The sequence below is a fragment of the Ornithorhynchus anatinus genome, chromosome 7 (genome assembly GCF_004115215.2).
Source record: "Ornithorhynchus anatinus isolate Pmale09 chromosome 7, mOrnAna1.pri.v4, whole genome shotgun sequence".
Classification (NCBI taxonomy): domain Eukaryota; kingdom Metazoa; phylum Chordata; class Mammalia; order Monotremata; family Ornithorhynchidae; genus Ornithorhynchus; species Ornithorhynchus anatinus.
Window position 1 is genome coordinate 21,945,607 of NC_041734.1, and position 60,948 is coordinate 22,006,554.

General features: G+C 46.9%; 1 protein-coding gene across 3 annotated transcripts; it reads left to right on the plus strand.

The window, feature by feature from the left end:
• Window positions 1–1,637: 1,637 nt before the first annotated feature.
• Window positions 1,638–60,627, plus strand: ESCO1 (establishment of sister chromatid cohesion N-acetyltransferase 1). Of its 3 annotated transcripts, none has more exons than XM_029069020.2 (11): window positions 1,644–1,743; window positions 12,358–12,481; window positions 18,240–20,359; window positions 22,181–22,334; window positions 22,796–22,862; window positions 29,122–29,239; window positions 38,904–39,035; window positions 52,393–52,482; window positions 54,135–54,278; window positions 56,641–56,828; window positions 59,400–60,627. In XM_029069020.2, exons 3-11 carry the CDS (start codon window positions 18,242–18,244, stop codon window positions 59,545–59,547), a joined length of 3,159 nt encoding a protein of 1,052 aa, XP_028924853.1. In that variant the 5' UTR covers window positions 1,644–1,743; window positions 12,358–12,481; window positions 18,240–18,241; the 3' UTR covers window positions 59,548–60,627. The 3 variants fall into 3 exon arrangements, with proteins under 3 accessions (XP_028924855.1, XP_028924853.1, XP_028924852.1); XM_029069019.2 differs by having other exon boundaries at window positions 1,644–1,728; XM_029069022.2 differs by lacking the exons at window positions 54,135–54,278; window positions 56,641–56,828; window positions 59,400–60,627 and adding an exon at window positions 51,700–51,821 and having other exon boundaries at window positions 1,638–1,728; window positions 52,393–52,475.
• Window positions 60,628–60,948: the final 321 nt, after the last annotated feature.

Below are 60,948 nucleotides of genomic sequence, written 5' to 3' on the forward strand. Positions count from 1 at the left end.
CCCCAAGCGGGATAACCTGATTACCTTGTAACTACCCTGGCGCTTAGAACAGTGCTTGGCACCTAGTAAGAGCTTAATAAACACCATAAAAAAAAGGCACTTTACTTCTCCGAGCCCGTTACCTCATCTATAAAATGGGGTTTGACGCTGGGAGCCCTGCGTGGGGCAGGGACTGTGTCCAACCCGATTTGCTTGTATCTACCCCAGGGTTTAGTACAGTGCCTGGCACATAGTAAGCGCTGAACAAATACCACAATGACTATTATTGTGCAGTGCTCTCCCAGGCGCATTAGTGCAGTGCTCTGCACGCAGTGAACGCCCAATAAATACAGTTGACTGGCTGAAGAGAGACATAGAGAAGCAGCATGGCTCAGTGGAAAGAGCCCGGGCTGGGGAGTCAGAGGTCATGGGTTTTAATCCCGGATCCGCCACTTGTCAACTGTGTGACTTTAGGCAAGTCACTTCACTTCTCTGTGCCTCAGTTCCCTCATCTGTCAAATGGGGATGAAGATTGCGAGCCCCACGTGGGACAACCTGATGACCTTGTATCTCCCCAGCGCTTAGAAGAGTGCTTGGCACCTAGTGAGTGCTTAACAAAGACCAGCATTATCATTATTGTTATTATTCGACGGGTGCCTGGGCCAGGCTGGGCCGGAGGCTGTGTCCTCCGGGGCGGGGGTGGCAGGAGCCCGGTCGGACTTCCCCCTCCAGCCCCCGTCCCTGGGTGGCCCCGGAGCCATGCCAGGTCACTGCAGGAGCTGACAGGGGCAGCCCGGCCGCTGGGCACACTGCAACCGGGTCAGGGTCGAGTCCGCTCCTTCGCCCCCGTGCCACGTGTCTGCTCTGTGACCTTCGGTAAGTCACTTCCCTGGGCCTCGGTTCCCTCATCTGTAAAATGGGGATGAAGACGGTGAGCCCCACGTGGGGCAGCCTGATGATCTTCTATCTACCCCAGCACGTAGAACAGCGCTTGGCACATAGGAAGGGCTTAATAAAGGCTAGAGTTATTATTATTAGGAGCCCAATACGGTGTTCTGCACCCAGTCAGTAAGATGGACTGCACCAAATCTGACTGACTGCACTGTCTGTCTGTCTGAACCAAGTCTGACTGCCTGAATCAAGTCTGACCGACTGAACCAGGTCTGTCCAACTGACTGAACCAAGTCTGCCTGTCTGACTGACTGACAACCAAATCCGACTGACTGAATCAAGCCTGTCTGACTGAACCCAGTCTGTCTGACTGACTGAACCAAGTCTGACCGACTGAACCAGGTCTGTCCAACTGACTGAACCAAGTCTGCCTGTCTGACAACCAAATCCGACTGACTGAATCAAGTCTGTCTGACTGAACCCAATGTCTATCTGACTGCGCCAAATGCGCCTCTGTCTGACGAAGCCAAACGGACTGAAGGCCGGAGCGAGGGTCGGGCCTGGCGGCCATCTTTATGGGGCTTCCGTCAGGCGGGAGGCGGGCCGGGGGACGGAGAGCGGCAGGGCGCAGGCGCGGCGGCGCGCGCCCAGGGCGCTGCACGTGAGGTGGCACGTGACGGCGGCGGCCGGAAGTTTGGTGTTTGCGCGCGGCGCTGGCGGCGGCTCCCGGCGGCGGGTGCCCGGATGTGAGGCGCTTGGCCTGAGGCCGCGGGACCGCCGGACCCTCGTCCCCTCGTCCCCTCGTCCGCCGGTCCGTCAGTCGGTCCGTCAGTCGGTCCGTCAGTCCGTCCGGCCCAGGTGAGCTGAACTGAGGTGAGGCCAGGCCCTCCTGCCGGCCCCCCGTCCCCCGTCCCCGTCCCCCCCCCCCCCCCCCCAGGACCGGCCCCTGGCCCGTCCTCAGCCAGCGCCGACCCCGCGCCCGGCGCCGTCCTCGGCGGGCCCGGGACGGGCTCCCACGCTTCATCTCCCCCCATTTTCCAGCGGGGGCAACCGAGGCCCGGGGCGGTTCAGCCGGGTGGCTTCGGGGGTCAGAGGTCGTGGCTTCCCATCCCGGCCCCGCCGCTTTTCTGCTGCGTGACTGTGGGCGAGTCACTTCACTTCTCTGGGCCTCCGGAGGTTCCCTCAGCTGGAAAATGGGGGTGAAGACCGGGAGCCCCACGGGGGACAACCTGATCGCCTCGTATCCATCCCGGCGCTTAGAACAGTGCTTGACGCAGAGTGAGTGCTTAACAGGTACCAACGTTATTATTATTATTAACTTTTTGGTTCCTCGGTTGCCTCATCTGTAAAATGGGGATGAAGAAGACTGGGAGCCCCACGTGGGACAACCTGATGACCTTGTATCTATCCCAGTGCTTAGAACAGTGCTTAGCCCATAATAAGTGCTTAACAAATACCAACGTTATTATTATTAACTTTTTGGTTCCTCAGTTGCCTCATCTGTAAAATGGGAATTAAGCTGGCAGCCCCACGTGGCACAGCCTGATTACCCCATATCTCCCCCGGTGCTTAGAACAGTGCTTGGCACATAGTAAGTGCTTAACAAATACCATCATCATCATCGTTGTTATTATTATTATTAAGTGATCATTATTATTATTATTATCAAGTGACTTACCCAGGGTCACACAGCAGACAAGTAGCGGAGCCGGGGTTAGATTAGAACCCACAAGCTCTGACTCCCAAGCCCGGGCTCTTTCCGCTAAGCCACTTCTCTAGGCCTCACAGGAACAAGTTGGCAACTTGTCCTCCCCGGGTGTCGGCCACGCAGCCAGCGGGAATGTTGGTTGGGAGAGCCTTGCCCTCAGCAGTGTGGGCTTGGTCGTTGGGGACAGGTGATAATGATAAGGATGGTATTTGTTAAGTGCCTATGTGCCAAGCCCTGTTCTAAGTGCTGGGGGAGATACAAGGTAATCAGGTTTTTCCAGGTGGGGCTCACAGTCTTAATCCCCATTTTCCAGGTGAGGTAATGGAAGCACAGAGGAGTTAAGTGGCTTGCCCAAGGTCACTCAGCAGACAGGTGGCGGAGCCAGGATTGGAACCTACGTCCTCTGACTCCCAACCCCGGGCTCCTTCCACTGAGCCACGCTGCTTCTCTAGATTGGGAAATTATTTGAGTCACCAGCGTTGCCTTCTAAATCCCTTCACTGCTGGCTGGGGATGTTTAGTAACGATGACGACGTCATTTAAGCGCTTACTGTGTGTCAAGCACTGTTCTAAGCATTGGGGTAGCTACAAGGTGATCAGGTTGTCCCACGTGGGGCTCCCAGTTTTCATCCCCATTTTGCAGATGAGGCCCAGATAAGTAAAGTGACTTGCCTACCGTCACCCAAGAGACAAGTGGCAGGTGGGATTAGAACACAGGTCCTTCTGACTCCCGGACCCGTGCTGTATCCACTAAGCCATGTAGCTTCCCTTTATACAGTATTTATTAGGTGCCTCTATGTGACGAGCACTCTGCTGGGGGCTGGAGGAGATAGAATTTAATCAGATCTGACACAGTCTCTGCCCCACGCTGGCCTCGCAGTCCAAGAGGAAAGGAAGACGTCAGATCTCTTATTCCTCTTTTAAGTGACTTGCCCAAGGTCACCCAGCAGGTAAGTGGAGGAGCCAGAATGAGAACCTGGGTCCTCTGACTCGGTACCGGGCTCTTTTCCGCTCGGCAATCCTGCAGATCTAGCAAGAGATAATTGCAAAATTTGGCACTCGAATGCCGTGGACTGATTGTTGTGAATAATGTCCGATCTTTCTGGAAATTCCACACTTACCAGAGGACAAAAACGGGAATGAAATATTCCACCGACCTGGGCCTCTGATGAGGTTTTTCACTACCCCTGGTATTCAGCTACTGAGAGAGAAACAAACTTGCCTTAAACTCTAAGACTTAGCCGTGGAATTTAAGAAAACTCACTTTCCCATTGTCGTTCTTGGTCTCTGCTATTCAGGTGGCTCCGGCCATGTGGTGTTTTAAGGAGCGGAACTGGAAATGCTTGGAGCTATTAGTCACGAAGTTAGCTGGGTATCCGGGCGAGTAGTTCAGCACCTGAGCTTGATCTTAATAACTAGAGAGAAGCGCGGCCTCAGCCGCTTCCATCCCGCATTCTAGAAGGGGTGGAGACATGGGTCAGAATCACGGTGGAATTTGTATGATTCTTGGCCTTTTCTGGACAAGGGCATCCTTGTTGTTGACTGAGCTCATAAGGCGGGGAAATAAACCCGACTAAACGGAGGTAGCAACTTCAACTCAGGATGGGATTGAGGATTTTGGAGAGTTGTGAGGCATTGACGAAGCAGGGGGCCACTGAAGGAGAAACATTGCCCAGTACTTCCCTTCCAGGCCACTCACTCATCACTCGGGTCCACGTTCTGATTGGTTTTATATCTCGGCAGCTTCCTCACTGGTCTCTCTGCTTCCAGCGTCTCCCCATCCCAGTCCATATTCCTCACTGCTTTGAGGGTCGTCTGGGGTTTCATTTGGCACCCATCTTTTCACTCATCGAATGTCCCCTCTGTTGTACTCTCCCAAGCAAGGGCTCAGTACGGTGCTTTGCGCTTAGTAGGTGCTTAGTAAATACTGTGGAACATGGTGACTTCTCTGTGCCCTGCGCAGAAAAGCCTCCCACCAGCCTTCTCCCTTTCACATACTGGCTCTTTTCACCTCCTCCTCTCTAACCCTTTGCTCCTCCCAACATCACCTCCAAATACAGACGTCGGTAAAAAATAAGCTGACATCAATATACATAAGTAAAATGGCCTTCAAGACAGCTCTACTTGAATGTCCTGCCGTCACCTCAAACTTAACATCTCCAGAACAGAGCTCCTTATCTTCCCACCCAAACCCCGTCCTCCCCCTGACTTGCCCATCACTGTAGACAGCACCGTCCTTCGCCTCTCACGAGCTTTGGCATCCTCCTTGACCCCTCTCTCTCATTCACTCACCTTTTCAATGTCACTAAATCCTGCAGTTCAACTTTACAACAACACTAAAATCCACCATTTCCTCTCCATCCTATCCCGTTAATCCACGCAAATTATCCTCTCCTGCCTCGACTACCATATCAGCCTCCTTGCTGACCTCCCTGCCGCCTGTCTGTTCCCACTCGAGTCGATACTTCACTCTACGGACTGAACTGTTTTTCTGCAAAAACGCCGTCCCGCTCCTCAAGAACCTCCAGTGGTTGCCCATCTACCTCCGCATCAAACAGAAACTCCTTACTATCGGCTTTAAAGCGCCCGACCTCCTTTCCCCCTCCTAGATCACCTCACTACACTTCCCGCAACCCAGCCCACACGCTCCGCTCCTCTATTGCCAATGTACCCACTGTACCTCGATCTCATCTCTCTCTCCACCGACCTCTCGCCCACGTCCTGCCTCTGGTCTAGAACGCCCTCCCCTCTTCATATCTGACAGATAATTCCTCTCCCCCGGATTCAAAGCCTTATTGAAGGCACATCTCTTTCAATAGGCCTTCCCTGACTAAGCTCCCCCCTTTCCTCTTCTCCCACTCCCTTTCGCTTCACCCTGATTTGCTCCCTTTATTCACCCGCTCCTCAGCCCCACGACACTTAGGTACATAGTTGTGATTTATATATATTAATGTCTGTCTCCCCTTCTAGACTAAGCTCGCTGGCCGGGATTGTGTCTTAGGTTTTTATGCCGTACTCACCCAAGCTTTTAGTACAGTGTTCTGCGTACAGTAAGCGCTCCAGAAATACCATTGATTGATTGAAAATCGATTGATTAAGAATCAGATGGGCCACAGACCTGTCACACATGAGGCTTACACTCTCCGGAGGAAGGTGAATGAGTATTTCTTCCACATTTTAGAAGCAGCAGTGAGGCTTAGTGTTCCTTCATTCGCTCAATCGTATTTGTTGAGTGCTTACTGTGTGCAGAGCACTGTACTAAGTGCTTGGGAGAGTATAAAACAGCAATAAACAGTCACGTTCCCTGCCCACAACAGGCTTAGAGTGGGGGAGGCAGAATCAATACAAATAAATAAAATTACAGATGGGAACGTAAGTGCTCTGGAGCTGGGGTTGGGGGGCAGAGCAAAGGGAGCAAGTCAGGGTGACGCGGAAGGGAGTGGGAGATGAGGAAAAGTGGGGCTTAGTCTGGGAAGGCCTCTTGGAGGAGATGGGCCTTCGGTAAGGCGTTGAAGGGGGGTGAGAGTGGTGGTCTGTTGGATTTGAGGAGGGAAGACTTCCAGGCCAGAGGCAGGACGTGGGCGGAGGCGAGACGGGAGATTGAGGCACAGTGAGAAGGTTACTACTAGAGGAGCGAAGTTTGCGGGCTGGGTTGTAGAAGAAAAGTGAGGTGAGGTACGAGAGGGCAAGGTGATGGCGGTAGCCTGGCTGCCAGAATGCCCTGGGTTCTAATCCTGGCTCGGCCACTTCTCTGTTGTGTGACTTTGGGCAAGTCACAACTTTTGTGCTTCAGTTCCATCATCTATAAAATGGGAATTAAGACTGAGCCCCGTATGGGTCAAGGACTGTGTCCAACCTGTTTATTTTATATGTACCCCAGCTTTTAAAAAAGTGCCTGGCACATAGTAAGTGCTTAACAAATACCATTAAAAATGAGGAAACAGGCACAGAAAGGTTGTGACTTTCCCAAGATCACTGAACAAGCAAGGGGCAGAGCCGGGTTTAGAATTCAGGTCTTCTGACTCCCAGGTTTGCACTCTTTCTACTAAGCTATGCTGCTTCAGTAATATTTATTGAGCACCCACTGTGTGTCAGTATTTATTGAGCACCATACTATCGTGTACTGTGTAGTAAGAATCAGGGAGGATACAGTAGACTTTGTAGACAGGAGGTTTGCCCTCAAGGATCATATAATCTAGCAAATAATACCTTAAAATAAATTAGAGATAGTAGGAAATACTAGAGAAGTAAGAGAACAGTGTGGTCTGGGGGAAAGAGCAATGACTTGGATTCTAATCCCAGCTCTGCCACATTCCTTTTGTGTGACTTTGGGTAAGTCACTTAGCATCTCCATACCTCAGTTTCCTCATGTGCAAAATGGGGATTCAAAAGCAGTTCTCCCTCCCACCCAAGTCCCGATTATCATGTATCTACATCAGCACTCAGCACAGGACTTGGTATATAGTAAGCACTTAAAAAGTACTATAATTATTATTATGGTATTTTCCGACAGACAATTACACTCCTCCACTTCAGTGCCTTATTGAAGGCCCATCTCCTCCAAGAGGCCTTCCCTGACTAAGCCCCCTTTCCTCTTCTCCCACTTCCTTCTGTCACCCAGACTCGTTCCCTCTGTTCATTTCCCTCTCCCAGCCTCACAGCACTTATGTACATATCTGTAATTTATTTATATTAATCTGTTTCTCTCCGCCCCCCCGCCACCAAACTGGCACTGTAAAACTGCTGTGGGCAGGGAATGTGTCTTTTGTGTACTCTCTGAAGTGCTTAGTACAATGATCAATAAATATGATTGATTAAATGAATAAATTTTAATAGAGTAGATGAGAAATGTTCATCAATCCTACATATGGGGGTTATGTGTGCTTAGGTGTTGTGGAAATGCCGAAGTGGCATCTGGGGTGTCAAGTGAAGAGATTAGAAATTAATTGGGGCAGGCCTTCTGGAGGAAATGTGATTTCAGAAGGACTTTGAAGGTGGGAGACTCTGTGATGAGGGAGTTCCTGCCGGGGGGAGAGGGTAAGCAAGAAATCGGTGGCGGAAGAGACGAGACTGAGGTGCATTGAGTAGGTTAGTTTGGGAAGAACAGAGTGAGAGCTGGGTTTAATAGATGTGGAGTGGATACAAAAGGAGGGAGAGAGCTGAATGAGGACTTTAAAGTCAGGGACCAGGAGTTTCTGCTTGTTGCAGAGAGGGTTGAGCAACCGAAGGAGGCTTTTGAAGTCTGGAGATGTAGGAAAAAACATTGTTTCAGCAGAATGATCTGGGCAGCAGACTGGATCGTGGATTGGAGAAGGGAGAGATCAGGGCACTGAGCAAAGAGGCTGATTGCAGTAGTTGAGCTGGGATAAGACGAGTGCCCGGACCAGCCCGGTGCCTTCTGAATGAAGAGGAAGGGGCAGATCCTGAATATATTGTGGAGGAAAAACCGACAAGATGTGGTGACAGGCTGAATATGGAGGTTGAAAGAGATTCACCGACAGTATTCAGTATTGCATAAATGTGCATAAATTCATCTGTGTGCATATCTCACTCCCGCTTTGACTGCGAGTCCCAGATGGGACGGGGACTATGTCAAACTTGATTATCTTGCATCTACCCCAGTATTTAGAGCAGTGCCTGGCACTTAACGAGTACCATAATTGTTTTTAGTTTAGGTTAAATTCTTCAGCTGTTGTATCCTAATATAGTTCTACTCTCTTCTGCCACATCCAGTTCCTTCTTAAGCTCGTTGAGGGCAGGGAATGTATCTGTGTACAGTGTATGTGCGTACTGTCACAAGCGCTTAGTACAGTGCTCTGCACACAGTAGGTGCTCAATAAATACAATTGATTGATTCCTCCTGTTCATGCCATTAGTCTGTATGTGGCGATACGGACGTTCCTCAGCCAGGCTCCCCTTCAAAATAACCTCTGCAGCTATCGGAAGGGATCTTGCATTCATTCATTTATCCAGTCGTATTTATTGAGCGCTTACTGTGTGCAAAACACTGTACTAAGCAGTTGGGAGAGTACAGTATAACAATAAACGGGTACATTCCCGGCCCACAGCGAGGTTACAGCCTAGGGAAATAACCACCCTGACCAAAGCCCTCTCTTTCTTCTGATTTTAGGAGCTGGCGGCTTTGGGCTATCCACCAAGCAAGCCTCAGTCTCTCGCCCCTTTTGCCTGCCCCTCTCCTCATTAGATAGACACCTCAAATGGCAAGGGGATAAATTCGGGGTCCCTGGTTCAGCCAGCCCATCCTAACGCCCAAGGGGTGGCTGTGGGAAGTTGGAGCGAGATTTTTCTCCCTTATCTCACCAGGCAGAACTGTCCCTCTGGCAACCTGGAGCTTAAGCATCACCCGCCCCCATTCCTAAATTTAAGTAGGGGGGTGAACGCTCTTAACTCATTTTTAATAGAAACACAGGCTCCATCTTATGAATATAAGAAGATAGCAAAATAAATCCAGTCCAAACTGCCAATTTCTTACTTCTCACCAGTTCTCCTCAAGGGTTGATTTTCCTTCTCTCCCCTCCTCCTGTCTTGCAGGCCTGTGCTCTATCCATTAGGCCAAGCCGCCTCTTTTCTAACATTCTCATGCATCCGTCGAGGTCTCTGACTGCACTGTTTTCCAGCCCTCGTGAAATCATCTCAGAATCTTCCCAAACACTTTCGGGGCAGCTGAATTTACTTAGATGTTTTCAGAAGATCTTGGAAAAGCGTATCGAGATCTTGGGGTTCCTCCATGCATTTTCCCACAGCCGATGTTTTGCCAGGATCACCTTGCTGTGTGCGGCGACGATCTGAAGGCACGTAGTGTTTCTGGGAGAGTTCAGTTGATGATATTCTTCAGCGGTCAATGCAGGAGTTTTAATAGTAATAATTATGGTATTTGTTAAGCGCTTACTATGTGCAGAGCGTTAAAGGGCCACAAGGCCACTTAGTAACAGACTAAGTAATAGAGCAAGGTAACGCACCGCACCTGCTTCAGCCCAGAACCGACAATTTAATCATCTCTGGAACTGTGTGCAGAAGGTGGGCTCCAAAAACTGACTCTCTGCATCCCCCAAAGGAGGGATTTCTTCTCAGATGTTCATGCCTGCCCACCTCAGAACAAAGGATCCTGAATAAGAGAAGAGATCTAGAGAGGAACCGGGACCGTTTACCTCACCAGAGAGGGAGAGTTTCCTTTCGGGTTCCATGCTTACAGTCTTCAAAAGGAAGAGGAACCAGAACTGTGTGTGACCGCTGGAGGAATCTCCTCTGAAAAGAGAGCTCCCCGCATATCATCATCAGAAGGAAAGGGGACCTTGCTTCCTGCAGAGCTCTTTGATGAACTAGGAACTGAGGGGAGGAGTTTGGGGGTGTCTGGCATTTCTCAGGATTTGAAAGGAACAAGACTGGAGAAGCAGCATGGCCTAGTGGAAGGACCATGGGCCTGGGATCCAGAGGACCTGGGTTCTAATTCCAGCTCTGCCAAGTGCTTGCTGTGTAACCAAGTCACTTAATTAGGCTGTGGTTCAGACTGCAGAATGGGGATTCAGGGCCAGTTCTCCCTCTCCTCCCGTATCACCCGAAATTGGCGGTTTTTCTCCACTTTACCTATCCCCAGATCATATGCTCCCTTATTAATTGTCTTGCACTCACAACTTTATGTACCTCTCAATTTGCTTATTCTATTTGAACACTTCCTCTTATTCATTCCTGCCTTTCTCCTCTCTTAAAGGGTGTACGTTATTTGTGGCGAAGAGCGCGTTCTCCCAAGTGCTTAGTACAGTGCTTTGCACATAGGTGCCCAGTAAATATAATACTTGTGGATCTCATGGTGTGGGGCAGTAACTGGTGGCGAAAGTGGACCGTTTATCTTGTAAGTCATTTGCATCAAGCCAGTTTTCGTGACTTTGCTTAATGGCGTCCAACGTCTTGCCTGCCTAGAGGACCGCGTGATGAAGAGATGCCCAATCGTTGTTTATATTTGGGATTAGAGTGCAGCTTCTTGTTCCAACAGGGTTGTTGAAGTATTGGTTCAGAACTCCTTAAAGGTGTCTCTGTTCTTTGTTTGGGGGCTTAACGGCCAGCTGACTTGGCTCAGAAGTCAACTTTGAGCACAGTGGTTTTATATACCCTAGGGTGAGGTTGGGGCACATCAGACGATAATGGGCTCAGCTTTCTGCTCCAACCGTCACTGCTATGGCTCATGCAACAGTGAGAGCCCCCTGCCACATTCTGATCTAGTCTCTGAGATGTCACCGTTTTTGATAGTGGATAGGAATTTTTTTGCTTGGCGGAGGAAAGAGCAATCAGTGGTAGTTACTGCGTGTTTCCCGTCCATAGTCCACCGTACTGAGTCCTTCGGAGAGTACGGTGCGGTAGAAATGATAGGCATCATCCCTACCCACAAAGAGCTTACGGTCGAGAGTGGGAAACAGTGAAATAAATACAGATGGGATCAACGGCAGGGTATTAGGGTAGGTTCCTAAGTGATGTGGGCCTGAGAGTGGGGTGACTATCAAAGGCTTAAAAGGTGCAGAGCCAAGTAGATAAGAGCTATGGAGGAGAGGGAAAGGAGGCGGCCTCTTGGAGGAGACGCGATTTTTAGGATGGCTTCAAAGGTGGCAAGGAAGATGGCCACCAACCCTGTTACACTGTACTCTCCCCAGTGCGTAGTGCAGTGTTCTGTACACCCGAGCACTCAACAGACACAGTTGATGGTTGAGAATTAGGCACGCTCCCCGGCCTTCAGTCTTAAGAACGAAGCAGGAGAAGGGCTTAGTACAGTGGTCCTCAGCCAGTTGGTGGTATTTATTGAGTACTTACTGCATGCAAAGGTACAAAAGAGCTGATAGATGTGATCCCGGCCCTCGAGAGCATAAAGCCTACAGAGGGAGACAGACGTTCAAATCAATTACAGATAGGGGAAATAGGGTATAAGGATAGGTGAGGCTGGCACGAGTATCAAAATGCTGAAGGGGAACACAGTCCAGGGCCTAGATGGCACAGAGCGGGCGGGTGAATAGGGGAAAGGAGGACTTAATCAGGGAAGGCTTCTTGGAGGAGATGTAATTTGGGGAGGGTTTCGAAGGTGTGGAAAGTGGTGGAGATATGTCTCCGCATCAAGCCGGAACCGAGTTTGGCTCGATGCCCTCCTCCAGTTTGCCCTTCCTTTTAATGTCTGCTCTCTTCATCTGCTGCTCTCCGACCCACTCCCTTCACTCCTCCCAAGCCAACCTTCTAACTGCATCTCACTCTCCCCTCTCCCGCCTCCATCCCCTTTCTCACGCCCTTCCCCGAGCCCCGAACTCTTTCCCTTCCCAAATGTGACAAACCACAGCCCTCCCCACATTCGGAGCCTTCGCCAGTTAATGCCCATCATCCCAAGTCCTATAGACTGCCCCCAGCCATTTCTAGCACCCACGTATGTACTTCTGCTCATGAGGGTTTCGTCAGTTGTACATCATTTATTTTGACTACTCTGTAAGCTTGTAAGGGGCAGGGAATATGTCTGTTGTATTGTTAGATGGTATTCTCCCAACCGCTTAGTATGTACAGTGCTCCGCACACAGTAAGCACTCAACACAATTGACTGACTAATTAATTGTCTCATCACCGATTGGAGTATAAACTCCATGGTGTCTCTTGTTTCGTCTTCCTAAATAACTTAGTATCTTGCATACTGTCCAAGTGCTCAAATGCTACTTATAGGACTTCTTGATTTCAGATATTAAAAAAGAAGTGAGAACATGAAATGTACTTTTTAATATGTCTTTGTTTTCAAAGCTCAGCACTGTGCATGAAAACCCACACTCTTTTCATCCGTTGTTCTTCGGCCCAGGAAATTTCAGCCGAAGCGTCATCATCTAATCCAAAGAAAAATGATGTATCCTCTTGGATTTTTTCTGAGGTAAGAAGCTCGTACACGCTTACGAGAGTTAAGTATCTTTTTGAAATAAACGCTTTTGTATATATTAGCTTGCTATTTTATTTATATGATCTGCTGTTGTTACTAAAAGTTATTAAAGAGAAAATCCAATCTTTAGTCAGTTCGCTTCCCGCTGACACAATAGTAAATCATCGAGAGGTTGTATTATGACAGTGGTGCTTGTAAACTGTCTAAATCAAGACAGGCTTTTTTTCCCCCAGAAAGTCGCTAATTAAATTGTATTTACAAACTTTTACTGGGGACTCTGTGGGAGAAGGGTGTCTTCATTCATTCAGTTGAATTGATTGAGCACTTACTATGTGCAGAGCACTGAACTAAGCGCTTGGAATGTACAATTTGGCAGCAGATAGAGACAATCCCTGCCGAATGACGGGCTCACAGTCTAAATGGGGGAGACAGACAACAAAACAGAACAAAATGAAAACAAGACAACATCATCAAGATAAATAGAATCCAGGGGATGTACCCCTCATTAACAAGATAAATAGGGTAATAAATATATTCAAATGAGCACAATGCTGAGGGGAGGGGAAGGGGGAGAAGCAAAGGGTGAGGGAGAGGAGGAGAGGGGGAACAGAGGGAAAGGGGGGCTCAATCTGGGAAGACCTCCTGGAGGAGGTGAGCTCTCAGTTGGGCTTTGCGGGGGGAAGAGAGTTAGTTTGGGGGACGTGAGCAGGGAGGGCATTCCAGGACAGCGGGAGAATGTGGGCCAGAGGTCGACGGCGGGATAGGCGCGAACGGGGGACGGTGAGGAGGTGGGCGGCAGAGGAGCGGAGGCTACGTGGGCAGTAGAAAGAGAGAAGGGAGGTGAAGTAGGAGGGAGCAAGGTGATGAAGAGCTCTGAAGCCAAGAATGAGGAGTTTTTGTTTCATGCAGAGATTGATAGGCAACCACTGGAGGTTTTTAAGGAGGGGAGTGACATGCCCAGAGCGTGTTTGCAGGAAGATGATCCAGGCAGCGGAATGAAGAATAGACTGGAGCAGGGAGAGACAGGAGGAGGGGAGATCAGAGAGGAGGCTGGCACAGTAATCCTGTCGGGATATTACGAGAGCTTGTACCAGCACGATAGCCATTTGGATGGAGAGGAAAGGGCGGATCTTGGCGATATTGTGAAGGTGAGACTGGCAGGTGTTGGTGATGGATTGAATGTGTGGGGTGAATGAGAGAGCCGAGTCAAGGACGACACCAAGGTTGCGGGCTTGAGAGACGGGAAAGATGGTCGAATCGTCCACAGTGACAGGGAAGTCAGGCAGAGGACAGGGTTCGGGAGGGAAGATAGGGAGCTCAATTTTGGACATGTTGAGTTTTAGGTGGCGGGCAGACATCCAAGTGGAGATGTCCTGGAGGCAGGAGGAGATATGAGCCTGGAGGGAGGGGGGAGAGAACAGGGGAGATGAAGATTTGGGTGTCATCCTCATAGAGATGATAGTTGAAGCTGTGGGAGCGAATGAGTTCACCGAGGGAGTGAGTATAGATGGAGAACAGAAGTGGGCCAAGAACTGACCCTTGAGGAACCTCTACAGTTAGTGGATGGGAGAGGGTGGAGCCTGTGAGGCCGGATGGTCTTGATCATCTTTCCTGTCACCCAGGAGCCTGGCCAGTCAGTGAATGGTATTTATTCAGCCCTCCCTGCTTCCATCCCCAAAGCACTTTTTCATTATTTATATTAATGTCTCTCTTCCTTTCTAGACTGTAAGCTCCTTGTAGGCAGGGAACACGTCTACCAACTCTGTTGTACTGTACTCTTCCAAGCACCGTGCTCTCTGCACGAAGTAAATGCTCGCAAGTATTGTTTGAATTGAGTGTTCACCGCATGAGGATGAGGCAGACGTGCTCCCCAATGTCGAGGAGCTTACGGTCTCATGTTGGCCCCCACTTGGAGTAGTGTGAAGGTGGTGACTGAAATAGCTCTTCCTCAGATATCCATTGCACACGTACAGCTCTAGAGAAGGCAGGCGGCTTTGGCACTGACCTTCGATCTCACCGCTCAGTGAGATCTCACCCCTACCCGATGTGCATACGTGGAAGCTGTTTTCGAAATTTTAAGGTTCTCAACTCTGTAGTGGAGAGTGGTTGATGGAAGAGTCGAAGATGGGCTGGCCCTGATTCTGCTGCTGCTTCCTCCTCCCCCCAACTCTCTCTTTCTGGCTCCCCCTTCCCGCCCCCCAACACACAAGCTGACACAAGCTGGTGTACCCACACATCCCCTCGGCAAAACACCGTCCTAGAACCGAAGCATTTGGCACTGGGCAGCCAGTCGTCTGCCTGAGTCCCGGACTGATTTACTCGGGCCCGTGGGGGATGGCGGTGCCAAAAGAGGAGCCCGTGTGCCCCGGAGCCAGCGGATGAGGTGTGACCACGGCATTCTTTCTGCTTCCCCTCCCCGCTCTGGTTCCTCGTAAAATCTTTGGGGAGCCAAGGCTGGTACCAGATGTGTGGGGGACAGGGAATGGCTCTGCTGCGGCCTCAGGCGTCACCTTGTGGCACCCTGAGGCCTCCCGTGGTGTGGCTGCAGCCACGGGAGCTGATCGGGGAGGAGACTGAGTCCTGCAGGGGGAGGTCGATGAGCCTCTGAGGTGCTGCCCGGTCTCCCTGTGTCCCAATCCAGGTAGCACGCCGGATTTAGGTCTTCCCACAGGGATTTGGGTGAGGTCCCTCACTTCCCTGAGGGACCTTCTGACGGCCCCTCGGTTACCTCCACTCCCTTACCACCATATGCGTGGTGGGTGGGCTACCTCACGGACCGGCTACGTCCAGGCCCCTGGACCATTCGGCCTGCACGGCGGACTCTAGGGTGGCCTGCTCAGTCAATCGATAGTATTCGTTGAGCGCTTACTGTGTGCAGAGCACTGTAGTTAGTGCCTGGGAGAGTACAGTACAACAGAGTTGGACGACATGTTCCCTGCCCACAGTGAAGAGAGGCAGCGTGGCTTAATGGATACAACATGGGCCTGGGAGCCAGAGAACCTGGGTTCCAATCCCAGATCCCCCATTTGTTTGCTGTGCGTCCTTGGGCAAGTCACATCACTTCTCTGTGTCTCAGATACCTCATCTGTGAGATGGCGATTAAGACTGTGAGCCCCTCGTGGGACGGGGACTGTGTCTAACCTGATTAGGTCATATCTACCCTAGCGCTCAGTACACTGGGTACAGAGTAAGTGCCTAAAAAATACAGTTTAAAAAAAAATCCATGAACGCTGGGATCGTAGATTGCTACTTTAAAGCCACCGTCTGTTTTCTTGTACTCTTTCTCCCCCTCCACCTTCTCTTCCTCCGCCCTACGCGAGCAGGCGTGGTGGTCTCGGATTTTTTCCAAAGGTTGAGATTCGGTAGTTTGAAAGACGTATGGAGCGAAATGGGAGGGAGAGGCCCTCTAGACACTCCAGCCCTGGGCTCTCGGACAGGTTGATCCTGTCGTGTTCATTTAGATGGTTACGTTCAATGGTTAGACGCCAAGCAGGACATTAAAATTAGAATTAGGAAATTGTTAGTCTTCGTCCTCTTTAAAATTATGTTTAGTATAACGATAAGGAATTTGCTAAGGCGGATATCCAGGAAACACAGTCGGCACTGCAAGCATCAAACATAGCACAACAACAAGGAGCTTATGCAGTATGTGTATGCAGTATTGACAGGATCGTGGGTCCCAAGTTGGCTTTTTCAGTCACGCAAGCACCCAGAGTCATTCTCACGGTCAGTTGCTTTTTCAAGCATCTAGGACATCCTTATATGTAAATAGCAATTAATCCCTGGAAAGATCGAAGACTCTGCACGTCCCCTTTAGCCGCAGTGATCAGTTTTCACTCATAATCAAACACGGATCACTCGTCATTACCCTGAATAATTTATAGTCCTGTATCTCCGCTGTGAGCGGCTCTTTGCTCCAGTCTCATTGGGCTACACCAGAATGCTCATGCTCCGGGACAGATCTGCACTGCACTAGGCAGACTGGCTCAGAGAGTTTCAGAAACCATTTTGGGTTCAATCCTTATGTTTAAACTCCGCAATGCAGTGTTCGGTACATATATTAACCTACTTTGTGACCCAGATTTTTTAGGCTATCCCCGATCGGAACTTTGTTTCCATTCAAGAAGGACCGATAATGTTCCTCTGTGTACTGACTGTGAATCTTGGCCAGTGTTGACCTAAAGACAGTACAGCTATTGTTTATTTTTTGGCAAGTATTTCTCCGCGCAGAACTTGATTTTCAGCTCTGTCTCTCCCTTAGGTTGGACTCTGGCAGGCTATTGCGGTTTACGGATTTGAAGCATTTTCAGTTTTCTACTTTTCACTTTATGCCGGGAATACACCCGCACCACTCCTTTAAACCGTGCAGGCGTGGTTTGAACGTAGTTAAAACTCTTTAGGAAAATTGGTTTTAAAAGAACTGGGTAATGGACTGGAAAAAGCAAGCTCCCTAACTGTCAGCTTTTAATAAGATATGACAGTTGAATCTTATTACTGGAGGGAGTGCTTAGTTTTCCGGTTAACGTCTCCTATGAAAATAGGGCCCAAATTGTAAGATTATCTGTTGAGTGCCCTCTGTCTGAAAAATATTAGTGCGGGCATTTTTTAATGCGTTTGAGAAGTTGAACAGATTTCTTTCTTTGCCTCATGTTTTTCTAGTATAGAAGACCTGATAATAGTTGGATTTTGAATGTTTTAAACTAGTGGGATGACTAGATTTGAAAGCTTTTCAACGATAAAAACAGTAGGAATAGCCGTTTGGAAGGTGATCTTAAGTTGGGGGGGGTGAAAGGATAAATGGAGAAATCTTTCTCATGTTAATCATATTTATCAAGCGTTTACTGTGGGCAGAGCACTGTACTCAGTGCAATACCAGAGGTTGTAGACATGTTCTGTGCTCACAACTAGCTCACAGTCTTGGAGGTGGGGGGGATAGACGTTAGTATAATAAATAACAGATACGTACGTGAGTCCTATGGGGCTGAGGGAGGGATGAATAAATGCCCCAAAATGCAAGTGCAGGGGCAACCGAGAAGGGAGTAGGAGAAGAGGAGATGGCTAACTCAGGGAAGGCCTCTTGGAGGAGGTGTGTTTTTAGTAAGACTTGGAAGGTGGGGGAGAGTAATTATTGGATATGAAGGGGGAAGGACGTTCCAGGCCAGAGGCAGGACAGGAGCGAGGAACAGTGAGTACGTTAGGAGAGCGAAGTGTGCGCACTTGGTTATAGAAGGAAATCAGGGAGGAAAGGTAGAGTTGATTGCTCTAAGGCCTATGGTAAGGAGTTTCTCTTGGGCATGGAGGTGGACGAGCAAACACCGGAGAGTCTTGAGTGGGGAAACATGGACTAATTTGTTGTAGAAAAACGATCCTGGCATGTTAAGGTGAAATATCTTTGTTAAGTATTGTATGTTCCTTGTAGGCGAGAGGGTGCTATCCGTGAGCGAGTGTGTCAGGAATATATATGTATTTTTTTGAAATGCTCACAGGTTATGGGGGCTGAAGCTTGCACTTCATCTTATTAAAATATTGTAAGTAAAAGCATAATTTATTGTGAGGTTTTTGAAAGCCCTAGAACCTCAGCCAAATCGGAATACCGAGAAACTTCTAAGTAATGTTAGTCCCAGAGAGCGCAGCTCGAGGTTGGTTTGCACGTCTTGGTAAAGCAAATCTAGATTTTGTAAAATAATGACGCTGCCTTAGTTGAGTTGTTTTGCAAAAATCTGATTATCTGTTTTTTTCCCCCGCTTTGCAGAAATGGCAGCACAGAAAAGGAAATCTACAGTAGTAGAGCTTTCCGTTAAACAGAGAAAGCTGGAGAAGAGCAACAAACCAACGCATTCAGCAAATAAGGAAAAACATGTTTTAACTCCAAGACATGACTCAAGTAAATCAAAACCAAATAATTGTAAAATACAGAAGAAAAAACTTCTCAAAACTTTGGTCAAACCAGACAGGTTAGCGAACAGTAAAGCCACCAGCAATTGTGGCAAGTCTTCCTCTCAGATTAAATTTGCTAAAAAGCCATCCAGCCAGAGTAAAGGCGAATTAAAGAAAGTACCCATTAAAACTGTGCCAATAAAGAAATCTACACTAAGACCTCCAAACAAGGTGAAGTCTCCTAAAACTTCCCTTTGCCTTTCCAAACTAAACCATAATAACCCTCCAGGGTCCACAAAAGCGCCCTTCAGGAATACTCCTGGGAAGACAGAGAAATCTAATTTGAAGCAAACTAATGTTTTTGTTGAAAACACCCATCTGGTGAAATTACAATCAGATGATAATCATTCACCTGAAAATCAGAGCGGCCATAACACCAAGCATTTCCCCTCGATACCTATAAACAGAGCTGCGCCGAGGAACACCCAGTCAGCAATGAAGTCTGTCAAAGAAAAGTCAAAAGAAAACAACTCTGTTACATCAGCTAAAGTAATAGCCAGTGATGATATGGCCAAAAGGTTGGCTTCCAAAGGAGCAGAGAAACCTTTGCTAAAAAGTTCCAGCGACAGGAAGGCAAATGAACCTGAACCGAGGACGCGGATGACTACCAGATCAGAAAATGCAAACTCTAATAATAAGAAATCCAAGCACCTTGACAAAAACTCTGTGGCTATCAAAAAACTTGCACAACTAGATTCTCCCCCCCAAAAGGAATTATCCCAGAAAAAGCCAGCCCAAGAAATTCCCAGATCAAAGCGAGCGACTCCAACTCCTTTGAATGAACAACTTAATAGGAGATCGCAAAGACTGCAACAGTTGATGGGCGCTTCGACGAGATCCTTGCGAAACCGGGAAATTAAAGGGCCCGCCGTAGAACTCAAGCAAAATACCCCAACGAAAAGAGCGGAGCGCAGTAGTAAAGCTGAACTAGTTAAGCTTAGCAAGCCCAAAGGAGAACAGAAAAATGTAAAACGAAAAGTTTCGAATGTCACGTCGGACTCCCCGGAAAAGAATGACGTCTCCGCGGTGGAAGAAACGACAAGTTCTCCAAAAGGAAAGAAGCGCAAAGTGGATCAAAGAATTGACGATGCCAGCCTTTCGCAGAAGAGCACGCAACAGCCCGCTAAAAAAGAAATGCACTCAGGGCCCATGGTTTCTTCCCAGGTAAAGAAAGCTGAAGCAGTCAACTCTTTGACCCCAAAGAGGATTGAAAAGCTAAGCGTGAAGCAGGCAGGACGCTCAAATAGTGTGAAGTTAAAAAAAAATTCACACCCGGTAGCGCCTGACGAAAACGTAGATGATAATCCAGAGAACGCCGTAAAATCGAAACGAGTAAGCATCCTCGAACTTTGTGAAGAAATCGCGGGGGAAATTGAGTCCGACACTGTAGAAGTGAAAAGGGAGGCTTCGATCCCTGAAGGTGGGAAAGAGGAAGAGAAGCCCTCCAAAATTCTTCCAGCAGTCGAAGGGCAGTTGCTTTCTCAGAAGGAGCCAAGTACAAATGTCCAGTGCAAGCGTTTTTTCCCCAGTCGAAAAGCGGTGCCTGTGAAATGCACGTTAAACGGCATAAGCAGCCCGGTGAATAAAAATTCCAAGTGGACAAAAATTAAGTTAGCTAAAGCTAACCACGTACATCAAGCTTGTCCGGATTCTTCCGCAGCCCCCAAACTGGACACGAGAACTAATTCTAACGTTTCGCAGGCCACAGTCCGTCTCTCTCCGGACACGCAACGTTTGAAGATGCCGAACAAACTGCCAGCAGCAAAGCCACATGAAGAGAAATGTGCAGTTTCCAAACAGGGGAAATCAAACGATGAGATTCCTTTTGAGGAAGTCAAAAGTAATGCCACGACGACTGTAACAAAGAAATCCACCGAGAGGATTGGTCAGGTGGATAATCAGACGAAGCAGCCTCTCGAGCCAACATCAGATGAGGTAACCTATTTTTGTGGTGATATGAGAGCACAGGGGATTTGAAAAATGCGCTGTCTTTTTTTTTTTTTTTAAACAGTATTTGTTAAATGCTTAACTTCTCTGAGGCGCAGATAAGTTAAGTGACTTACCCAAGATCACACAGCAGGCAGGTGATAGAGCCAGCATTAGAACCCAGGTGCTCTGACTCCCAGGCCCGAGCTCTTTCCACTAGGCCATGCTGCTTCTAGTGTGTGTCCCATCAGACCTTTGAAAATTTAACTGTGAGGAGCAGCTTTTCATTCAGTCGTATTTATCGAGCGCTTACCGTCTGCAGAGCACTGTACTAAGCGCTTGGAAAGTGCAATTCGGCAACAAAGACAATCCCTACCCAACAACCGGTCATGGTCTAGAAGGGGGAGACAGGCAACAAAACAGAAGAAGCTTGGCCTAGTTCCAATCCCATAATGCATTTTAAATCTCCAGTTTAACATCAGGTTTTTTTAAGCTTTTTTTTTTTTTTGAAATGGTATTTGTTAAGCACTTACTCTGTGTCAAACACTGTTCGAAGCACTGGGATAGATGCAAGATAATCAGGTTAGACACAGTCCCCGTCCCACATAGGGCTCACAGTCCTTTGGAGGCATTTAATCCTCATTTTCCAGATGAGGTGACTGAGGCATAGAGAATGAAGTGACTTGCCCAAGGTCATGCAGCAGGTAAATGGCAGAGTCAGGATTAGAACCCACGACCTCCGACTCCCAAGCCCGAGCTCTTGCCACTAATTCACGCTGCTTTGCAGTTGGTGGACAATCATTGGAGGTTTCTGAGGAGTGGGGAGACATGAACTGAACATTTTAATTTTTTTTAGAAAAACGATCCTTGCTGCAGAGTGAAGTATGTACTGGAGTGGGGAGAGACAGGGAGGTCAGTGAGGAGTCTGGTACAGTAGCCAAGGTGGGGTATGAGAGAGATGATAAATGCTTCCATCAGTATAGCAGAGTTCAGATGTAGAGGAAAGGGCAGATTATAGCCATGAGCTGTCAGATTGAGTATGTGGGTTGAGTGAGAGAAATGAGTTGGACGATGCCAAAGTTAGGGGTTTGTGAGGTGGAGGATAGCGGTGTTGTTTACAGCGTTGGGAAAGGCAACGAGAAGACAGGAAGGGTTTGGGTGGGAAGAAGAGAAGGGGCAAGAGTTTTGATGAGGTGAGAAGGATTAGGGTCAGAAGCACAGGTGGAGGGGATGGAATCTTTCCAAACACTGCTGAGGAGGCGGAAGCTTTCCAAACACTGCTGGGGAGGATGGGAAAGTCAAAAAGGGGATTGGAGGAAGAAGGATCTAGAGGAGCAGGGGAGTTTTTAGGAGACCACGCCTATGGGTGTCATTTTATCAACGAACTACGTAGCCATGTTGGGCAAGACAGCTGTCGCGGGGAACGAGCGTGGGAGTCCATGAGGATTGAAGAATTACTGTTGTTTGGCTGAGAGGGCAGAATTTAAGCAGGTGAGGATGAATTGGAGATGGACAAGATTGGCCGGTGTCAATTTTGGCCAGTAGTGCCCTGCACCTCTTGCACGAGGGAGGAGGAGGCCCATCTTTGTCTTCTGTTTACTAGAGAGCTGGTGTTCATAATTTGACTGGGGCGTGTCTGTGTATGGGGTGTTTATATGAATCTCTTTAAGACAGTTAAGATTTTTGAATACAAAAGAGACTTAATTTTCTCACTAAGATGATAATTTGTTGTGGCTTATCAGGAGGGCCCTAGGTAGGGGTAACTGGTAAACAGCTTGTTGGTTAGACATTCAAATTTGCTCAAACTAATCCTGCGGCCTATATGTTTAGAGTTGCAGCTTACGTTTGGAAGCGAGCCCAGAAAGCACTCCAGCAAGAAATTTGGTAGCAGCAGCAGCAGCAGCAGCAGCCGCAGCTGAAATGCCACCTGTACCACCTCAGCCTAATCAAATCAAAACTGCTAAAGAGGACAATGAATCTCCAGGTAATATTTTGTAAATTAAGCCCCTTACATGGTCACAGATCAGAGCCACTCTCCTGAAAATAGAATTGGAGAAAATTCTCCCTCCTTGGATACGGTTTCCCCAGTTCCAGTCCTCCAGGTGAGAGAGGGAATTTCAAAATATCCAGGGATTTAATTTCAGCTACTGTTAAATGGACACCCCCTGCCCTGTTCATTGTATTTTACCTTTTGAGAGCTAATTCAGCTCCTCTTCTCTTTCCCCTTTTCTCTGAACCAAGGCTTTCTTGGTCTTCGGGGCATTTTTCTCTCATTTTTTTGCTGGCCTGCATTATCGTCCATAGTTTAGTGACAGTATTTACCTTTTTACATAAATGACAAGTGGTTTCAGTGGTAGCAAATGGCAACATCATTTCTGGTGATAAAATTTAAAAGCCTAATCAAAACACTGCTAAGAAAGTAACTGTCTCCTGGTTAAATCACAGGTTCTGCTCCCAGGCAGCTGGTACGCACTTTATTCAGTAACCAAACACCCAAGACCAGTGATCGCAGGTATGTTGCTTAGAGTATGTAAATTCAGAAGTTTTTAAGGGCTTCTCCTGTGGGGGAGAAAACAAAAAACAGTGCTTTAAACTCCCATTTATCCACGTGATTGTGAACCATAAGATTTCTCTTTTCATACTTTAAATAATCATCAGTTGCATTTAATGAGTGCTTACTGGGTGCGGAGCACTACTAAGCGCTTAGGGGAGGGTTCAGTATAATAGTTTTGAAATAATATAATTTGATTTTTAAGTCACGAAGGGACTTAGGATTTAGGATTTAGTATTAATCCTTTGCCAAGGGATCAAGTAGGGCAAGGGAAAATATGTATGTTGATGTCTTCTGACTTGCACTTCTTCAAATTTGGGTTAAGCTTTGGATCTCAATTCAGAAATTATGGATCTTGTCTCCAGACCGCTAAATTACACTAATTCACTTTCTTGCTAGTCATCTATTTTCAAAGCTCGCTCATTTTTTTCCCCCAAAGGTTTAGAATGCTCTTGGAATTTTAAAAACTGTGTTCTTTGACTTTAAACTTTGAAGAGAGTGCCTTACTCTGATGTTATGGCGAAGTCAAACAAATGTTAAGAAACTCTACTAAATTCCAAGCCTATTGAAAAAAGACCGTCTATTGTCATCGGGAGAAAAACAACCCAGTAATTGTTTGGTTCTGGGCAGCCCCAGAGTTAACTTCTTTGTGCCTGTTTTCTCATCTGTAAAGTGAGGATTCACTACCCATTCTCCCTCCTACTTAGACTGTGAGTCCTGTGTGGTAGGAAGGGACTGTGCCTGAACTGCTTATCTTGAATTTATCCTAGAGCTTAGCACGGTGAGTTTAATAAATCTCCCTGTTAACATGCTGTTACTCAGATAGAGGCAGACCAGCCTTACCTCAGTCTGGAGGAGCATTGGAAGCTTATCTCCTGGGAGAAGCCAGCTGGGGCCTGACCAGTTCCCTGCTGCACCCTCGTCTGGTCTCCCCATTTTCCTCCTTAGTCCGGGAATGTCTCAGATTCAAAGCCCCAAATGGGTTGAAAGTGGGAGTCTTTTGCTTCTTCTCCCGGCCAGCTTCCTTTGCCTCACAAGGATTGAGAACCTGTGAGTGCCAGTTGGCTGGACTGTAATGCATCCCTGCATGGAAACAATTTTAGTCTGCTACCTTTTGAAGCCCTCTTTTCCCCGGCTCCCTTTCCCTTCTGCCTTTTCTAGGCATTTGGATCTTTAAGCATTTGGTATTCACCCCTCCCAAGGCACTTAAATACATAGCTCTAGGCTTGATCTCTGTAAAATTTCCCCGGTCCCTCCCCCCTCCTGCCCCTACTTTACTTCTCCCGTCTTTCCCGGGAGTATCTCTAGAGATCTCCTGCCATCTCTCAAAATCCACCCCCCACACTGTGCGTGTGACCCCATTCCTTCTCACCTTCCCAAAATATTTGCCCTCTCCCTTCTCTCCCTAGCTGCCATCTTCAACAGCTCACTCTACAGTGGTTTCTGTCCCAGTGCTTTCAAACCTGCCAGTATCTCCCGTATCGTACAAAAAAAAAACGCTCCCTTGACCCCACGGCTCCCTCCAGTTATCGTCCCATCTCCCTCCTACCATTCCTCTCCAATCTCCTTGAGCGAGTTGCCTACGCCCGATGCCTCAGGTTCTCTGCTTGACCCCCTCCAATCTGGCTTCTGTCCCCTTCACTCTACAGAAACCTCCCTGTCAAAGGTTACCAGTGATCTCCTTGCCGAATCCAAGAGCCTTTACTCCATCCTAATCCCCTTTGCCCCTCAACTGCTGTCGACTCTGTCGACCACCCCCTTCTCCCGGAATCTTATCCAACGTCGGCTTCCCTGATGCTGTCCTCTCCTGGTTCTCCTCTTATCTCTCTGGCTGCTCATTCTCGGTCTCTTTCATGGGCTCCTCCTCTGCCTCCCACCCCTTGACTGTGGATGCCCCTCAGGGTTCAGTTTTGGTCCCCTTCTATTCTCCATATAAACTCACTCCCTTGAGAACTCATTCGCTCCCATGGCTTCAACTACCACCTCTATACAGATGACCCCCAAATCTACGTGTCCAGCCATGATCCCTCTCCTTCTCTGCATTCACATTTCCTCCTGCCTTCAAGACATCTCTACCTAGATGTCCTCCCATCACCTCAAACTTAACTTGTCAGAAACAGAATTTTTTATCTTCCCACCCATACCCTGTCCTCTCCCTGACTTTCCCATCACTGTAGACGGCACCGCCAACCTTGGCGTTATACTTGACTCCTCTCTTTGATTTAACCTACATGTTCACTCAATCACTAAATCCTGTCGCTACAACCTTTACAACATTGCTAAAATCTGTCCTTTCCTCTCCATCCAAACAGCTACCATGTTAATGCAATCACTCATCCTATCCCGCTTTGATTACTGTAGCGGCCTCCTTGCCGACCGCCCAGTCCAGTCCATACCTCACTCTGCTGTCTGGATCATTTTCTTACAAAATATTCAGACCAGGAGTTTCCCCACTCCTCAAGAACCTCCGCATCAAACAGAAACTCCTCACCACTGGCTTTAAAGCACTCAACCACTTTGCCTCCTCCTACCTCACCTCACTGCTCTCCTACTACAACCGAGTACACCCATTTCGCTCCTCTAATGCTAACCTTTTCACTGTACCTCGATTTTGTTTATCTCGCTGCTGACCTCTCGCCCACGTCCTCCCTCTGGTCTGCAACGCCCTCCTTCCTCAAATCCGAGAGACAGTTACTCTCCCCTCCTTCAAAGCCTTATTGAAGACACATCCCCTCCAAGAAGCCTTCCCGGACTTAAACCCTCCTTTCCTTTTCTCTGACTCGCTTCTGCATCATCCTGACTTGTTTCCTTTATTTATCCCCCTTCCCAGCCCTACAGCACTTGCGTTCATAGCTGTAATTTATTTATTATATTATCATATTGTCATATTATCTGTCTCCCCCTCTAGACTGTAAGCTAGCTTTGGGCAGGGAATGTACCTGTTTATTGATGCTTTGCACACAGCAAGCGCTCAATAAATGACTGAATTGAAATGAACTGTTAATTTTATATTATAAATTACTCATTTACATTAATGTCTGTTATTCAGTAATGGCCCCATCTCGAGTTATCACCTCGTCTCCCTCTTAACTTTCCTATCTTTCCTCCCTCCTAACTTCCTGAGCGAGTTGTCTTCACCTGCTGCCTCCACTTCCCCTCTTCCAATCCTCTCCTTGACACCCTCTCTGATCTGGCTTTTGCCCCCTTCACTCCACCAAAATCGCCCTCTCAGAGTCATCAGCGATCTCCTTGTCAGATCCTACAACCTCTCAGCTGCCTTTGACACTGTCAACCATCCAACCTTGGCTTCACTGATGCTGTCGTCTCCTGGTTCTCCTATCTCTCTGGCTGTTCATCCTCAGTCTCTTTCTCTGCCTCCCACCCCCTAGCTATGGGGTCCCTCAAGGCTCAGTTCTGGGTGCCCTTCTAGTCTCCATCTAACCTCGTTTCCTTAGAGAACTAATTTGCTCACGTGACTTCAGCTACCATCTCTACCCAGTTGATTCCCAAGTCTACATCTCCAGCCCTGATCTGTCCTCCTTCTCTGCAGTGTCATATTTCCTCCTGCCTTCAGGATATCTCTCCTTGGATGTCCGGCTGCCATCTCAAACTTAACATTGTCCAAAACGGAACTCCTCTTCTTCCTACCCAAACCCTACCTTCCCCGTGACTTTTCCCACCACTGTAGACAGCACCACCATCCTCCCTGTCTCAGAAACCCATAACCTTGGCAATATCCTCGATTCGTCTCTCTCATTCAACCTACATATTCAATCTGTGAGCAGATCCTGTCAGTTCAGCCTTTGCAGCACCGCTGAAGTCCTCCCTTTCCTCTTCAAACTGCTGCCATGGTAACTGAAGCACTCATCCTATCCCGCCTTGATTACTGCATCAGCCTCCTTGCTGGCCTCCCTGCCTCTTGTCTCTCCCCACTCCAGTCCATACTTCACTCCACTGCCTGGGTGGTTTTTCTACAAAACCATTCCGTCCATGTCGCCCCACTCCTTATCCACTTCTGCATCAGTCCTTACTGTAGGCTTTAAAGCACTCAATCACCTTGCCGCCTCCTATCTTCCCTCCCCGATCTCCTACTTCAGCCCAGCCCGCACACTTCACTTCTTTAATACCAGTCTACTCACTGAACCTCGATCTTGCCTCTGTTCCTGCCGACCTCTCGCCCAAGCCCTGCCTCTGGCCTGCAGTCTTCTCCCTCTTCATTTTCGACATCCCACCTTCAAAGCCTTATTAAAAGCACATCTCTCTAGTGACCCTCTTCGAACTAAACCCTCCATTTCTCCTTCCCCCACTCTTTTGTGTGTTGCCGTTGCATTTAGATTCGTACCCTCCCTCGGCCCAACCGCTTGTGTGCTCCCAAGAGTGCTTGGCGCACAGTGCTCAATAAATATCACTGATTGATTATTGGGAAGGGGTAGATGGACGCGTTTCGGAGGTGGACTCTGCCCTGCATGACTTGGGTAAGACTCTACTCCTCCCCCCACATTTTCTTATATTATTTCAGTTTCAGTGCTTTTTTTGCTCTAAACCCAACTGAATATACTTTTAAAACTATGTGGGATAAACTTTAGTATCATAGCCAAATTTTTGAGAGACCAAGTCACTGGGTGGAATTTCTGGAGTTTGATGCTGTCTCATGTGAAGAGTCTGGTGTTAAGAAGGACAGATGTGCTGCTGATATTTTTTTCCCCCTTCTCTCCCTCCCACCTTGCCTTTCTAGAAAAGCACAAAGATATGTAACGAATGGCTTCTAGGTTGATCCATAGCTCGGTAACTAAGCAGTTGGAAGGCATATAAAACTCTAGAATAAGTCGGTTTTGTATTTTCTTATCTATAAGCAGTTTTGCTGCACTGTGTTGAAATTTGGCAATAGACTGTTAAGGCTAGAGTTGAACAGAATGCGGGTGTATCTCAAGATATATCACTGAGGAGCAGCAAGGCCTAGTGGAAAGAGGATGGGCCTGGGAGTCAGGGCCTGCGTTCTTATCGTGCCTCGGCCACATGCCTGCTGTGGGACCTCGGGCAGGTCACTTACCATCTCTGTGCCTCATTTACATCATCTGTAAAATGGGGATTCGATACCTGCTTTCCTTCCTGCTTAGATTGTGAGTCCTGTGTGTACCAGGACTGTGTCTCACCTGATAATGTTGTATCTTCCCCAGCGCTTAGAACAGTGCTTGACAGGTAGTAAACAGTTAACAAATGCTACAATTATGATTATTAATAATAGGCACATTTCCCCTTAGACTTCGATGTCACAAATTGAGGATCTCTACCCAATCAATTGAGAAATGGTATTTCTTTGCTGGTATTTGTTAAGCACTAACTCTGTGATAGGCCCTGTATTAAGCGCTGGAGTTAGGTACAAGATAATCACGTCCCACATGGAGCTCCCAGTCTTAATCCCCATTTTACAGGTGACGTACCTGAGGCACAGAGAAGGTAAGCGATTGGCCCGTAGTCACACAGTATCCAAGAGGCAGAGGCAGGATTAGGACCCAGGCCATCCGACTCCCAGACCTGTACTCTTTCCACTAGGCCACGGTGTTTCTCTTTTATTGAGTGCTTACTATGTGCAGAGCACTGACTAAGTGCGGGGGAGAGTACAGTGCAACAGAGTTGGTAGATGTGTTCCCTGCCCACAACGAACTTAGAGTCTAAAGGGGGAGAAAGACATCAGTAAATCATATTTATCAGGTGCTTTCTCTGTGAAGACTTGTGGTGGACATATTCCTTGCCCACAAGTCGCTTACAGTCTCAAGGGAAATTACATAACATTTCTCATACAGACATATCACAGTGTTAAATGAGGCGTTGCATATTCATGAATCTTTGCAGACTGTGGTGGTGTTTTTTCCACTTCAGTGAAGGATCTGGCCCACTTTGATGGTCCAGCAGCCTCCAGTTAGTCCTCATAAAGTACCTTGAAGCAGGCCTACTCCTTCACACTTGTCCTTCTAAAGAAGGGTTTTCAGATGTTTTTAAAAAATATATATCTGCTCTCTTTAAAATTGATGTAAGACTTCTTCTGTTTTGGCACCTTGATGCCCTGGAGTGTCGACGTATAACGGTAACGGTTCTCTCCCCGGGGTTGTCTGTATCGTAGGGTGACTGTAACCTGGGGTATCCCTTTAGAGATAAAAATAAAATAAAAATAACAAACGAAATGGCTATATTATGATTGCAGTATGTTTATATTTTAAAGGGTAGCATTGCCAAATCAACCATTAACAGTAAAGAGCAGTTCCCTATCGGAGATAAAAATTCCAAAAGATTTAAAGCTAAAAGAAGCCGAAAAGGATGATGACAAGCAATTGATCATAGTAAGTGCATTATATTTATGGCTAAAAGTGTGTGAAATGAGTGTGTTTTCTCCTCATCGTGTTAAGGAATCCGTGTCTCGGTTGTGAAATACCTGGTCTCCTGCGATAGGCCTCGCCACCAAACTGCCTCAATCCAAACAGTCCTTTTGTACAGGGTCAACTGAGGCCTCTAGCTCTCGACTCAGCCGACCGGCTAGATTGGCGCACGGAAGTATCTCTCAAAGTTTAAGTGGCGGTCAGTCCCTGGCCAAAGTAGTCAGTTCTCCTAGGAAGGGGGAGTTGCCCTCCTGAACAGCTTCACCCAACTGAGAGTTGGCTTGTACTTAGGCCGTGACTGACGTCATGTGTCTTATGCATAACTCTTTCCTCCTGCTGTGCTGTTTCCAATCAGACGGGTGTGGTGGAAGAACGTTTCCTATTTCTTAAACTGCATTCTGTCTAAAAAAAAAAAAAATAATAATAGTGAAAAGCATGTATTGTGCTAGACCAGATTTCCATTATTTATTTATTAGGATTTCTGAGCCGACGATGAACCGGAAATGTGAAATTGATTTTGGCTCTACTAGTAGCCTTACTTCTTTTGGGGAAGTTAGTACTCTGGCCTTGTCTTCGTGGATAAGTTTATCATCAGGAATGGGGGCAATCTTTTCTCAATCAGTACCGTGTTCTGAGCTCCTTCTGTGAGGTCTTTTGAACAGTCTTGGCTCTTTGCTTGTCTGAGACTGATAATGTTAGGGGGATGTACCCCGCTAGCTGTTGCTGACAGCTGACACTGCCAGGTAATAATAGTAATAATAATAATAATGATATATTTGGATGGAATTGCAATCCACATGAGATATTACCATATTTTTGTTAATGAGGTGTACAACCCCTTGATTCTATTTATCGTGACTATGTTGTCTTGTTTTTGACCGTCTGTCTCCCCCGATTAGACTGTGAGTCCATCATCGGGCAGGGATGGTCTCTATCTGTTGCCGAATTGTGCATTCCAAGCGCTTAGTACGGTGCTCTGCACATACTAAGCGTTCAATAAATACTATTGAATGAATGAATGAATGGTGATTCACCAACACAAATACCATATTTTTTGCTTAAAAATGTCCTTGTAAAATTTTTTTTTTAAATCAGTGGTGTTTATTGAGCGCTTCTAAGCAGAGCACTTTTCTGAGTGCTTGGGAGCGTACAGACAAGAGAATTAGCAGACACGTTCCCTGCCCATAATGAACATACATTCTAGAGGAGGAGAGAGACATCAATATTAATATATAATTTAAAGATATGTACATAAGTGCTGTGGGGTTGCGGGTGGGGTGAATATCGAATGTCCAGAGTTCCCGGATCCAAGCGCCTGGATGATGCAGAAGGTAGAGCGAGCCAGAGAAAAGAGGGCCTAATCAAGGAAGGCCTCATGGATAAGTTGTGATCTTAAGTGTGCTTTGAAGGTGGTTTGGTTTATATGGAAGGAGAGGGAATGCCAGGCTAGGGAGAGGATGTGAGAGAGAGAGAGGGAGAGGATGTGAGAGAGAGAGAGAGAGAGAGATGAGATCGGAGCACACAGTGAGTAAATTGATGCCAGAGGACTGGAGTGTGCAGGCAGGGTGATAGAAGGAGTTTAGTGGGGTGGGGTAGGATAGGGCGAGCTGATGGAGCGCTTTAAAGCAGATGGTAAAGAGTTTCTGTTTGAGGCAGAGGTGGGTGGGCAGCCATTTGAGGTTCCTGTAGAGTGGGGGGACGTGGACTGAGTGTTTTTGTTGATAGGTGATCGATGCAGCAGAGTGAAGTATGGTTTGGAGTGAGGAGAGACAGGAGGCTGGGAGGTCAGCGAGAAGGCAGATGCCGTAGTCAAGACAGGATAGGATAAGTCCTTGGATCAGCATGGTAGCAGTTTAGCTGGAGGGGAAAGGGTAGATTTTTAGCAATGTTGTGAAGGTAGAACTGAGAGGATTTGGTGACAGAACATGGGTGGATTGAGAAGTCGAGGACGGCTCCAAGGTTAGAAGCTTGTGCGATGGGGAGGATAGCGGTGTTGTCTTGTTGTCTACAGGGATGGGAAAATGGGGAGGACGGAGTTTGCCTGGGAAGATGAGTTCAGTTTTAGCATGTTTAATTTGAGCTGTTGGCAGGACATCCAAGTATGTATGTCTTGAAAGAAGGCGGACATGCGAGATCACGGGGAAGGAGGTAAGTCAGGGCTGGAGATGGAGATTTGGGAATCATCTCCATAGAGACGGTAGTTGAAGCCATGGGATCAAATGAGTTTTAGCAGGGAGTGGGTGTAGAAGGAGAATAGAAGGGCACTCAGAACTGAGCCTTGAGGGACCCTCTACTGTCAGAAGGTGAGAGGCAGAGGAGGAACCAGTGCAAAAGACTGAAGAGGAGTGGTCAGAGGGGTAGGAGGAGAACCAAGAGAGTCCAGGGTTGGATAGAGTTTCAAGGAGAAGGGGATGATCTACAGTGTCAAAGGTGGCCGAAAGGTCTAAGAGGGTTAGGATGGAGTAGGGGCCATCAGATTTGGCAAGAAGAAGGTCACTGGTTACATTATAGAGGGCTGTTTCTGTGGCGTGAAGCGGGTGGAAGCCAGATTGGAGGGGGTCTAGGAGACCATCAGAGGATAGGAAGTGGAGACGGTGGGTGTAAACAACTCTCAAGAAGTTTGGAGAGAAATGCTAGGAGGGAGACGGGGTGAAAACTGGAGGGAGCTGTGGGATCGAGGGAGGGGTTTTTTTAGGATTGGGGATTCATAAGCGTGTTTGAAAGCAGTGGGGAAAAAGCCGCTGGAGAGTGAACAGTTGAAGACAGCAGTCGAGGAGGAAGAAGGGAGGGTCGAGTGCTTTAAAAAGGTAAAAAGGGATGGGTCAGAAGCACAGGTGGAGGGGATAGATATAGAGAAGAGGCGAAATAGTTCATCTATTTCAGGGAATATAGGAAGAGTCGAAGAGGGTGGAGAAGGAGGGGAAGTTTAGAGAGGAGCAGGGGAGATTTTAGGGAGATCACGCCTGATGGTTTCAAAAGGGCATTTTACCACATACCATTTACAATTCCTCTAGGATACCTGGTCTCTCTTAAAGCACTATATCAACTCAGTCCATTACAAAATATTCCTCGTAATGAATAGAACTAAGTGATTCCCCTCATCTTTTCAGCTGATTGGTAGAACCCAGAGTAATGGAAAATTTATAAATATGCAGCTATTGGGAAATCCTGAGGTGATTCAAAGGAATTAGGGAAAGGTCTGAAACTAATGTGTAAACATTTAGGCGGATTTGGCCCTTCAAGTTTGGATGGAAGTTGGAGAGTTGAACAGAAAAGTATGAAGATAGAGTTAGTTCCAGATATTGGGGACAAGAAGTAGGTAGTGGGAGCCGATGGTCTGGAGTTTCTGCTTGATGGGCAGTGGAGTGGGAATCAGTCTGAAATTTTTAAAGAGAGGGGAAAGGGTGCCAGTGAAGTTTTAGAAAAACAGTTCAGATAGTGGATTGAAATTTGAAGTGGAGAGAGGAGAAATTGGAGGCTGGGGAACCAGCGAGGAGGCTGATGCAGTAGTCCATTCAAGACATGCTCGGACCAGTGTGGTGATGGTTGGGATGCAGAGGAAGGGGCCGAAACTGGAAATGTTTTGGAAGTAAAACTGACAGTGTTTGGCAACACACTGATTATGAGGGTTAAACGGGAGGGCGTGGTCAAGGAAAATGTGTGGTTGCAGGCTCGTAGCTGGTGAGGATGAAGATGGGGTCAACTGCTACACAAAGGTAAGATGGGGAGATAATTTGGCGGGGAAGATCAATTCAGTTTTGCACGTTAGGCTTGAGGTGTCGAAGGGACATTTGTGTAGAGACGTCCTGCAGTCGGGAGGAAATGCGAGATTCCAGGGAGGGAGATGCGATGGATGGATTGAGAGTGGAGTAAGAGGAGGACCCAGACGGGGTCTAGAGAGGGCATGGGAGCCAGAGGAAGACCTGGGGATAGAGTTGGAAGGAGCATCCAGAAATGTAAGAGGAAAACCAGTAGAGGACTTTGTCAGAAAAGCTGAGATTACATAGTACACCTGAGCGAAGGAAGTGATCATCAGTGGCATTTATTGAGCCTTTACTCTATGCAGAGCACTATACTAAGCTCTTGGAAGAAGAGTACAGGACAACAGAGTTGGTAGGCACGTTTCTTGCCCACAACGAGTTTACAGTCCAGAGCGGGGAGGCAGCGGCTGGGAGGGACAATCAATCAGTGGTATCTATTGAGTGCTTACTGTGTGCAGAGTGCTGTGCCAAACTCTTGGGAGAGTATCAAACAGTAGATTCGACATGATGCCCGTCCTGAAGGAGCTTCCAGTTTAGTGGGGGAGACAGACATCGGAATCAATTTCAAGTAAGGGAAGTGAGCAAGTAGAAGGATATGTTCGTAGGTGCTTAAAGGGTTGTGACCCAAGTGGAGAGTAGAATCTGAAATTTGACAAGTTGAAGATTATCTGTGACCTGAGAAAAACAGCAATCTCATAGAGTGGAAAGAGTGAGAACTAGATTGTACGGAGGACTCTGGGAGAGAGGATGTGGAGGCATTGAGTAAATACAAACCACCCGAGGATTTGGACAGGAATGGGAGGAGGATGGTTCAGTGGGAGCCAAAGAAAGTTTTTTGAGATTAGCCGTAGTTGGGAGCTGATGAGTGCCTGGGCCAGGAGGATACCTGTTCGGATGGGGTCAGAGCAGAAGAGGCAGAAATCTTGTGGATGGAAAAACCTGCAGAAATTAGGAACAAATGGAATCAGTCATTGTGAGTTAAAAGACAGGAGTCAAGGAAAATACCAAAGTTGCAGGCAAAAGAACAGGGAGAATAGAGGTATCGTCAACTGGATTGAGAAAGTTAGGGGAGATGGGTATAGGAGGGAAGGGGAATAATTCATGCTTACACATATTAAGCTTGGAGTGCCTGAGCAAAGTCCATGTGGAGCTGTCCTGGAGGCAAGAGGAAATGCAAGAGGGCACAACAGATGGGAGGTTGAGACTTGGGAGAGAGATGTGGAAATCGTCCATGTAAAGGTGAGAGCTGAAGCAGTGGGTATGAATGAGGTCTCTGAGTGAGAACAGATTTTTAAACTTAGATCCACAGCGAGAGTGAGAGGGCAAAAGAGGCCGTGAAACGGATTGAGCAGTGGCAGGAGGTACAAGAACCCACCCCGAAATCTTGAAATGTGACTCTCCAGAGCTCCATCTTGAACTTCAGTAATACAGCTCAGCATGCTTACGGTCAGACAGATTTTAGTTGCAAGTATGAAGGGGGCTTCTGGAGCCATTTTTTTCTGCAGTTTTAACGAAAACCATCTTAACCCTCAATTCCCATCCAGTCCCCAGAGGTGATAATCGTACAGTTTCTGAACTCAGTCTCTCTCCACTGGCTTGGTTCAGGAAAAGAGATTACCGGATCAACTCGGTTCCCTGCCCATAACGTCCTGGAATAGCATGAGCTGTTATCCTTATGTTCACACCAGGCTTAACGGTGGGTTCTTGCTGGAGGAGGGGAGGTGGGTTTTGGGGGCTGGGCCCGGATACAGAAAGGACAAGAAGTCCTGTTGGAAATCAGACCCAGATCCAGCAAGCAGGCATTTTTGTCTTATCTCCGCATTTCTGCCCCGCCACTCACTAGGCCCAGGCAAGGGGAGTGGCTTCTGGGGGCAGCCTGGTCCACTGCCTTTAGTCTCTTGGCCAGCGGGAAGTTCAGGTGTGAAGAGACACCCCCCCCCCACCCCCATGTCGTTTAATTTTTCCATTCCACCTCTCCCAATATTCGCCTGACTCCTCACTCAACCTCCTTCGGGCTCCAGTTTGTCAAACAGTGTGCTTAGGACCTCTGCAGTGTTTGCTTCTGGAAAGGGCACGCTGGACTGTTCATTTCCACGGCTACAGACCGTACCCGCTTTTCCAGTGAAGACCTAAAGATCTGGGACTGGGTCCAAACTGATTAACTTGTATCCACCCCAGTGCTTAAAACAGTGCTTGGCACATAGTAAGCACTTAACAAGTACCATATTATTATTATTATTCTTATTACCACAAAGCAGATGAGGGCACAGCAGAGTGTGCTTCTTGGAGAGGGAGTAGAAGTATTCTGTTACATGGCCTCAAGACAGACAGACATCCTCCCTCCACCCCCAACCGTCTCACAATATGTGCTCTTGGCTAACTGGGGCGGGTGGGTGGGGGTGAGTATGGCTGACTCAAATCAAACCCTCACCATTAATGAAAAACATCTCAAGTACACGTCCTTCCAGGGGTTCAAAGTTTCTCACAGGAATGCGGTTTAGCGTGATGGCTGCTTTCAGAGGCAGTGATGTCATTCAGCTACACCTTGAATGTTTGAGCAGCACAATTTAGGAACAACCCACTGCTCCTCCCAAATGGGGAAGGCGACTAGGAAAGGTGTCTCGAAAACTGCTTGCCTCACCCCAAACTAAACCAGGTACACCGGTAGGCAGTGACTCGTTAGGAGTAGTCTCCTGCTGCAAAAGCAGAGGGAACGCAAATAAGAATAGCCATCGGGTCGTGAAGTAAGAGGATGATTCGTGATGACATAGCTAGTCATCAGACTATACGATGGGCAGCTATAATAGCTCCCGAAGCGGCCAGGTATGGAGTCTAACAGCCCTAAATGAGATTAAGCTATAGGATGAAGGATGACTTTCTGAACTAGGAGCTCGATATCCCTCCTTTGAGAGAGGCTGTCTCTCACCAGAACGACCGCTTTCGGGGATGGTTTGGCTACCAGACATTCACTAATAGCGAGGCTTCCAAAACTGCTCCGGAGGTATAAGTAACCCTCTGAGAACGCTGTGCTTGCCCCTGAAACAAAAGCACTTTTCCACCAATACTCCTGTCCCCAGGATAATGAACTGCGATGAAGGAAAAGAATACTTCTACAGAGATAGAGAAAAACTGTCAACATTTTTACATACTTCTACTTTTATATACTTTTTATACTTGGTAATAAGCTTCAGAGAAGGAGTTGAGTTTAACTGATTATCTCCCTTGGCTAATATGAAAATCATGTCTCCCGCCCCCTCCCCCCCTTTTTTTTCTAATGGAAAAATCTAAGCCTAAAGAGCAACTGAAAAATCTCTTTATTTTTTAAATTTTCTAGAAAGATAGGCTGAACTCTGAAAACCTCATCGCAGGAGCACAGCTCTGACTCATCCGTGAGCCCAGAAATACTCCTGGAGTGTGATTCGTTTGGTCTCCGATACTTGTAGATACATGTAGATAGCGTAGATCTCCTATACTTGTTTCTTCTGCAGGGATGGGTTGCTTTGAAAGCACTTGCTGATTGCTCTGGATCAACAACATTACATTGGGCAATTTGAAGGTTAGTTTGTTAGAAGAAAGTCTTTGGAGTGCATATTGACAGCACCAGCCTACTTTTGCCGAGAGAATGCCCCAAACATTTCATGATCTTTCACATGAATGCCAGCACCATCTGTCTCTTGTCAAACAAAAGAAAAAAAACATCCTGGTTGGATCCAAGATGAAAATAGTGGCATCTCAAAGACTAGATTGTAGTGTGGGAGAGGGAGCTCAATGATACACAGATGTCAGCAGTCATGGGTAGAGCAGAATGCTGGGCCTACTATCGTCTGATAAGCTCCAAGCTCAGCTGGGGTATATATATATATATATATTTATAAAACTACTGTGTTCAAAGATAACGTCTCATCCACCACGTCTGCTGAACATCAAGCCCCGAAAAAAGATATCCACAGAGAAGTGGCGTGTCCTAGTGGATAGAGCACAGGCCTGGGAGTCGAGAGGACCTGGGTGCTTGTCCTGGCTCTTCCACGGGTCTGCTGTGTGGCCTTGGGCCACTTCTCTGTGCCTCAGTTCCCTCAACTGTAAAATGGGGATGAAGGCTAAGAGCCCCAGGTGGGAAAGGGACGTGTCCAACCCCGATTACCTTGTATCTACCCCAGCTCTTAGAACAGTGCCCGGCACATAGTAAGTGTTTAACAAATGCCATTAAAAACAGTTCTGTAGCAGGAATACACCAGCCCTGTTGGATCAGGGAACGCAAATCGTAATCCCAAATGTAAAGAATGAACGGGTATTTCCCCATGATGCTGGCCTCTACGCAGTTAAGACTTGGGACACCATCAAGTCACTAAGACTGGTTGGATGCGGATTACTAAGATAAAGTCAGTTTTCATGAAAACAGTGACCAGTGCCACCTTGCAGCCCCTTGTCTTGGGTAGGGAATGTGCGTCACGCTTCTCTGGTACTCAAGTGTTCAGCAATAATAATAATAATTACAGTATTGGTTAAGCGCTTACTGTGTGCCGGGCAGTGTACTAAATGCTGGAATGGGTACAAGCAAATCAGGTTGCACACGGTCCCCGTCCCACGTGGGGCTCACAGTCTCAACCCTCATTTTCCAGATGAGGTAACTGAGACCCAGAGAAGTGAAGTGATTTGCCCAAGGTCACACAGCAGACAAGTGGCGGAGCCGGGATTACAACCCACCACCTTCCGACTCCCAGATCCGGGCTCCATCCACTACGCCACGCTGCTTGTCATCAGCATCGGGCACCCAGTGAGTGATCAGTACATACTCTTACCATGCTCACTGCCATTATTATTATTGCCGCTCGACTTTGCGGTCCGTTCTTTCGGCCACAGCTGGAGGTTTTTTGGTCGTGATCCAGCCCTGTGTCAGTTGTTCGGGTAGCATGCTTGAGCGAAGAGGTGCCCAACTTCACCACGCCGTGGCCGGAAGCATTTTAACACACCTGAGCCAGCAAACCAGCCATCTAAAACCACAAAAGATCTTTTTTGATTTTTCCCAGATTTTCCCAGTTAGTGCAACTAGAAGCAGACTGGGAAATCCAAGTGTTGACCCTACCATTCAGATTTTTGCTAGTAGTGTGGAGTATGTGAAAAATGAATAAATGGGCATTTAAAAATTGTTTGGAAAAGGATATATTTTAAGCTAAGTAGAATTCAGAGTAGCTATTCAGGGTATTTATCTCAATAATTGGTATTGTTCTTCCTCAGTGCTGAAGTATAATTCTTGCATGCTGAAAATTTTGGCCATATATTATGGAAGCTGTCACTAAAATTCAGTAAGTAGGTCTTCCAGTAGCAATAGATGGATCCCCTCCATGGATCCCCCCCCCTTTTTTTGTTTTTCCAAAGATGTTTGCATTTGGGGCATAGGAATATACATTTTTTAATAGTGAAACTACTCACTTCTCCTGGAACTTGGGACTCATTCTTGACGTTCCTTATCTGCACCATGCTATGCACCAATCTTTCTTTTTTCTTTTTTCCAAATCCCATTACGTTTTATCTAGCTAGACATGTGTTGTTGAGAGTACGCTCCCAGACAGTTTTAAACAAGGAGAATGTGCATTATAGAGAGCTGATTATCTGCAGTATTTCTCCAGGCTGTGAAACTTCTGTTCTTTGGAGAGAGTGGTGTCAGAAATCCTTGAAGCTGAAATTTTGCTTTGCCCAAGCGAATACAGTTTGTCGTCCATTCAGAAAGCGTTCCCCACCCGTCCGTTTTCAGATGCAGGCAACCGTCAGATGAATCTTATTTCCCTCTTCACTCTGAATATGCCGTTTACGCTCAGTACGACCCAGAGTTCTTCTGAATGGTAAACTGTGCTTTTTTCTCTAAATAGGATGCAGGACAAAAAAGATTTGGAGCAATTTCCTGTGCCGTTTGCGGAATGCTGTACACAGCTTCTAACCCAGAGGATGAAACACAGCACCTGCTCTTCCATAACCAGTTTATAAGTGCCGTAAAATACGTGGTAAGAAACCTTCGTGACCTTAAAATGTACCCAACAGATACTTAAGATTTTAGGGAGATGCCCAAACCAAAATTCAAAGTTTTCTGGGATCAGTGCTATTCCTCCGTAGTGGATAATATGTACAATTTGTGCAAATAATTCACTTCAAAGAAAACAAGTTCAAGTAAGGCTTTTATTTTAAATCTTCGTTTTTAATATCGTTCATATCTTCCTACCAAAAAAGTAGTGCTAATCCACTTGGGAATTTTTATGGGCTTTTGTGTGTTTGCTTGTTTGTTTCCATTCTGGGTTTTTTACAGAAGTTGCCACAAACCCTTAATTGATCTGTTTGATATTTTTACGGTTTGGGCAGAACTTTTTATCCTGGAAATTTCCCTCTGTAAATATCGTTCGTGTGATTTTTTTCCATTTTCTTTTGCCTTCCAGCACTTTACACGGTGCTTGGCACACAGTAAGTGCTTAAATAGCTAAACTTCTGCTCACCCTGTAGGAGATCAAGATTTTCCTTAAACATTCATGAAATGAAAAATGATATTTAATGAGGAGTTTAATCATAAAATCGTTGCAGTATGCGGACCATTTTTTCCATTGCATGTTCGCGTCTTTCAGTTTAGTAGTGCGAGGAGAAGAGGTTTTAAGTACTTTCTGATTGTTATATGCATGTTGGGCTTGACTGGGAGATGCTTTTGAACAGTTTATAAATATCAAGCAATTTAAAATTGGCTATTTTAAACAAAAGCTATCATGAGATTTTTCATCTCATGCCTGAATTATAGGATAGAATGCGTAAGACTCCATGTGCATCATACATGTTACCTTCAGTATTGTCCACTCAAACAGGTAAGACCTCCAGGATATCTGAACTGCTGAGATCACCAACTCATTTCATGTAGTAAGCCACCAAACTGCCAGTGAAAGCTGACTCACAGGTCCGATTTACCCAGAGTAGGAAATATGGCTGAGCCATCTTTGCCATCCCTGAAACGAATAAATGTTCCTGTCCTAAAGAAATCAGTGCCATTATTAAAGATTTAGTCCAAAAGCAAGCATTGCTGATGGATGATTGTACACGAAAAATGTGCAGCCGTTGGCCGGCTGTCATTTGAAAGTGGCCTTTTCCCGGTGTGCCTGTAGTAAGTCTCTTCAGCAGACTCACATATTAACTTGGAGTTTTTCAGATGCACAACCCTTTTTCTCCTCGATGCCAAGGAAGTAACTGTTGTCCCATGCAATAGAGAATATTTGGCACGCTTGGGCTCAAAAAGTAGTATTCGACTCTGATTAATTCAGCGTGGTGGAAAGCCCTTTTTATATACCAGAACTGGCGAGCGAAGATCCACCCTGGAGAGCAGTTCTGTAACGGGTGAAATTCTCCATTCTCTATATGAAAAAGAGACCAAGGGAAGGTTCTGTGCCAGAGGGCAAGAACAAAGAAAAAACTTTTTAAGACATTTTGGTGGTAATGGATGACTCTATTGACCAGACCAGACTTCAGTCTCACAGGCCAAGAGAAGGTCCTGTTTATTTTAAATTGAAACTCATTTTAGCATTTGTGGTACTCAGATTTGAGCGAGAATTTTTTTTTTTTAAATTTGATGGGACAGAGCTACAGGTTTTACTTCTTAATAAACTTCAGAGAAGGAATTGAGTTTATCAGGTGATCTCCCTTGTCTAATGTGATAATTATGTCTCCTTTTTTTTTCTAATGGAAAAATCTAAGCCTAAAGAGCAACTGAAAAAAATCTCTTTATTTTTTTAATTTTCTAGAAAATTAAGCTGAACTCTTAAAACCTCATTGCAGGAGCACAGTCCTGACTCAACTGTGACACCCGAAATGCTTCTGGAGCGTGATTCTTTTGTACTTGTAGATACTGTAGATCTTCTGTACTTGTTTCTTCTGCAGGGGTGGGTTGAATTGAAAGTACCTGCTGATTGCTCTGGCTTTTTTTTAACCTCTTAGATCTTCTGGGCTCTTCTGCAGGGGTGGGTTGAATTGAAAGTACCTGCTGATTGCTCTGGTTTTTTTTTTAACCTCTTAGGTCTTCTGGGCCCTTCAGTTTTGATATTTTTCTGCGTATCAGAAGTATGGAGAGCGAAGCTTTCCATTTTAACGGAACTTTCTTCAAAGCCATTAGAATGAAACGACCTTTTCCTTGACGCAACAATTTGTTGCAGCTGTTGTTTGTAGGAACACGGCGTGTCTGGCAGTGCTTTTCCATGCTTGATGATATCAGTTCAATTAACCCTTGTGCCAAACCTCTTTTGCAGCCCCCTTGCCCTTGGAAGCCAGGCTCTTCCTCCTCCCCACCTCCCCCAGAGTCACCCAGGCTGGGGTCTCACCTTGGGATATGGATCCCAGCCTCGAGGACCTCAGTCACATGAAAGAATGAGGTTTTCTGGTTCAGTCCCTAGAGAAGAAGAAAAGCCAAACAGATGTAGCCTTGCCTTGTCTCAAGGCTGGTGTTTCCTTGGTACATGGAAGCCCTGGCCCTTGGAGGGAAATCAAACCCTTTTGATGGGGTGGTCTGTTTCTAGCTCTCCCGGGAGGTTGCCCCCCAACTGTCCTTCCTGTATATAGTTGGATTTATACAGCAACTGTGTATTTGTTAATCACTGACTGTGTCCCGCACTCTTCTTAGCTCCAGGGTAGATACCAACTAATAAGGTTAGAAACAGTCCCGCTCCCACATGTGAGGTAACTGGGGCCCCGAGAAGTTAAGCGACTTGCCCAAAGTCACACAGCAGCCGAGTGGCAGAGCCGGGATTAGAACCCAGGACCTTCCCACTCTCTGGCTCGGGCTTTATCCGCTAAGCCTCGCTGCTCCCTGATTTGGCAAGAAGTCCCTCGTTAATCCCCTTTGCTCCGTGACCCCCTTCTCCACCTTGCTCTCCTTCTGCGGCTATTGGTAATTCAAAACGCTACAGCTTGGTACTGAAGGGATCCCGGCAAAACCGAGGTCTCCTCTGGTTTCTTTGCCTGGGAGAACTACCGACTGCTGTTGTCCACGTAAGCGTATGCAAAATCGAATGTGTTTTAATGCACCCGTAGGGCCTCGGCCACGTGAAGGTTCCACTCTAACCGGAGTTGAAGGTCCCACAGCCAGGAACTGGTCTGAAAAATGTTGGCTGTCTTTTTAGGAGCCTCTAAACTTGAGCTAGTTGAGCGAAGGCCAGATCCCCCTTGTAGCCTAGAGTCTTTTAAGACTTTAAAAATGTGTTTTGGCGGTTTTAAGTGGAAAGAAACAGTAGTTTGGTGCGGCTCTGCAATGCTCCCTCTATTTTCTGAGCAACAGGTAACGCGTAGGGCAGTTTCGTAGTTCTGCAGTACGTGATCTAGAAGTTCAGGGTGGTAAGAGAAAGGGAGCAGAGAAACGGCTTGGTCTAGTGGGAGCCCTGAAATCAGAAGACCTGGATTCTAATGCCATTTGCCTGGTGTGTGATGTTAGACAAGTCACTTGACTTCTCTGTGTCTACGGCTCAGGTGTCTGGTCTGTAAAAGGGGGATAAAATTCCAATTCTTTCTCTTCCCCTTAGACTGTGAGTCCCGTGTGGAGCAGGGACTGTCTGACCTGATGTATCTACCTACCCCAGCTTAGTAGATACATGCTTGGCATAGGGTAGGTGCCTAACAAATAGAGCTGTTAGTGTTACTATTATCGTGGGTCCTCAGACTTCCAACACATTTGGTTTGTGAAAACTGCGTCTCAAGTCGAGATCGGTCTTCTTGTAGGAAAGTTGTACGAGGAAGGGATTTGTTCCCGAATCTAGGCCGTATAAGGTATTTATACCAAAATAATCCAAAATCGTGTACTTAATCATCTGTAGGTGAGTGATATAGCACAAAAACCTTAAGAATACAGTACCGATTTTGAGTGTGTGGGTCGTCCCTCCCGCCCCCCACCTGCAACTTCCCCATCATTGTAGACGACATCACCATCCTCTCTGCCTACCAACCTGTAACCGGGGCATTATCCTTCGACTCACCTCTCATTCAGTGCCCAACATCTCTAGACTCTGCCCTTTCCTCACCATCCAGAGTGCCACCAGCCTGCTCCAAATACTTGTCTTATGCTTCTTTGAGTATACCATCAGCCTCCTCCCTGCCTCCAGCTTCTTTTCCCTCCAGTCCTTCCTTCACTCTTTTCTGGATGATTTTTTGGAAAAACAAATATTTCATTGTGCATTCCTCCACTCATAAACCTCCAGGAGAAGTAGTAATGGTGTTTATTAAGTGCTACTTTGTGTTGAGTGCTGAACCGCGTGCAGGGAAAGAATATATAGGTGGGAGTTGGGCCCAGTCCCAATCCCTCGGGGGCCCCAGTTGTTCCCCACCCATCTCCGCATTGAACAGTAGCTCCTTACTGTCAGGGATAAGACACTTCTCCTACCTAACCTCGCTCATCTCCTACTACATCCCGGACCGCACTCTTCTCCTCTAAAAGCCAACTGACTCACTGTACTCGTCTCTGTCGCTGTTGACCCCTTGCCCAAGCCCATTGTAGAGTGCCTGGCACATAGTACGCATCATCACTATCATCATCAAGTCCTGCCTCTGGCCTGGAACTCCCTCCCCTATCGTATCGGACAGACCGCCTCTCTCCCCACTTCCAAAGTCTTGTTAAAAGTCATATTTCCCACAGGCAGCCTTTCCCGCCCGATTCTCATTTCCCCTTTCCACCCTGCCTTGCCCGTGCTCTCGGAACTGTACCCTTTAGTCAGTCAGTATTTTTGAGTGCTTACTATGTGCAGAGCACTGGCTAAGCACTTAAGAGGATACAGCAGTTGGTAGACATGTTTCCTGCCCACAACTAGCTTATAGTCTAGAGGGGGAGGAGGGAGCACTTTGATACTCACCCCTCGACGCGTACATACTTAGCTGTAGCTCATTCTGCCTCCCCCGCTAGATTGTAAGCTCCTCGGGGGCAGAGATTGTGTCTCTCTACTCTGATTTAAGCTCTCATCCAGTCAGTACAGTGCTCTGCACGTAGTAAGCGCTCAAATAAATGCTGTCGAATGATCTCTACATGGCAAGCGTGCAGTCAGTACTGTTGATTGATTGAGTGATTGAATCGGGGAAGGAGCTCTGAAGGGGCGTCCATCGGGGTGGGCCGTGGAGGGGAAACGAGGAAAAGAGGGTGAAAGAGGAAGTATGTGGACCAAAAAGAGAGGCACTCCTTCCGTCTCCATCCCTCTCCCTGCACACTGGTCCTCACCGGGGCCAGATGTGAGCATCTCCTTTCATTGTCACTTAAAGTCGGTCAGTCAGTCGTATTTACTGAGCGCTTCTGTGTGCTGTGCACCGTCCTGAATGCTCGGGAGTGCAATATAACAGACACGTCCCCTGCCCGCAACGACAGAGAAGCCCTCCCCCTGCTTGCCCACACGACAATGGGACCACATAAGCCCCACTACCACGGCAGCTGCAGGTCCTGCAGGTCCCCCGCTCCCGCCTTGCTGGTATCCACTTCCATTCCGGTGGCAGAGACCGCCGTCTCAGTCTACACCAGGGCGACCGGCCCCGACTCAGGTGGCCGAGAACCTAGCCGGCTCCCACTGTGAGGTCCCAAGGCTGCCTTGTAGAGATCCCAGTCTGCGGCCAAGCCTCCGCGGCACTGGGGGAGATAATGTTGGTATTTGTTAAGCGCTTAGTATGTGCAGAGCACTTTTCTAAGCACTGGGGTAGACACAGGGGAATCTGGTTGTCCCACGTGGGGCTCACAGTCTTAATCCCCATTTTACAGATGAGGTAACTGAGGCACAGAGAAATTAAGTGATTTGCCCACAGTCACACAGCTGACGAGTGGCAGAGCTGGGATTCGAACCCATGACCTCTGACTCCAAAGCCCATTCTCTCTTCCCTGAGCCACGCTGCTGCCAGCCCCAGTTGGCAGGAGGCAAGAGATGGCGGAGTGGGCTAGCGGGACTGCCCTACCCGTCCAAAACGCCGAGGGGCCAAGTTAATGGACTGATGTTGAAATGTCAAAGTGGAGGCTTAATTTAGAGAAACAGCGTGGCCTTGTGGATGGAACACGGGCCCGGGAATCAGGAGGACGTGGGTTCCGATCCCAGCTCCGCCACTCGTCGGCTGTGTATCCTTGAGCGATTCACTTCACACTTCTGTGCCTCAGTTATCTCATCTGTAAAACGGAGATTAAGACTGTGAGCTCATGTGGGACGGGGACTGGGTCCAACCCTATTACCTTGAATTTACCTCAGCACTCAGTACGATACTTAGCACGCAGTAAGCGCTTAACAAACGTAATTTAAAAAAACCACAAAACTTCGAAGGCAGGGTGGGCAAGGTGTAGTATGCGAACAATAAGTAAGCATCCTTTACTTGGCCCCCTGATTCATTCATAAGCACTTTAACATTTTTTATGGTATTTATTGTGCACTCACTCTGTGTCCAACACTGCTCTAAACACTGGGACAGATACAAGTTAACTAGGTCGGACACTTTGAGAAACCGTTTCTGAATCGGAATTCCTGGTGGCTCTTTGAGGTCTGCCGAGACAGTCTTCCGGGTCTCGCTGCCTCGGCATGGCATCCGCGTCATGCTGTGGCCGGTTTGGCCGAAGATGGGTCTTACACATTCGAACCCCGAGCAGAAGTGTGCAGGTTTTTGCATCCCGGCCTTGTGCGGGCCGTGTACCATGGGCCCGCAGTTGATGGGGCGGGACAGAGGTGGTCCCTCAAGGCAAGCCAGTAGCCCTAGAGTCAATCCTTTCTTGTCAGTCGTGTTTATTGAGCTCTTACGGTCCACAGAGCAGTCTACTAAGCGCTTGGGAGAGAACAGTACAACAATAAACAGACACATTGCTTGCCCATAGCGAGTTTACAATCTAAAGGGACTGTGTCGCCCGTCAACACGAGACTCCTTCCAGGCAATACAGAGCTTGTAGGTATGTTTTTTCCAGGCACTTTGGGAACCTGGAACCAGAACAAAGAATTTTTTTTATGGACTTGTTAAATGCTTGCTTTGTGCCAGACACTCTGCTAAGCACTGGGATAGATACAGGCTAATCAGGTTGGACATGTCCCACATGGGGCTCGCATTCTTAATCCCCAGTTACAGATGAGGGAACTGAGGCACAGAGAAGTGAAGTGATTTGCCCAAGGTCTGCAGCAGAATGGTGGAGCTGGGATTAGAACCCAGGTCTTTCTGACTCCCGGGCTTGTATCCTATTAACTAGGCCACGCTGCTTCTGCCAAGAAAGATTGATTGACCCAAAAATATTGCCAGGCATTCCCAGGTTAGGCTGCTTTGAAATTTTTTTTTCTTTCAAAAGCATTTTCAAACTAGTATTTAAATGATGGCTTCAGGTCTGTACCATTAAAATGATTTTTCTCCCAACTACAGCAAATTTTGGACTTTAATGCCAGGGCCAATATTTGATGAAAAGAAAAGTTCCCTGCCTATTTGCCACAGCTGTTTGCCCAGGGGCAGATTGCAAGGAGTTTGTGAGGACTCTCTATAGGGGGACTTACATGCCTTGGCTGATGGAAGGGAGAAGGGCCACCTGATCACTCGCTTCTTGCAGTGTGTTGGAGCAGGTGTCAGCTTTTCCTGGGAAAGCAGTGAAGGAGTGTGCTGCCTGCCTTGCCCATTGGTGGCTCTGCCCACGTGCCATTTGCACACCCCGAGAACGTTGGCTCGCGTCCTGCCTCAGTCAAAGACGGAGGTGGCAGGCTGCCAGCTGCCAGCAGGAGAGATGAGGGAGCACTGAGGGAAACAGAGAGAGAGAGAGAGCACCCCCCTCCCCCAGTATAGCAGCTGTCACTATTGTAGTAATTTGGTTTTGGGCCTAAGATAGTTCAGCAGCTGCGGAACTGGGAAATCCCAGACGTGGAAACAATTTAAAGTGGCAGCGTGTGATGAGTTTTCCAGCACACGTACTTCAGTCTAGGGCCGGGGCCCTAAATTGATCATCGGGGCTGTCTGTGAGCAGTTTTTTGTAGCCATTTTAAGGGACATTTTAAGGCAGAAGCTCTGACCTTGCTCCACCTTGACCGTATCAGGGCTCGGCTGGGATATTTTCGCCCAGAGCCCACCCCGACCATTTGACAAGCTCTGTGCTAGAACACTCCAATTAGGACAACCGGCTTTCCCCAGTCAGAACCGTTCCATAACAAAGGTGGACACTCAAGGAGGATTTCATATTTGCTATATCCTGAGGAGTAGCTTCAGCCGAGCACCCTGAATATGCCCTAGTCAGTAGTCGCCACCGTCCTGTGTGTTCTACCTCTCCAGTCCCGACCTCTCTCGGCTGCATTCTCCCATTTCCTCTTGCTTCCAGACATCTCTTCCCGGTGTCCCACCGACACTTCAAGCTTAACATGTCCGAAAACGAATTCTTCATCTTCTCACCCAAATTCTCCCCTCCCCCGACTTTCCCAACACGGTCGACAAATACCACCATCCTCCCTGTCTCGCAAGCCTGCAACCTGGGCATCATCCTCGACTCATCTCTCTCCCTTTCAGCCCACTTATCCGGTCGGTCACTAAATCCTGTCGTTTCCATCCTCTCTAGAATCAGCTCCTTCCCCTCCACCCAAGGGGCCACCTTTCTGGGCCAAACATCTATCATATCCTGCCTAAACTGCTGCATCAACCTCCCTTCCTCCAATCCATACTACACCCCGCTGCCCAGATTATTTTTCTGAAAATCATTCCGCTCACATTTCCCCACTCCTCAGAAACCTCCACTGGTTGTGCATTCATCTCCAAATCCTGTCTCCTCCAGGTAGCCTTCCCTGACTAACTTCTCTTCTCCCTACCCAATCTTCCCCTCTGCACTGCCTATGAATTAGCATTCATATCCTCTAATTATTTTTATATTCACCCCATCCAAATCCAGAGCATTTATGTATGCTTCCTCGATTTCCTCATTCCTCTCTTGCTTCCCCTTATCTGTAACTGATTTTATTGTCTGTCTCCCTTACTAGATTGTGAACTCCTTGTGGGCAGTAATCGTGTCTACCATACTCCTCCACGCGCTTAGTACGAGGCTGGGCACACAGTAAGCCATCAGTAAATCACATTGATTGATTGATCGATCTTTGGTTTTGCCTCACAAGAGGCCCCGGAGGCAGGTCTCGGGGATTTGCTTGCTGGTCCTTCACCAACAGGCCCAGCAGCCAGTTGAGGAATAAAGTAATTTGCTTCAGCTTCCTTCCAAAATACTAGCACCAGCTCTCCAAGAAAGCAAAATTTTCAGCATACAGAATTCACAGGCACCTTCTTTATAGAAGAAAGAGTCATAAATGTATTTAATATGTAGTAAGGCATCACATACAGAATCTTCTGTCTTAGCCTGAAGCATCAAAGTTTTAAACGGCAACAGGGAAACTGAAACAAAAGTCTGGACTAAAACAGCAGACTAATCTGAAATTTGTCTTAATTCATGCAGGGGTTCCCAACTTCCTGAACTATTGATTATCTCCACTTAATCGTTCCCATAGTGGCTCGCCCTTACGTAGCCTGCCTAGCTGCAAGCTGGAACCTGAGCTTAATTATCTTCGGAGTTAGGGCCAAGAGGAACTTTCTGTCTTCCTGACTCTCCAGCCGTTTCCTTCTGATCTCCCAATTCCTTCCCTAGAATTGGCTGATTGAGTCCACCTAGGGAATTGCAGGTCATGTAGACTAATCTCCTCAGAGAAGAGTCTCTTCTGGTATTAATGATTTTCTTCCAGGTAGGGAAGTTTGCCCCATGGCAGATAGTACTGAATTTCAACCATGCATTTGACCAGTTCTGGTGTCCTTAAAGGGTTCGAGTGGGCGGTCAGTGCTGAGCCCGGAAAATTCCGGGATATTAGTTTGCCATGACCCACGGCAGGAAGGGTTGCTGTCAGATAATGCCTTCTGTATTCATTGCGGACCAGAAAGTAAAGGTAGTAATCAAGTGAAAAAGACTCTGCCTCCTCTGAAGGTGCTTTTAAATTTAGTGAAGAACTATTTTATAAGTCTTTGAAAAGTAAAGTAGGCAATGTTCTTTCAAGATCAAGGGAGGTTTTTCTCTCCAAATCATTTAAACTGTATCTGAGAATTTTAAAGAGAGAATCTCTCTCCCCTCTAAGCCTATAAACTGTCTGTGGGTGGGGAATGTGTCTGCCAACTCTGTTGTATTGGACTCTCCCAAACACTTAGTACAGTGCTCTGCACATAGTAAGTGGTCAGTAAATACAAATGACTGACTAAATGGGAATTCAGAATAGGAACTTCATCCTCTTCCTGATCTCATTCTCCTCTGGCCGTTGATGAAAAATGATTCTGAAATACATGTAAATCAGAAGTAGATCTCAGATTTATTTGAATTGCAAGCCAGTTATTCTTCTAGACAGTTTCTGCTAATGTGGATTTTCCCAAACAACTAAGATTAATAATGACAAATTAGACATTTGATATCCAGGCAGGCTTTCACTGAAGTTCAAATCTAGTACTAATGGACCCATCCTACGTAGGAGGAGTGATGCTTTAAGTGTTTTGTACCACCTTTGAGTTACCCATAGGGAGTGCCTAGTAATACTGTTTAAAAATAAAAAATTTAGGAAATTAGATGTCAAATCAATTCCAGCCAAACATTATGTATTTTGAAATGTCACGATACTTTATTCGCCAGTCTCTGTGCAGAGTTTTCATATCTAATCCCGAGCACTGGCCAAAAAGGTTATTTGTGTAGCATAGTATCTCCCTAAAGTCTCCCTTGATTTCCAAGCCCCTTAAGATCGGAGATTTATATTGTGCTTGAACTTAAATTGCATTTTGGCTATATATGGCAAGCACCTTATTTCAGCTAAGTCCACATGGCATTGCCTCTGGAAACAGTTCAGAGTGAACGTTGATGTAGTCTTTGTCTGTTGGTGGGCATGTGGTTTTGGGTTGAGTTCAGGCTTTAATCCTGCATTTTGGTCCTTTATCTGGTGTCTGTGGACAAGAGGAGAGGGTCAGTCCCTGCTGCTGAGGTTCATTTCCTTAAAATGGCTGAAGCAGCAGCCAGTACATAGGGGCTGTTGGCCAGGACTCCCAGGACGTGGAAGGTAGTACGACGGCAATGATAACTAAAATAGGTCTTCACCTGCCGCAAGGGTTGGGGTCGAGGGGCTAAGAACCAGGAAGATCATTGTCGTTGGCCTCAACTTCCTGAGGCGAGTCGGTTGGCTGAGGAGCCGTGGCCTACAGATGAGAAAGAAAGGGGGGAAACGCAACTGCCTAGGTTTAGCAGTGGAGCTGCTCCCTGGCTCTTGATTTTCTTACTACTCTGGCAACAGAGGACTGATGAGAGAACTCCAAGTAGCCGCTCCATCTCTCTCCCACTGCCTCCATCTCTGGCAACGGAAGAAAAGGTGGACTAGTGGCAGTCTGTTTCCAGGGAAATGGCCACAGCCTAAGTGCAGGGGAAGCAGGTGAGTCGGAGGTAAGGGCAGAGCGGGGCTTCGAAGAATTAGGGCAGAGTTCCTAGGCAACGGGGCTAGCCCGCTCATCTCCTTGGCCTTGTCCTACGCCTGGTTTTGACTTGTTTCTCATGAAGCTGCTCCTCTCTTCTTGCTTTTTTAGTCTAACCTTATAGATGTTTTCTGCTACGTCTCTCAAAAATAGGACAGTAGCAGGTACTAGCTAGCTGGCGTTACGTGCGCGAGCCCAAGGAAAGAGGAGATTGGTAGAAATGCCGATAAGGAAATACTGGGGATTCCTTTGTCAGGATTAACCTGAAAAATTCATTCTGACAGCTGTAGGAGAATTTGAGTAAGCATGCCAAAAAAGCTTACAAAATCATAAGCGGCGAACCTCAGGGGCTGAACCCTCGGATCTAGAGAAGTCGATACACCGTAAGTTAAGGAAATGTGGTTTCCCATATGCATGGGCTCTCTTTAAGTTCCTTAAGAGGGATTTAGTAGCCCATGCCAAAATTGGAAAGTCGTTTGCTTAATTTCAAAATCTAGTTATAGGAGTGACCCAGTTATTGTGGAAATTTGAAAAATAAGATTTTCACGTGCGCCTGCTTCATTTGCTGATACTCCATTGTCACTCCGCTGGACTCCTAGCATGGCGTTAATGCAGATCGTGATAAAGTCCCTTTAGCGTGAGACCTTCTCTGTCGGTTGTATGTAAATGCTCTCTCGTGTTAAGCACTTTTGTCTGCTCTTTAAACATTTTTAAAGCGGAGAGCCGTGGACACCGTAACATCACGGCTCCTCTACGTTCTCTTGTTACAGCGATCCAGATAACTCTGGAGTTTCTCGGACTTTTTAATCTAAAAAAGATTGTCAGATTAACCGACCTTTCTTGTTCCCAGACTCTTCTAATAAGATATGGGGGAAAGTAATGATCAACTACTTACAAACTCTAAACAACCTGTCTTCAAGTTTATCACTTTTAAGCCAGATGGGTTTAGAATCCAAATCCAGTTGCCTTCATCATGGTTTCGTGCAGCTTTTTTTACTGTTGCCAGGCAAAGGTCACAGAAAGAAGATGGTGGTTTGGAAGTACTGTATTGGTTTTCCCAAGGCCTTTTTGCGTAAAGTCGATTGGGTAAGACGAATAGAGCAGCCAGTTAAACTCATTCCTTCTGTGATTATTTTCAAACTTCAAAGCACCTAGTTTTAACCTCTGGTTCAGTCCCATCTTACTAGACTTAAGTGGTTTTTGTTTTGTTTTTTCATGCAGGTTCTGCTCATTAATCACCACGAGTGTGGATCTGAAGAAGAGTTAATTACCTCTATTTTTTTGAGTATGTTTAACTTCAGATACACACAACGTAGTCTCCTTCCCCATTAGGTTCTTAGAAGGTAGTTATATTTTTTATAGTCTCCTTCTTGTGACTTTGATAGCTTTTATTCTTATCGATCACAGCTATTCCATACTTAATGGGCAACTGCATGCAAATCAGTTCATTTCAAACCTCCTGGAGGTCTTTCGCATGCCATACACGGAACCATGAGTGTGTATTTGTGGAGGTAACCATGTTCAAGACCGATTCGACCGTTTAGTTCCTTTCAGGAGAAACTGGGCTAGAGCTACCCTCCACTTGAGGGGAGCCACTAATTGAAGTGGGCTTGTTTTAGCGCACTTTGAGTTAAAATCCGTCCAGAAGGATTCAAGTTGGAAGTTCTTAATTGATAAGCGTTTGCTCCGTGGGCTCTATATTTCTCTAATAAAGTGGAAGCCGAATCGACCCGTATTGTGCCTTCTGCGTTCTAAAGTAAGGCAGGCTCATTATTTTATGCCCGATTAGTGAACGCCAGTCAGCATAGAAAATTCATGCCAGTGGAAAATTTCGAGATCAATTCATTTCTTTTCCTTGTAACTGAATATTGCAGTCAAATCAGTCGTACATATAAGTGTGTGATTTTTGTCTAGGGATGGAAAAAGGAGAGGATTTTGTCCGAGTACCCCGATGGCAAAATAATAATGGTCCTTCCTGAAGATCCAAAGTATGCACTGAAAAAGGTAAGTTACAGTCATCTTTCCCCAAAAGTAGATTGCCCATCTTCCCCGAGGGTTCGGTAAAAGTGGCCAGAGAAGAGGGTAGCGTGAAGTTAAGAGGGGAAACGCTTTTGCTCGTTTTTCCAGTCATTACTGAGTTTTTGAGGTAGATGGGGAAATAGGAAGACATTTCACAGCGGTTGGAAGGAGAATTCTAATGTTTCCAGACCGTCCTTACAAGCACAGGCAGCTGCAGAGCCGATTGGCCGCCGGGCCTCCACAAAAAGCCTTCGATCTCGGTGCCTCAGACCCAGGCAGGAGTCTGATGCTCGCTCATATTTTCACCAAACGCAGATCAGGTGGGAGGGGAAAGAGAGGAAGTGTCCCTGCCCTCCAGGTTAGGCAGGGCCCAAGGTAGCAGATTGCAGAGAGCCACTGCTAGTGGATTTTTCTTTTCATTCGATTGTATTTACCGAGTGCCTACTGTGTGCAGAGCTCTGTACGAAGCGCTCAGGAGAGTGCAGCACAACAATAACCGATGTGCGGTTGCAACATTTCGATTTATTTGGGAAAAAATTATGGAAATTATCTGTAGTAATTCTAATTTCGTTCAGAGATTCCATCCAAATTGAGAGCACTATTTTATTCCGGTCATGCAGGGTTAATTCTAGGCTGTTTATTGGGTTTTTTGGGTTGTTTTGTTTCCCACACATCAGTGTATCTCAAGGTGGTTCGAGAGCGATTTCCATGTCATGGCTGTCACAGAGCCTTGATGATCGCTTCCTTGGTTGCTTATACCCTGCCAAGGGCTCCCTATGCGATGTTTAGATTGCCTAGCCGCTGGGTGCTGCCATTCCCCGATAGCAGCTGGAGGTTAATAATCTTCTGTTAAAGGTTAATAATCATGGCTAATAATCCCATGTCTCTCTTCGGTGGAGGAGAGAGTCTGAGAGCATGAAATCCATGAGGTCTTTTGGCTTTTGCTCCTTACATCATCACCTCAGACTAAATATTTGAAGACAGATCATTTATTTCTCCAAGCCCTTAAGTGGGTACTTGGAAATAGTGAACTGATTTATCCAATAAGATATACCCGTTGAGATTGGAATTATGGAGCAGTGTTGATTTAAGCCCGTAAAAAAATGATCTCCCATAGATATGTTTGCCTGCTTAAAATGAAATTATTTACCCATATGTCACCTGAAGGGAGAACTCCTTGATTCAATTTTTGAAAGAAAAAAGCCTGCTTTAGTTGCCCCTGCTTACCATTAGTTGAATCCCAATTTTTTGCACTCAGACATGAAGTTCTCTGAAATTGGGCTGAGCCTTTTTGTTTTAAATTGGAACAGTGTTTAAAGATCTTTAGGGGAAAATCCAGACTGGTTTGGCAAATGGCAAAATATCTGCTCTCCTAATTTTTCTCTCTTATGCCATCCCAATATCACCTGTGATGAAGAGTCAGTCTGGAGTTTAATCGAAATGGTTACTTCACTATTTGTAACTAAATGTGACAGAAAAAGGAGTCCATCACCCAGAAAAAGAAATATATTGCAAGAAGTAATTATGGAGCGCCGATCTTCTCTCCACTGTCGCCGCTGGGGGTAGAGAATTATTACTTGTGGAAGATTATTTCTTGTACATTAATGGAAAATTCTGATTTGCTCTTGGTTTGCCAGGTGGAAGAGATTAGAGAGATGGTAGATAATGACTTGGGATTCCAACAGGCTCCTCTCATGTGTGCCTCCAGGACGAAGACCCTGCTCTTCATCTCTAATGACAAAAAAGTAGTTGGCTGCTTAATTGCAGAACATATCCAGTGGGTAAGTAATGCTTTGTAATTCAGTGTCCAGGGGGCTCTGTCATCCACCTTCATTTAAATTAAATAATTCAAGTAATAATAATAATGGTACGTGTTAAGTGCTTGCTGTGTGCCAAGCACTGTACTAAATCCAGGGGTAGATAGAAGTTAATCAAGTCAAACACAGTCCCTGAGGCTCCCGTTCTAAGTAGGAGAGAGAACAGGTATTGAGTCCCCATTTTACAGATGAGGAAGATGAGGCTTATCTTGGTGGTCCAAGGTCACCCAGCAGGCAAGTGGAAGAGCTGGGATCAGAACCCAGGTCCTCTGTCTCCCAGGCCCACGCTCTTTCCACACGCTGTGTGACTGTGGGCAAGTCACTTAACTTCTCTGTGCCTCAGTTCCCTCATCTGTAAAATGGGGATTAAGACTGTGAGCCCCACGTGGGACAACCTGATTCCCCTATGTTTACCCCAGCGCTTAGAACAGTGCTCTGCACATAGTAAGCGCTCAACAAATACCAACATTATTATTATTATTTCCACTGGGCCAGGCGGCTCTCGTGGGCAGGGAATGTGTCTACCAACTCTGTTCACTCATTCATGCATTCAGTCGTATTTATTATGCTCGGAAAGTATAGTTCAGCAACAAAGACCATCCCTACCCAACAACAGGCTCACAGTCTAGAAGGGGGGATTGTATTGCACTCTCCCAAGTGCTGAGTGCTCTAGACATAGTGAGCGCTCAATAAATACAATTGATCGATTCTCAAGACAGCCCGTTTCATTGTAAAATAACTACGCAAACATTCTAGTTCTGCTGCAAGACAGTTCCACTCTATGTTTAGCTTGCTTTCACCGTTTTTATCCTGATTTGGTCTTGTCTGTGAATACGTTACTCTGTGGCTTCGAGAGGCCACATACTTTTCCTCCAGTTCCAACAGAGCTGTCCTGGAGATACGTCACTGGCCTCAGGGCACAGAGAAGCAATTCCCCCTGCTCAGCTACTGCTGATTCCTTCACCGCTTTGTGTTTACCTGTTGGGGTCTCATCCGCCCATGTCCAAGCTGAGAGACCCACAAGGGTGACTGGAAAGGAGAACGCTTGGGTGCCTGGGCGTTCCCTGGGTCGGAAAATCGCTTTCCAGAAGGGGGGCGTCCGCCACCCCGACATCACCACCACCGTCACCTTGACTTTTCTGCCAGGCCCTAATGGGAAAGCTTTCAGCCAGCCAGATCCTGTTTCTGGAGGAGTCATGTCCCTCCATACCCTGGCATATTTCCAGTGTAGCTCGTCTCTTCCCAGCAAGCTGGGGTCCTTTTTCACCTTCCTGAATCACCCACCTTTCCCTGATGAGTTCTTCAACTGATTTTAATATTACATTTGGTGAAATAAATAGTATTTCTTGATAAAGTGTAATTAGGAATGAAAAGAAATCCATTTCAAACTGCCCTGCCCTAGCTTAGACTCCTAGCTTAGGTTGAATGTGGATTCAAGTGTATGATCCTGTCTCTTACACCCCAGGGCTCTAATGTCCTGCTGTAAGAAGTTCAGGGTGATCACGTAGTCAGCACGCTTTTGGTTTGTCTCCCCCATGACCGCCATGTGAGCTCACTTTGGGCGGGGAATGTGTCTGTCACCTCTGTCAAGTATTGTACTCTTGCCAAAAGCTCAATAGTACGGCGATCTGCACACAGTAGGCACTCAATAAGTACGACGGATCGACTGGTTGATCGATTGTCCAGAAGGAAACGTTTAACACCTCGGGCAGGTTCCTCGTCGTCCTGCCACTTGCCTTAGCCTGAAACCATCTTTCCATGTTTATCAAAGTTCCTCTGAGGGAGGCTTTCCCTGCATCGAGGGTATTTTTTAAATAGGAGCTAGCCTCAAGTCGTGTACCTTACCTAGAATGAGGATCATCTTACGCCATGGACCTCTGTCAGGGAACTTGATTCTCACCCAGCTCTCCGAACCGTCCGCTCGTTGTGGGCAGGGAGCTTGTCTGTTTTTTGTTGTATTGTACCCTCCCACGCGCCTAGCACAGGGCTTTGCACCCAGTAAGCGCTCAAAAAATACAATTGACCGACTCTTCAAATCAATGTCCGAATTTCTTGGCCACAGAATTAATCTGTCTTTTGTCCCCCTCAAACTTTTAGGCTCTGACTTCCCACAGTCCATGTGTAAAAGCGGTGTAAAATGGCCGTCACGGTGCTGTGCCAAGAGAGCTAAGAACAGCAAGGGCTTGGGGAGAGCTCAAGAGTTTTGGAGGTCTAAGCACAGATCCTTTCGGGTCTAGTCTCCCTGGATCAGTACTGGTCCTGAGCCAAATCTCCCCATCCTGGATAAACTGAACAACTCGTTAATCTTTGCATTTTGATCCTTTAGGGATATCGAGTAATAGAAGAGAAGATTCCCGATATCAACACAGAAAAAGAGAAAGTCATCTTTGAGCGGCAGAAGGCCTGGTGCTGCTCCACATCTCCCGAGCCTGCAATCTGTGGGATTAGTCGGATCTGGGTATTCAGCATGATGCGTCGGAAGAAAATTGCCTCTCGGATGATTGAATGCCTAAGGTAATTTTGAAATAAGACCATTAAAGCTGTGGTTTAATTTTAATAATTGGAGATTTCAGCACTTCAAATCATATAGGTGTGTGTGTGTGGCGGGGGGGATCGACTGTATTCTTAAGAACTAAATGGGTTTGACATCAAAATGAGGCTTCTCCAATGTTCTTAGCTTCAGAAAGCATAAGCTTAGGGAACAGTTGCGAGGTACTCAGAAATGGCATGATAAGCCATCCGGCTTGACGCACCGTTGCCCCTGAAAATTTACAGTTGCCTCATCTTCTCCCATTATACTTGGCACATTTGTATTCTTTTTCCCAGCACTTAATTCAGTGTTCTAGGCAAAGTAATAATAATAATGGTACTTGTGGTATGTATTAAGCACTTGGTAGATGCCAAGCACTGTACTAGGCACTGGGGTAGAGACAAGGTAATTGGGTTGGACAGAGTCCCTGTCCCACATTGGGATCACAGTCTTAATCCCCATTTGACAGATGAGGTAACTGAGGCACAGAGAATTAAAGCAACTTACCCAAGGTCACGCAGCAGACCGGTGGGGGAGGTGGGATTAGAACCCAGGACTATTCCTGCACACCCTCAGTCTTGATCCCCAGAAGCGAAGCTGGGATCAGTCGGTGTGCTAGGTCCTGGACCCCTATCTGATGCAGACAGTTTTGTTAAATTAACTTGGAGGATTGTCAAAATCCTGATTTTCCCCACGAATAGCCAGGAGACTTGGAAGGTTGAGAGATCTGACCGGGGCCTTGCTCTTGACCCCGTGTGAGACTTTTAAGCAGCCATGAAAGGGGGACTCAACGATATAATATTTGTAAGCAGTAATACGGGTCTGGGAGTCAGAGGAGTCGGTCACGGTTCTAATCCCGGGCTCTAATAATAATAATAACAATGTTGGTATTTGTTAAGCGCTTACTATGTGCAGAGCACTGTTCTAAGCGCTGGGGTAGACACAGGGGAATCAGGTTGTCCCACGTGGGGCTCACAGTCTTCATCCTCATTTTACAGATGAGGTAACTGAGGCACAGAGAAGTGAAGTGACTTGCCCACAGTCACACAGCTGACAAGTGGCAGAGCTGGGATTCGAACTCATGAGCTCTGACTCCAAAGCCCAGGCTCTTTCCACTGAGCCACGCTGGCTCTGCCAGTTGATATGTGAATCTTGGGCAAGTTACTTCACTTCTCTGTGCCTGTCTCTCCAAGTGTAAAATGGGGTTTCAAAACCTGTTCTCTCTCCTACTGAGACTGAGCCCCAGCCCTTAGTACAGTATTTGACATACAGTAAAAAAAACCAAAGAGAAAGAAATATCCAGACTCAGAAGGTTGGAGTTGAGAAAAATGGGAAAATTTACCCTTCTTTGCCTATCTTCATCCTTAACAGTTGTAATAAGTGTTTATTAAGCAGGACACTATACTGAGCGCTGGGTAAAAGGGCACAGATGGGAATTAGACGTGAACCCTGTCCCTTGGAGGGGTTCAAGGTCTGTGGATCAAGATGGGATGGGGTCGGGGACCGGGAGGACTGGAGACAGACACATCAGGAGCGGTGTAACACTAAAACGGTAAAAACAGCATAAAGGGCAAATACAAATGCACAATGAAATCATTAAGGTGATTTAAAAAAACTTGTTCGGTTTGCTTAAGAGTAGTGGGTGGGATGAGGAGATACATAAAACGGGGTGAGTTAGAAGAGAGTCTTCAGTCGTGAGGAGGCTTCTGCCTGAGAGTAATCGTAGTGGTTACTGGGTATTGACGCTAATAAGCACGTGACAAATACTGAACAAGTGACACAAATAGGGAGGAGGCCGAGATGGGGGAAAGAGACAGAGTAATGACAGAGCAGTCAAAATGAATGTACAACTGAATAAACATCCATGTGCACCTGAATAGATACATACATGAACAGGTACATAAACAGTAGAGATGTCTAATGGGGGCTGGAAACTAATTGGGAAGGCTTGTTGAAGGAGGTGGGATTGCAGAAGGGATTTGAAGAAGGGGAGAGCGGTGGTCCGATGGGTTTGGGGAGGGGGGTATTAGCCTGGACAGCAGTGTGTGTGAGGGGATGGACGTGGAGACTCGATAAAGAGGTGCAGAAGGAAACGGGAAGCCACCGTAGGGTCTTGAAAAATGGAAAGCTATGTTGGGCAAGGTCAGGGCTCAAAGGTAGATTTGGGAAGTCGTCTTTGGGGAGATGGTAGCTGAAGCCATATGAGCGAATGAGCTCCCTGAGAGGGTGAGTGTAATGAGGATAATCTGCGGTATTAGTTAAGTGCTTACTCTACGCCATGCGCCGAACTAAGCGCTGGGGTGGATACAAGCAAAGGAGTGAGGAGATCAGGGGACCCCAGACATTGGTGGAAAACTTGGCAACCATTATAGCCTCGTTTTAAAATGGAGCCCAATAAAATAAGCATTTGTAATATTTTGTGGGAAACAGATTGAATTGCCCAATGATTATTTTGATCCAGTTGTCTAAGCTGTGACTTTTTTAAAAAAAGAATGTGAAATAACGTGATTCTTGTCTACCCTTTCTTTTTTTCTTAAAAAAAAAAAACCCAACAGGAGCAACTTTATATATGGTTCCTATTTAAGTAAGGAAGAAATTGCTTTTTCTGACCCTACACCAGATGGAAAACTCTTTGCAACACAATACTGTGGCACCGGCCAGTTTTTGGTATACAATTTCATTAACGGACAAAATGTCACCTAAAGTGGAATTCTTCCCCAGAGGGACCCGAAGACACTCGCAAGACACGGATAGGTGGCTGATTTTGACCAGGAACCAGGGCCATTTTTCTTATAGCGAACTCAGGACTGGAAGGAACCGAGAGGTTGTTCCATTTTAATAACATTGGAATCAATGCTGTTATAGCCGAATTTTGTTTTGTTTTTTAAAAGAAGATATTTTGTTTACAGAAGTTTATGATGGATGTATTTTATCTAGAGTTATTTAGACATGTTTACATGCAGCAGGTAATTGTTCATAGTGGACTGTAAACAAATGCAAAGACTCCGGTCTCAGTTGATGAGTATCTGTTGAAGTTCTTTAAATGGAGATATGCCAGCGTGGCTGGGGACGGAATCGTTTGGCAGTGCACCGCCCGTGCTGGTTTTCGCGAGCCAGCGCGTCAGCTTCAAGCGGTCACTCTTCTCTGGAGAGAAAGTCAGCCCCGAATGGGTGGGTTAGAGGGGACAGTATTGGGGGGGAATACACCAGGGTGGTCTTCCCGAGAGCCTCTGGAGCTATTCAGCAGGCCTGTGCCTGCTCGAGGCAGGAGGGAGCAAACAAGTGCAGGCCATTTGTTTCCTCCTCTCTCCCACTTCCTTTCTCCCTCCTTGCTGGGGAAGGGAGGGGGCCGAAGGAGGGCGGGACCACTGCCGGAGAGCTGCAGTTGGCTGGGATTCTGGAAATCCTGGGAGCCTGGCAGCAGAATTCGGCAGCCCCTCTTCGGCCGGAGTCCCGCCCACAAGAAGGAAGAACCCAGGTGGAAATGTTGTCAAGGCCAGGGTTGTCTGGCAGCAGGCCCTCCTGAAAGGCTTTAAAAGCGCGCCGGCCTGAAGAGGGTTTTAAGCTAAACTTGAATTACCTGTGTTTGCTGTATCTTTTTTTTTTCCAGAAATGCTGCACTGAGTATATCCCTTCATTAAGGGACTTCACTTTGATACTTGTCTATCCTTCATAATGCCCTCCACTTTTAAAGGGTTTATTTGTCGAAATACTGCTGTGGCCTTTCTTGATCTGTATATACTGTAGAATAAAAGAATAAAGGACTTGATAGTTTTTCTAAGCGATAATGTATTTTTGTTGACGTAGCGCGAAGGGGTCTTTGGAGGCCATCTGTAAAGGGGAAGACTGTACCTGTGCGGGTGACTGCCTAGGGGCTCCTCCCCACCCCAAAACGTTTCCCTCGTCTCTCTCCTGACCCCGGCGAGCCCAAGCTCCGACTTTGGTTGGTTAGAGGGCTAAACGTGTCTCCTGCCCTGCTTTCATTTCTTCAACCAGAGTAGAGATTGGATGAGTAACCTGCTGATTCTGAGGTAGACAGCTTTAATTTCCCCACCTGAATATGTCCACTTGTTTGCCACTAAGAGCCCTGCCTTTAAGGTCAGG

What these genes read in the sequence shown, in the direction of transcription:
- ESCO1 (XM_029069020.2), top strand. Translation starts at nt 18,242, where the DNA reads ATGGCAGCACAGAAAAGGAAATCTACAGTAGTAGAGCTTTCCGTTAAA. An exon ending in CAAAGTATGCACTGAAAAAG is followed by an intron (nt 52,483 to 54,134) that starts GTAAGTTACAGT and finishes TTGGTTTGCCAG; the next exon opens with GTGGAAGAGATTAGAGAGAT. An exon ending in TTGCAGAACATATCCAGTGG is followed by an intron (nt 54,279 to 56,640) that starts GTAAGTAATGCT and finishes TTGATCCTTTAG; the next exon opens with GGATATCGAGTAATAGAAGA.